Genomic DNA, 62,222 nt, shown 5'->3' with positions numbered 1-62,222 from the left:
ATCACCTAGTTTAGATTGTGATCATTAGAGACCGGATCTTCAAGTATCAAGCCTTCTGGAAATCGGTCTCGGCAAGACAGAGGGTTTGAAAGATGTTTTCTAGTTTGTAAATGAAAAGCAGATAAGAAAAACTGCATCGGATCCAATATCTGTCTCACAACAAGACCAATTTATTGGATTCATTTCTTTTAATTCTAACTTGAAGCCAAATGTTTAGGCTTGAGGACAAAGAGGAAGAGGGTTTAAAGAGGGAAAACAAACTCTCAAGAACACATTTTTAGAGTCTTGATCTGACATTTTGGCAACATCGCTCAAACCTTTTTTTCACCTTCAAAAGTCACATACGAATTCGGTTTTGGAATACCACTTGGATGGGTGTGACCAGAGTAATTGTCAACGGTGCAGTCCAACTACTTGGTAATTACTTGAGAACAAGGCTCGGCAAGTCGGCCATTTATATTCCGAAAGCGACCATGGCCTCATTCCAACACAGTGGACAGTAATGTCCACATAGAGGGGGGGGGTAAAGTTTGAAATGAACCTAGGAATATTTCACGCGCTCATTTTTGCTCATCTTGTGGGCTATGAAGTCAATTCCAAGGGAATTGTCAAGGCTGCAAGTGTCGCATGAAGAGCAATGCGCCATGAAGTTCTTTTGAGTCCAAGATTTGACTAAACACAATAGATGAAGAATGCCATTCCGACACTCGAACAAAATGGAACCATCAACAAAGAAATCGTGACCGTTTCCAAACCTATTTCGCACTGTTCAAAATAGATACTTTTTCCTTCGTCCGAGCTCAAATGCAAATATGGTTTATGTAGTAAGCAGAATCAGTAGTTTTGAAGGCTTATGAATTCCAGTCATATAATTGTCATCATAATGTTTTCAAAAAATCAATTTAGCACTTTTCGCACAGTGTGTTGACGCACATTTTTTTGAAGGCATTTGGGTTTCTTCCTGAACATGATATGAGAATAAAGCAACAAATAAGTGGAGTAGAAAGAGCCATGAGGCAACAATTGTTCAATGCATAAGAAGTTGGCAAAAGACACCCTTCAATAGATTGATGGATGGGTTGTGTGTGTGAGTGTGTGTTATAAAGCAACATTCACTTCCCATTTCCCATCCACCACTTTGTCCTCAACTCACTTCCAATGACAAAGTACATACTCGGCTCAAGTGGCTCCCTTGAATATTAATTTCGAATCCTTCATTCATGAAGTCAATTCAATCTCAAGTATGCTGGCGACCTGAGGTGCAGTTTTCTCTGCAGAGCCATTAAAAGTGGTCAGATTGGCGTTTTAAGCGCTCCTCGCGATAAGAACCCAATACATCGGGCCCATTCAGCATAAATTGTGCTCTCAAAGAACACAATCTGCTCTGGGAAGGAGCAATGAGAACATAATTCATGGGTTGAGACATCAAGATCTGAATAAACCCATCAGGTTCATCCCGACCTCCTCATCATGGTCGTCGTCATAACTCATCTGGCCTCTTCCATCCATTTCTAGAATGGATTCCATTACAGCATGTGCATTCCCAAAATAGGGGATGGATCTCTATTTTTTCTATGTTTGCTTTTGGGTTCCGCTTGGTTGGGATAAAAATTGAGTATTTGTCCGTGCACGAGCCTAACACTCAATTTCAGAGCCCAAGCATGACACAACATGAGTGTTCATCACGAGCCCTTCAATGTAATCATTGAGCTTTAGTGCACCACACACTTTTTTGCATGCATCATGGCAACGTGAAAGGCAACATCCCAAATCTCTTTTGTTTCCGCTTATTGACTTGGCTTCTTTCAGGTTACCTAGTTGAACGATTATTACCACGAGGATTAGAAGGAATTTCACAAACAAACACAGTTTGGACGCTGTCTGTAATGCTGACTAGGTTTTGAGCTGCTGCCTCGGAACTTGATCATACTCAATCCATTGATGGCTCAAATGATGGATTAAGACGTATGTGAAAAATGTGGTACAGTAATTCAGAAACGAAGCCAAATGAGGAGTAAACGCTTGTCTGCATCTGAACCATAGGAGGAAAACCAGTTGTGTAACTGTTTCTCCCATAAACTGCATACCTTCGCTAAGCCCTTGTGGATCATTATAGATATCATCACTAACATACCAACTAGTGTCGTTGTTCCTCTTTCTATCATCACCTCCATCACATTCATGAATGTGATTGTCGGTGTTTTCAGTCGTGATGAGCATCCACAATCAATCGAATGAATCTCTGGGATCTCGTGAATCTAATCTAGTGTTGCCGTAAATGGCCTTTTTTCGACAGAAGAATCGGTTCCACAATAGCGGGTTAGCTACAATTGCACATCATTACATGCATGATTTCAATTTCGATTGCCTTCGAAATCAATTCGTCTGGCTACCAAAGTGCAAGTTGAACTAACCATTACAACAACAACAGCAACAACGCACCATGACTACACCAACCCACCCAAGAACGAGAATCAATTCAGTTCCTGGTCTTGAACAGCGGAAGAGGGAGGGGGGTGATGTCAATGTTTGGACAAAATCTGTTGATAATGAGCATCCTCGCCTTATTATTCATGGGATCAATAAAAAACTTCACTCTTAATGTCGTTCACTTGAGGTCGTCTAGTCATGGATCGAACAAATTCCCACCAGGCGATGATTCTGCGAAAAGAGCCTCGAGTCGTGCCCCGAATTGATATTGAAGGTGTTGTTCAAGGGGGATCGTTTGGATCTCTTCAAAGCCAATGCTAAATTTCTGACAAATACGAGATTAGATTTGCCGAGCTACGAATGTCACGAGGCTTTTGTATGCGGTAACGACCGAAAAATCTTTGGAAAATCAAAGGACGGATGGAATAGGGATTGAATTAGATTTCAATTTCAGATTAAAAACTCACCCTAAGCTGACAACAACCAACCAAGGAGGTTCTTCCCACGAAACGATGATCAAAGAGAAGTTGGCGAGGAATCCTAAAAGGCGTGTTGCTAGTCCATGAAAACAAATGTAGCTACTGGGACAGCTTCAATGAACAGACAGTTTCAAAATTAGCGGGAATCAAACATTCTAAAACGCGAAAAACGTTTCACTCGTGTGTAAGTCAATTGAGAGCAATGATTTTTGACAATATAACATACACTTTTTGGTTTACACGTGGCTGTAGGAGGATGACACGAGATCTTGGTGCATTTTACATCGCCTCCACAACATTTTCCCAATTTGGCGGTTTCCGAGATTTTTCCTACAGATAAGTTTCAATGACATTCTCGTTGTAATGAGTCGTTTAATGGTGAGAGTGGGCAAACACTGGTTGTCAAAAGTTCTCCCTCTTGCTGGGTTTGACCTATCCATAAAGCCCATAATAGTGAAAAAGATAAGATGATGCCAGTCTTGGCCATGAAATTGCATTTATAAAACACCCTCCTCGCCAAGGGGTACCCGGTTCATAACTTTACATGTGTGGTTGAATAACGACTAAAACTTAGGAATAAACAATACGTTTATTCATTAGCACGACTGAGCCCGGACCAACAAAGACAGATAACATTAAACTTGGTCAAGATGTCCCAAGACAAGTTTAATGTTTGAGACATGACAAGATTAATGTTTGTTGCTAAAGGACTTGACACCAATGGCCGTTCAGAAATTCCATTTATGTACGCTAGGTAAAAATACCATTCTTAGAACGAACCAAAATAGTACGACAGAGCAATAGCAAAATGATTACGTCTGAATGCAGAGTATGCATTAACGAAATAAATCGTGTTATCCAATAAAAATGAGACGGCCTCTATGGGTCGAAAATCCCACATTATCAACCAATATTGTAACACTTTGAACTCTTTCGCTTGTTTCTAGAAACTCGACCTTTGCGAACATTCATAAACCCAGGCCATTTGATTTGGGCAGACTTCTGACTCGGTTGTCAACTCTTGAAGGTTTGCACCCAAGTCCAAAAGAGCCTCACTCCGCGTGTCCCCAAAATTGCATAACAAATCACGACATGGTGGTTGATCTTGAGCTAGTCGACTGAGTTAGTCGTTTGGTTGGTAGGGTTGATTGGTGATGGTCACACCAGGTGTTGAGAATACGTTGCCATTCCTCACGGTTCGAATGAGCGTGTCTAATCGGATTTCCCTCGCCTGTCTGGTTCTGCACTCTTTAAGTGAGACTTTGCAAACATTTTCACTCACTTGACGTGAATCGTGCCCTGGAAATTATACTTCCTCATCTTCATCTTTAGAGGGCATCCTCTGAGAAGCTGGAGGAGAAGTGGCACCACCACCATCGTCATCATCATCATGATCATCATCATCATTTTCCTCCTGATACTCGAGTTTTGCATTTGAACCGTCTTCTTGGAGCTCATCTTCGTCTCGCCTTGATCGTCAACAGGGTTGAATTGGCCTCTGGATACCTATCTACATATGTCATCATGAGAACATGTCTTTCAACCGGGCAATTATCATTACTTCGACCAATGGTGACGGTATGATAGGAACTACGCCGGTCTACAGGGCTGCCACAAAGTACGCCGGCACTTAGAAATACAAATAGTTCTAAAACCATATGAGATACATTCATCAAACTTTTCTTATGATGATGTTTGAACTGTCATCTACCTTTCTTCTTAGTAAAATTAAACATTTGGCCTCCTTTTGCACGAACAATTTGACTGATACGTTTTGAAAGTCCATTCACTGTGGCACGCTAGGCTGCCACAAAGTACGCCGGCAATTAAAAATACAAATAATTCATAAAAATAATTTTGATGCATGCATCAAACTTTTTTATGGTGATGTTGGAATTGCCATTAACCTTTCTTGTTTGTAAAATTATTCATTTGACCTCCTTTTGCACGGCCAAGTTGACTGATACATTTTGAAACTCCATTCACTGTGGCAGGCACAGCTTTAATATATTCCCAGGCAGCCTTTAATCCTCTTTCGAGTGCCTCCACATTTTTATGTGATCTATAGGAGCGCTTTTCCTCCAAAAATTTGAGGCCAATCCAACTTGCCAATTTGAGCCACGGTAGATTTACAAGTACTGAAACTTATCGCCGGCGAAATTGTGGCAACCCTGTAGATTGCATTCATTGGCAGGAGAGCAATTTGGGCAGGCACTGTCAATTCATTGCTGGAGGGTCTTGGAGAAACCAAACTCTCAACAGCCTTGATGCCATCCATGGCCAGGTGATTTCTACATTATGATCTATAGAGCTCAAATAAGTTTCGGCGAGGCCAAAAATTCGAGTCTGCATCAGGGACAGAAATCAGGTATCCCTATCTGACATTCCAAAGTCAGGTTTAACAAAAGGAAAAGATTAGGATGATTTGCTTGGGCATTGTCAACCAACGCCTCCTCCTTTTCCACGTAAGACTCCAACTTGGATAGTTCACAAGGGTCGTTTTGTCGAAAAAAAATGACTAGCTTCATTTGAACTTCTCAGTAGCGTCCAAGGGAGTGCACATTTGTGTGAGGTGACATCGTTTAAGCTGCAATTACATTAATGTCTTTGAGTGTACTTTTAATGTGTCCAATTTTTAGATCCTGCCATTTTTTGGTCTTTGCAATTTCAATCACGAATGATTTAATTGAAGAAGTTCCTCATCTTCAGTCTGCTTATAATCTGTGTCCGAAAATCAAAGCTCAGAGCTCTGGCCTGAAGGCACCAAAACCGCACTGCCTTAGAAAAATCGTCGATGAGCGAGTATGTGCTAAGCCAGCACTATTGGATTGCATTGTAGAAGGTAGAGTAAGGCCTTCAAAGCAACATTTGTGTGTGGGCAAATTTGGCACCTGGAGCTGGGGAGTGTACATTCTCCGTTTGAAATGCTCATGAAGATGTTTTAAAAGAGAAGTCGTCTATGCATGGACATGACCTTCACAAATTTGGTTTCAATGTCAAGCCACGGAACAAATGCAAATGAGGAAACTTGACACAAAGTTTAGTTAACACCTCAATCGAAATCGAAGTTGTGAGATTGAAACATCAATCAAGCATCCTCACAACCGACAAACCAATGACATTTACGCCAATAGGATGCAATGTCAGCGCAGCTTCTGGTTTCAAGACTTCGGATCGATAAAAAATCTTGCTCGATGGAAAGTCGGAAACAATGAGAACATGAGGCAATTCCTCACTCGAGCTTTGAAATGAAACCTTTGACACCCTCTTGTGTGCAGTCCTCCCATGCAAAGTGGCGCAATTGAGTTAGCAACTGACTGAGAATGAGAGTAAACGTGGCTAGATGACAGTAGCAAGACAACTTTATCCCCTCCCTACGGGAACATTTCCCAAGCACATTAAAGACTCTAATTCAATTCATTCTGTTTTATTCCAGGTGCGTCTGCAAGGCTTAACTTGAGAGAAATCTGACTCCTAAAGATAGGGACGGCGTTAAAAAGACAGTGCAATTGTGCGTTTCCTTCAAGAAGACCTTTGGCTCCTTCTCATCTCTAAGCTTGCCTAAAAATGACATGGATTATCTGGGATTGTCAAAAGGATTAGGGATGAGTGCCATTTATTGTCCCCGACGTGTGGAATTGGGTTGACAAGGCTCTCAAATTGACCTTGAAAGGTGATTTCCCCCTTCGATTTCAAACGAACGCCCAAATCCAGTTAGCCGGTTGGAGAACAGAAAGAGCCATGAGAAATTCCTCAACATCTTCACAGTGCTTCGAGCAAATTCTAAAATGCAAAGTCTAATGAGGCACTCACCTACGAGATTCCGCGATTCCCGTGGGAATAACAAGTGCTCTATTTGGACCATGTTCCCTTGGACTAAAGGAGGTGGGACTCAACCCTCGGCTTCGATACGCCTCATCTTGATCTTGATTAGTGTGTTATTATTAATAGAGGTGAGTGGGTTGAATTCAATCTTGTTTTGAAATGAATACTGTACCTTCAATTTCTCCCTATCAAGTTGTGATTTATGGCCGAAGGTAATAAAGCCCCTTGAGATTGAAACCGAAAAGGACTGATACCATTTTAAAATTGATATCTTTGACGTTCAATCCCTCATAACTTCTACTCAATGCTAATTTTTCTTGGTCAGTGAAAGGGGATATTTTATTGATCTTTGCAACAACTCGTAACCACTGAACAGATATTTTAAATCTTTCTTTGTGACGTAAAGACTGGAACTGAAACTTGAACCACGAACATAAAGCAAATGTTTATTCATCTATGAAATGCGAAGAGTTATTACCCCAAAAATTAGCATGGACCAAACCTACAAATGTTTCAACAGCAGACGTTCAAAAGTTGAACAAGTTTTGACAGTGCAAAAAAATCCCCTTCGGCAATCAAGTGTGCAATTCTGAGATGGCGAGATGGAAACTGATATCCAGATTAAATTCCAGGTCGCACAACGTGTCAAGATTACTAAATCAAAAAAGTATCAAGATGCGATTGAATAGAGCAGGCCTTCTCGTACCATTTTCATAGGTGCTATCGATGCCTGAGCCGGGAGATGGCCAACGACCATGATTCACTCCCTTACATCACCGTGTTTACTTTGATTGAGAAGAGGGCACAGATTACCGTTTCTGCATTCCAATCCGACATCTACCAAAGCGAACAATATGTCTTGATTGTGACACACCCATAGCCTAAAAACCGTTTTCTTCTCTGGCTCACGGACGAATTAATGGCGCAGTCGTCAAAACAATTCAGAACGGGACAGGAATGCGATAATAAGATTGTTCTATCCTCTAGCAATCTGACGAGACGAGGCTTTGCTAATAGAGCACCCAGCCTTACGGGGTCATAAGTTCAACCACATATCAAACATCCTCCAGGAAGACGCGAGAGGCAGAATCGGGAGAAATTTCTCATGGTTCTCATCAAGCTTTGTTTGAACTGCAGTGCCATGACACGAACTTTTGAGCGGCGAATTCAACGCCTCGCTGACCATCTTGTGAACCTCTTTGGTAGATGAAGTTGATAAATGCTTATGTGAAGGCAAACTTGGTGTTGCGTTGCTAATGGACAATTAAAATCAAAGGAGCTTCTACAAGCATATACGCTTGAGCTTGAAAGTGCACCTTGGTATCTCTAAATGGCGATACATGACCAATTATGTCCATCCTAATCGTTGTCAGATCTTGAGCAGATAGTGATGGGCACAGACTAGATATGCTTCAAGAAGAAGATCCTTTTTTCGAGCTTGATTTCGAAAATTACCAATGATCATCTTTTTCTTCAAGAGAATTGGCGGGGACGTGTGTCAATGCCCTACTTGGAGCGTAGACTCATGTTACCAAAGAAAAGTGCAAGGACCTCCATTTCGGAAAATGAGTCTTCAGAACTTAACTTGCTCATGTATGGCATTGAAAATCCATTAGAAGCCAGACAGAAAGTGGCCCTTTTTGTACCATCTTTTCGCTTACGTTGGCGACTCGTACCTTTCGCATGGGCCATCCATTTGCATTCGGATCAGATTCCCTCGGATGTTGCGTTCAATTCAAAGAAGATTTATGCGATGGACGGAGTAACAGACAAGTCTAAGCTTTGGCGAATGGAATGAACCCTTGAAATAATGACCCGATCGATCTCTTTGCCCAACACTAAAATTATCCAGTCTCTATGAAAAATTGTACTCTTCAAATGATACAAAAGATTCCAAGAAAGAACCATCCAACGGAATTCAATCTTCTTGAGTTTCTTCTGTTCTCCAGAACTTAAGAAAGGCCCAAGTAACAAAAATCGCCTTTCAAGACCGATAGAATCTCATTTTAGTGGATCAAAAAAAGCTATCAATTGGTCACGGTTTTCAGCTGCTCAGAAGTGTTAATGGGCCATAATCAATAGTAAATTACTCAGCTACGGACAGGCAAAGATGTATGTAGAAGCGCAAGATTGGGAGAGCCGGAGAAAAGACCATCAGATTTTAGCACGTCATGCAATTAGGCACAAATTGGAAGATAGAAAATCATGCTTGGCCTCCTTGTTCGTTCTCAATTTCTGTGCTCACGGATCCTTTGAACAACGGCGTTGTGTGCACTTAAGCAGAATCGGCATGGGTAATAAAAAAGAACAAGAAATGAAATTCAATTTCAATTGCGGCCTTCATGATCTATCTATCTCTTGAGAAGGCGAGCCTCCTTCTCCTGACTCTTTGTGATTAACAATCAATCAGATTCGCGAGATGTTTCATTTGCCAAAAAATTGGCATACATAATGAGTTATAGATGCATGAAAAATCTTGAGTGGCATAAAGCTCCCCAGGTTCACTTGGAAATAAGGAAGGTGAAAAATACAAAAAGTTAGCAAACTACATACATGTCGTTCCTTATCTTTGAAAATGAAACATTGACAGATCTGAACGCACAGATGAGAAGTTAGTAGCTGAGAAAAATGTCGTGGAAGTTTGATACCAATTTTTCGCTTTGTTGCACGTACGAGGCTCTTAAAATACTTTTATAATGTTGGGGCATATCATTTAAGATCCAACCTAAGTTTCAGCTAGTAGAGCTGAATACATATTATCTGGTAATTAAAAGAAACTGAACGAAATAAATGTGAAAAGAAAAATTCTGCTTTAAATTTGACGAGTCTGGACTCGAATGTTGAAACGGGTATTCAAGACTATTTTTGTTGTCAAATTGAAAAATACTGTATTCAAATGAAACCGTTCAAAGTACGTTGAATTTTTGATGATATTAAAAGAAAACCACTTTTTCTGTGGTAGAATTTTATAGCCAATCTTATCTATCAAATAACTAAATGCGACCGTTGAATTCACTTTCAGGGTTGAAAACGTGAACTGAGATTCATCCTGATACGACCGATAAATAGATAAAAAATGGTGGCCAAAAAAGTCCTCTATGCTTTAAATATGCATTTTAAAATCGTTTTGAGTTCCTTTTTTATTTCGATTGGGGGCCAATTACTTTGAAACTCATAGCTCTGAAATCTTACGGTGGCTAATGTTCACCAAAACGTGCATCATTGATTTTCCATTTTGACTATCATACAATAGCCACCAAACCAAAATTCAATCCAAATAATGATCTTAGAGGGAATATTTTTTCCCGTTGGTTCTCCCTAAAAAGATATCATCTAAATAATGCCATTGAAGTTTCGCTGTGTTTTGTTAATTCTTGGACGCCGACCCCTATTTCCCCTATTATTTCATACAACAATTGGTTCCTTTAAATAGTCCTGACTGATGACTCATCGGCATTCTTTGGGAGGTCAATGGGCTACTTTTCAACGCAACGAAAGTAATAACAAACCAAAATACAACTCACGATACCAGACAAAAAACTATCCTACGGTTTCAAGAAAAAAAAATGTAAAAATAGGAAACTTCATAAAAAGAAATATTATTCCCAAAACCAGCTTTTTTGCAGGCTTTAAAGTACCTTTTATGCATGTTAATGAGTGAAATTGTGGCAGGATATGAAATTACAATGTTAGACGAACAATTCCTTTCAAGGATGAATGACTTAAAATCGTGATTTAATCCCTTAAAAAAGAGCCATTAAGCCCCAAAAGTTCAAGTCCCTGTAGCGGTTAGAAAAGCCAGCGAAAAAACAAACTAAAAAAAGACGTCCCAAAAATGGACATGACGCCATCTTCTTTTCCCGCTTCTATGTCCCAATATTTACCGCATTTTTTTGTCAACACCTGAATACCTCGGCTTCATAGTTTTTTAAGAACTCCACTCAAAAATATTTTTCTGTGCATACAATTCAATATTTTCGATTGAGAAACATACGTACATTGGTTGCACATGAGCATAAGAATCCTAATTATTGACACCAAAATGTTACAAAAGAATGTCTTTTGGCGCATAGTTCAAATCCATGACACTCCTTTTGTCAAATTTCACGTCTTCCAGGTTTCCAATGCAGAATTCCTGGGAAGTGGAGATCATGGGCATCACAATAGTCATCCTCATCATCACACCCATGATCATGGTCATGGCCAAGGTCATAATGATCAACACACTCAGCCTCATGAAGATCATCATGATCACCACCAACCTGACGGTAATGGTGACACCGACCAGACTAACGAGTTCGGTCACTCTAATGCAACACATTCCAACCTGGAGAAAGAGGATTATGACGATTATTACGAAGAGGATGCGGACGAGGGTGCTGAAAGCGCTCATGGCGCCCTTCAACGACAAGTCAGATTCAAATCGACGTTTTCGTGCAAAAATCGCCATCCCGGCTATTATGCCGACATGAGTCTGAGCTGCGAGGTAAGGCAAACAAAAACTATAATCAAATCTGGTATCCAACGAAAAACGTATCATTTTGGAAACGAGACAATTCATGACATTTTGCCCCAAGGGACCAGGAGAAGATGGCCGCTGGGCCATATTGTCCATAAGAAATCGCCAACTTCCCACAATTAGGTAGCAAAATGTCATATCGCAAAAACCTTAACCAATATTACAGCAGTGCGGAAGGACCCGGAGCTACCTCTTCTCCTATTGTTATTATCGTTATTGATCAAGCTGTAAGGCCAATAGACAATAGAGAGAAACGGCGTCTCCGCTAAGAACGCAATTGAGGCAGCCGTGGGGTGAAGTTCGTATGCTAGTATTTTAGGAAAATGCCTTCGTCCCCTGCCCTTTACCCATCTGCCTTATGTCTTCTCCATTCACCATTACCTCGTGGTTTAAACAAGTTCATAAATAAGGCCAAGTCTCATAGTGGTAGTATTGATAACATCTCCAAGTTGAGCCCGTGGTCAAGACTCTGGGGTTGCGATTAACAGCTCGAGAGGGCCAGGGAGGGTAGGAGACTGGAAGCAATCCGTGAGATGATCTCCATTGGATCCGTATAAAAACCGACCGACGGTGAGTGCCACAAGGGGTCTGGGTGGTCACGAAGGGTTCGGGCCACCTCTTTGAAGGCAAATGGCGTCAAAGAAGCTGACAAGTGGAGATTCTCTTCTCTCCATCCTAAATTGACGACGACTTCTGTGGAAGTCCTTGGTCTCCAAATCAAAATGAATGGGTTTGGGGAGACTGGTTAAAAAAAGATGCATATAGCAATTAAGGCTTCGCTCAGTCGTGATTTAGGCCTAACGAGAAATCAATTTTCAAGCATGTATCAAGGTACAAGGTCATGGGTCTCATAAATTGCTATCATTGTGGGGGGGTCCGTTCGACTAGAAATTACTCAACATTTTGGCTCGAAACTGCGTCTCGAGATTCAAGTCCAAACGTAGGACGGAGTTCTTACCCAATAAGGCCTAGCTAGTATCATGGTATTGTATACGTAATAGTTCCCAAGTCTAGACCCGTGTTTCGCAAAACAAAAACTTCATTGCTCGATTGAGCTAGCATTCCTGTGCCAGCCAAAGAAGTCGATTGCCCTTTGGAACTCAAATATTAAGGTATTGGTGTAACTTGAATCTTGGAGGTGACGTTCTCGAGATGGGCGACAAATGTCAGGCTCTTACAACTTGGATGTCGGAATGGTATCGCTTGATCTTGTGACATTTTGGACCTGCTTCCTCCCATCTCACCATGAACCACGACGAACCGTAACCCCTGAGACGCTCCGTTCACTTATGGTAGTGCAATATGTGCAAAGATTGACTTATCAATACTACTCTCTTTGCAGGTATATCATTTATGCAGCAGGCACGGAGTTGGTTTGGCATTCAATTGCCCGCGAGGGACAAGATTTCAGCAACGAACCATGGTTTGTGATCACTGGTTTATGGTGAACTGCGAAAACTCTGCCAGTTTCTACGATGGTAACTTGCGGATTGGACAACCCGGAGTGAACTTCCTCGACGACGATGGTTAGAACAACAACTCTTAAGAGGGAAATCATAACGAAACGGCCTTGGCGTTATGAAGTCATCTAGTTTGCTTGGGCTGCACATCCCTATCACAAGTACATAATTGAGCTCAGCGTTGTGCTTAGCTAGCTCAGCCGAAACGAGCCTTATGCATGCACGGATATTATTTGGATTAGATTACTCATGCTGGATTTTACAAGCAATCAGAGTCGTACTACATAGAGTTATGTGAGGTTTGCAAATGAACGTAAGAATATGGAGAATCGTGCTTTGTTGCTTTTGGGGAAGTTCCTTTTGAGTTAATGAAACAATGACAGTAAAACGGTCCCATTTGAAGGTGTCTACTCTGTCATTGTACTGTACGAATGCCTGCCACCTGCTGATCGGTAAATAGGTTTGGGGGAATATAAATCTAATTATTTTTCCTGTTTTGCATCTTCCAGATCCGAATGTTCCGGTGATGCAATTGATGATTAAGGAGTCCACGACACGACCACCCAAACGCTCACGAACCACTCCACAGGTGTCCAAGTCTCAGACTGCTCCTCGGCAAACGAGGCCAAAGCTATTGGGCTCAAATCGAGGCAACAGGAAGCCCAAATTCATGCAGGTGGTGGTTCAAGACAGGTTCAAACCTCCGGGACAAAAGGCCAATGTTGCCCAAAGGGGAGGAGTTCGTCATAGGCACCATGAACACCATTCACTTTCAGTTGAATCCCGTTTAAATCGTGGCAGTGAGAATGACCAAGGAGGGAGTGTCTCAGAGGTCTTTGGCCCACCTTTGGGGGAAAATGGCATTATCCTGGATGACAAGGAGCTTTTGCCCTTCCAGAACGACCAGAACAGAATTTTGAGACGTACGGAGGAAAAGAAGAAGACGCGTCAAAAGTATCCAGCTTTTCCAACCAAAGAGGAATTGCTACAATCTTACGGGATCGATGCCAGCTTAAAAGCTCCTCCAGTGGACGCTACAATTGCACTATTCAAACCCAGACCAACAAGATCTCCTGGTCGAGGAGCTACTTCAAGGCAGAAACCGACAGCATGGCAGGCATCACCATCTCCACGTGTTGTCACGACGCCCACGCCTCAGTTAAAGTTCAGTCCTCCTCCTTCTCCCGTTGCCTCTCCTTTGACAGGTCATGTTCCGGAGGAGCATCCTTTGAATGAGCTCCTACCTCCAACGGCCCGTGTGGTGGCTGTAAAACCCCTGCGGACATTGGCCCTGTCCAATCGCGGATCGGATCCTTCAATCATGACCTTGTCTCAGTTCTTAGATCAGTTCCCCAATATATCCCACGTCCATACTGTTCCCATCCAAGTGAAGGGGGCTCAAGTAAGGATGATTGAGCAGCTTGTGGAAGCACAACAGACAAAAGGGGGCATGGCAGAAGCGATTAGAGGGCAGGTCGATGATCAATCAAACACGCCAAGGCAACAAGACTCGGATGGCGCCTCTTCATTGCTCGACTTCCGCAGTCCCGGTCGAGAAAGTAACACCCTGGATGACGAATTGGAAGACCTCATTGCAAATCGTGATGCCAGGAAAGTGGCGGAAGACAATGGACAAGAAACTGATAACGCGGTAACGGTTCATCCACGCGGAGGTGGAGCTGGTCCTCGGTTCACGCAAGACCTCTCGGATTCGGTGTCACCGCCCACAGCCATTTTCCCTGAACTGGAGTTTGGATTTCAACCCTTGCCTCGTTTCTCCGCCACGACCTCCACCGCAACCACTCTCCAACCCACACAACTGACAACCCAAATTGATGAGGAAACGAAGGATGATGAAGACGCCGCCGCCGCCGCCGAGAAAGATGCGTTCTTTTTCACCACCACAAAGGCCCCAAGAGTGACTGTCGGTGGTGAAGAGTTGAACGAGCTCTTGGATTCGCGGGGCAAGAAGAAGACGTCTCCATTTGACATGCGAGGTTTGTTCTACATTCCCTCCAAACCGAAAGTGAAACCTGTCAAAGCCAAGCAGCTCAAGCCTTTGTCCACATCCACGCAACAACGACGACGGGGAGGAGGTGGACCAGGTGGAGGTGGAGGGGGTGCAAGAGGACGAGGTCGATTCCAACCAACCAGGGCATTTGGCAGTTTTTCTGCATTTCAGCCGTTTAGCCCCGGATCATTAGTCAGAGGCACTTTGAGCAACTTCTTCGCTCCTTGATCTGCAAGTGAAAATGAGTGTCCGAAACTCAAACCACGCACGCACATCATACAAGTGATGATGACACAACCAGTGCCAATTCTCAAAAGACTTCACTTCGGCGATTTTCCAAACCGTTACCATTGTTTACGTGGAAAAAAGTGCCAAGGTTCAACATAAAAGTATTTGTAAATCTTTCAAGTTACCTTTCACGTTTTTATTTGTTCCTGTCCATTTTTGACGAGAAATAAACCCATCTTTACAGGTTCATGCCATCCATTCTATGCTTATAGTAATAGGTGACGCATGGCAAATAAAACACTGAACGACAATGATCGGTCGTATGTTTCGAGATCGAAAAGCGTTTGAATTTGTTGTTGTAGGTTCTCGTAAAAAGATTGTAACTCATAGACATAAGATAAAATTGGTGAACGGCATTTTTATGAAACGAACAATAAAAGTGCCGTCGGGTTATTCATAGGGTTGGTGCCCAAAGCTGAGCAAGCACTAAAGATCTTTAAAGAAACGGCAAATCCATCAAAAATGTGTTTCATGCTCAAATAAATATAGTTTCGCGAATTGCGATTTGAAATTAATAATTGTACAGATCAAAATGGGTCCGAACTCGAGTTCCAGTGCACTCGAGCCTTTTACCCGAAATTCAGGGAGATTGGCCTGACTCAAGTCCTAAAGTAAAGACTTGAGTCCAAACACGGAATAATAATATTTCATTTTGTACTTCATTGAATTTCCTCAGAAAATGGCCCCAATTCCGTCATGAATTGACCATATAAGATGCAAGCCATTTAAAGTTGATTGTATTAGCCTAATTAAATTTTGCAAATTCAAATGGGCTTTTGAGTGGGCTCAAGCCTTTTGCCGAACCCGAGTTCGAGCTCTAGAAATCCTGCAAAATGTTGGAATACCAAAGGACTTGTGACTCGTCTCGGCATTAGTAGCACGACTGGTTTGCTTTCGAAAGAAACAAAGGTTGCGTGATTTCGCCTTTGCGCTATTTTCATTTCATTGTTTAAATTCAATTGAGCAATATGTGTGGAAACTGCATGAACCGTATACATGAAATGTATAATTTTACAAATCCTAAATGTCACTTGTCATTAACGATGAGGAAAAAATACTTTTCAAAGTATACTAGGCTTCTGGTTCTCCCATTTGGCATTGGAATAAGGTATTTCATACACCATTGTCATTTTTTAGAGGAGAAAAACAAACTTCATCCGGTTTAAATTGGCTCTCGAACTATTCTGCTCATTCTTCACATCTCAAACAACTTTAAACAGTGGAGGACTTCAATCATCCTTGGATAAAATTCTAGAAGTTCATTTTGAAACTTAAATTTTTGATTGACTTTCTTGAAACAGTGAGCAATTAGGAATCAAATGAATAATGGATATAACATGGTTTAGGTTGAGACCACAACTTGAGTGTTCAGATCATGTACAAAACCTTTGTACCAGGTCCTCCTAAAAATGCATAAAAAGTTAACCTGAGCTTTGGAACTTCTTTCCGTGGCTAAAGTTTAGCATCTTTTCATATCCCTCGGATGAAACCCAAAACATTATTCAGAGTACAAAGTTACTTAAGTTGTAAGTTACAGGTTTTTTGACTTGTTACCATGATAGATATTCAATGACTTAAGTTGTAAATTTAAATGCCATGTAAGTGTCAAAAACATCCACTTGTTGACAAATTCTACCAGAGATGAAGTATCAAAGTACTAGTATGTATCTATTAGTGCTGGGGCGAGTCCGAACTCGAATCCGAGAACATTCAAGTCTGTTAGAAAGGGCGCGAGTCCAGACTCGTCAAAGTGGTATTCATCTTTTTCTTTCATTTTCGTCAGAAAATGGGCCTTTATTCACCATGAATTAGCCATGCAAGAAAGCAGCCCTTGAATGATGATTTCATAAGCTTTGTTTAGCGTAGTAAAAGTAAGATTAGTCTTTTTTTTTTACCCGAGTCCAGTAAAAGATTCGAATCTTCTGCTTGACTCGGCGAATCTGACAAAAAGTCAGAAAGTCAAAGGACTCGCTCCAACACTAGTATCTATTCAAGGAAATGATTTATGCAGAGTGTCCTTTTTCAAAAGAATAGCTCTTGGTTGATCAATAACTGCTGCATTCAATTGCCTTTAATCAATTATCATTATTGACTTTTTATCAAACCAATTGCATATTTCTAGATTATATCAATTTTCAAACTGAAGGGTCACTTCGGCCAAATCCAACTAAATATATAAAGGACCATAAATTGAGCGACGGAGGAGTTCGTGAAAAAAGGGATTGTGCTCTGAGAAGCATTCAGAAAATCCTTTTCCATTCCTTTCAAAAATGTGGTGGTAAAAGGCTGGAATAAATCGGTCCAGCCAGGCGAACATTTGATTTCAACGTGTTCGGGCAATGTTGCGTTGAAAGAGAAAAATCTAATCTACGATAAGAAGGTCACATCTGTCTTCTAAGTTCCAGCTCGAATCAAAATTTGTTTCCTGCATGCCAAGCGCGATAAACGGCAGAACGAAGGCCGCGTCCTTAGCCTTGAAAACAATGTTAGTGACACATAAAATTGAGAGAGAAAGCTCGTGGGATGTCATTAAATCGTCACGCTCTCAAGTTCACAAATAAGGCAAGGATCTGAGAAACACCTTGACCTTGGTGACAAAATCGTCGCATGCGACGAAATTGCTATCGATGCCACCCTCATTTGTTGAAATGCAATGCACCTGAAGGAGAAGCTCCACCGAGAATTATTTTTTCTTTCACTAAAGCATCATCTTAACAACGCTTTTATACGTGTAATAATTGAAGATGTAATAGAGTAGCATGGAGAATAAGCGTCGTTTTGAAAGCCAAATTCTACTTTGTCAGTTCAAAACTAGTTACTAACTCACCAGTTACTAAGATCAAACCAAAAATTACATGAGGTTGTGACTTGGGCTATAAATTTACTTTATCAAATGTATTTGACTTATCTAGAGGCACACCGGAAACCCGCTAATTAACCTCAAAGCGTGGCCCTGATTTTTCGTCACATCAAATCAGGGTTGCCTCTTTGATAAATCCAGACTTTTTAGGTCCCGTTGGGATATGTTGAAACCTTATGTTCCAAGATTTTTGGCAACTTAAATTTTCAAAACTTATTTGATCCCATCAGTAGTTGTTACCAATCATGAAGAAATCAGACTCAGTACAATAGAAATATACTTTTAAACCGGCTTTTGAGGACCCTGGAGCCCGGGATATCAAAATATCATATGAAGTTTAATTGTCAACAAATAGAGGGATCATAAACTTTGATTTATAAGTACTAGTGGTTACACTTCTTAGTTAATAAAGACAGTGGAACACGATTTTAACACCAAGTGCTCCAAGCATTGTAAAAAGATACTCTCAGGGCCTACCAATCCAGTTAATAATTGGTCTACTTGTAAGGATATGCGAGCACAAATCACCGAGAAAGTTTTGGTGACACTTGTTCAATATTCATTCTCTTCTTTTTTTTGGGCGGACTTCCTTTCAGCTTGTGGGAAATTCATGTCTGAAATACAAGTTCATCAGACCTGGAGTCGTCGTGCTTCACATACGACCGACTTACTGTAAAGCTGGCTTTAAGCATGTAGAAAGCTAGAGCCACAAAACTGCTGAAACACCTCTGGATTAGAGTTGTCCACCGGCTGAGACAGAGTCTCCCAATCTAAATCTGAAAATATTTACTCAATCCGATCTGCATTCCCCAAAAATGACTACCAACTTAGTTTCACAAAAAGTGGCTTACCTAATCTACATCTTAAAATGTTACCTCACTTAATGGCTTGTAAGGTTGGGACTGTAGAGACGGTACCGAAAGGCACTTGGAACTGCATGTTTTCAAAAGCATTCATGAGCTTTGTCCCAAACCAGAAATAGGGTCAATTGTAAGGACCGTGAAGGCTTAACGTGCGCTTTGAGAGCACCTTCAAGCCTTCGAGAACATTGAAGTCCTCTCTTCTTTCTAGGGCTCCATCATCGTTCAATTTGCTGCCCTCAAATATTCGTAGAGAGTATGAAAGGGTTGTTATAGTAGCATACTTTAAAACAGATTAAGACAATTTTTTGATCAAAATACCTGATCAGCGCTACATTATAGAGCTAGCCCTCTCTACCAACTCTTATATGAACATAAAATCAAGCAAATTAAATTATTTTTTCGTCTTGAACTGCAGAGGATCCCATTTCAAGTAGTGGTAAGGAAGTCCGCAAAAAAAATAGAATTAAAAAGTCTCCACTCCAACCACGACCGGGCTCGGCTCCAATGCACATCCCTACTCCTAGATGCTCCCATGGGAGCATCGCAAACAAAATTGAGATCCTGAACACCTGATCTCAAGATTTCATTGCTTTTTCCAAAGATCGCACACACGCACAGACGAATCAGTGCAGACTAGGTGCAATGATATGTCATGGGATGTCAAGGTGAGATCAATTAGATGTCAGTTAGGCCGCTCTTTTTTATGGGCCAAAGCCTAAATCTCGGGTTTGTTATGAGCAAAGCTTTTGCTGGCAAGACCGAGAACAAAGGCACAATCACCAAGCCACCCACCCACTCGCTCGCTCACTCACTTACTCACTCTCTGTCTCTGATCTTGGAGTTAGAGTTTATGGCCTTGAGGAAAACAGGAAACATACGATGTCAAAGTCAAATGAGAACCTTTATTTTGAAGCTTGTTTTTCAAAGGACCAACGTTCATTCATGAGTAGGTTATTACTTTCCACGTCATGGACGGCAAAAATAGAAATGATTGCATAGCAAGAAAATTATGGAACAAGGATCGGTTGATAATCCTAGAAACGGAACTCACTTTGGAGTATGGAAACTCGAACTATAAGAGTCCTGCAGATTTTCGACAAACAAGCATGATCTCAACTCCGGATTTAATCGGCCAATTTCCAACCCTCCGCTATTTGGGAGGAATGCGTAAGTGGGTTCATAACCACTCCTGGATATTTTATTCCGCCAAAAAGCAAGTCATTGTTCTGAACAACGGTCAAAAGTTGCGTGGAACAAACACACATTGAACAGTAATTGCCTTTGGGCAACAAACCGCGATTAATATTCCCTCGGTCAATTGGGTTACGTAAGCAACCCTCCGAAGTGGGAACATTTTAAGTGGAAGTGCTCGCCGACGCAATAAAACCCATCTGTCGTGAGCTTGTACTCTGATTTGACCCTGGGCCAAGACTTGTCACGCCCTTTATCCATGTGCTTTGGTTCCAACCCAATCAAAGACCGTGTCTCTCAAATCGGGGGAAAAAAGCTGTTAGGCCTTTCATGAAGGTCGTTTATTTGATCGTGTTCAGGAGTGACTGAATGAATGGGGATGGGACAAATCCTGGCATTTAACGGATCACCTAGTTTGACTCTGAGAACGTGCAAAGATGAATGGGAACATTACGAATCGAAGGATGGACCCAAAGTAAAATCAGGTCTCTTGTCTGTTATTGACGAGCCTTCTCTTCAGTTGAACAGGCATTAACGACGTCATCGAATCTTTCTCAAACTCTGGGAAACATTTCAGAACTTTTTTATGGCCCAAATTGGGTCGTTGGTAACATGTCACTGAATTCAATATGACATCACAGCTTCAGTAAACAAGCTACTCAAAGACTTGATCAATGCTGAACTGTGTACATAACTTTAGAGTAATTGAACTAACGAAGGTGCTATATAATTTTGTTGGTGAAGAGGAGGAGATTTGTGGAATGCATACAACCCCATGCGAATGTGTTGCAATTAGTGGTTGGTGCAAAACATTTAAAGAGGCTTTGAAAGAAAATACCCACCATTTATTCGTTCATTGCAGCATTTCGACAACTTCCCATTTGAAAGCTCGAACACTTCACATTTTGTTGTTGGTAGATAACAAACAAAAAATTCTCAATGACTGTTTGTGATCCTCGCTCAAATTGCGTTTGGTCATTTGTTGCAATAGTCCAGAAAATACAATATAATACAGTATAATATTTTTTATATTTTATATATATTTTTTATACAAAAAAATTGAAATTTAATTCAAAATTGCACTCCATGAATAGACGCGGTTGTAAAAAAAGAAGGTCGTAGTTCAGTACTTTTGAGGACAATAAAATCTCGTCCCACAGATTGCAAAATATATAGCTGCATCAAACTGTTATAGTAAAAAAAAAAGTAAAGTATAGTAAAAAAGTAAAATTGAAGAAATAAGTGCAAACCATGGAGGCACTACTTCGGCAAGGGCGCAATGGTATAAACTCCTTAAACCTTTCATGTTTTTAATTTCTGTTTCAGACTGAGGACTCACATATGTAGTAAACTATGGAAGTGGATTCAAGATTGGCTAAATCAGCGAAAGCGACGGGTTGTTGTTGAGAGTTTTGGAAGTGGAGTGATGTCGGATCTGGAATACCCCAAGGAAGTGCCCTCAGGCCCATATTGTTCTCAACCCTCATGAACGATCTAGAAGGGTTTCAAGGGTCTTTTTGAGGCTTTTCGCTAACGTCAAGGCTGACTAGGCCCATAAATCGACAAGCTCTGCGAATGGGGAGAGCGAAACAAAATGTCTTTTGCCTTGTCAAAGTGCTTGCTTGGTACAACGCTTTGGCACACGTGACCAAACCTACCATTATGAACTTTCATGAAGAACGCTAGATGAGACCTCCTCCCATGACGATCTTGGCATTTTTGTGGACAGTGGTCTAGCTTTTGACGATCATGTGTCAAAAGTTTTTACTAAGGCAAACCAACAATTGGGCATGCTATAATTCTACAACAAAGGATCCAAAAGTCCTAACCCAGCGTTCGCCCCAATGTTTAATGAGGATGTAGCCAAAATCGAAGCCATCCACGGGGGATGTTTTTGTGGATTGGATTCTGGTTCGAGTTAAGTGGAACGCTTGGCGAAGGTAGGGCTAGATGCCCTTGAAGTGTGATCTAGTGTGGGCCTAAAAGATATTGCATGGTATGCTAGACCTAAATTTGGATAGTGTCAGTCGACCGTTTTTGCCTATCTCTCGGAAAAAAGGAACCGATACTCAGAACTATCAAACGAAATGATGTGGGAGCTTCTTTGGGTTGAACGCGATCTAGAAATAACTCTTCTCTGGTCCGAGTAATCCCATTGTGGAACACATAATCTCAAGAAGTCGGCAATTCCGCCAACTTAATGGAGTTCAACATCGCCATGTGGAGTACACTTTAATTGCAGCATGCTCACCTCCACTATCTCTTTCACTTCTATTACATAACTCACCTTCTGTAATCCAATATTCTTTTATCGCCTTTCATTGGTGTTAAAGTGGAAGAAAACATTGAACAAGAATGACTTTAGGTTCAACTTTGGCCACGGTTCTTGATTCTTGAAATATTCTCCAATCACAGGTTTACAGTGCAATTTGGTCTTATTAGCCAAATGAAGTGAAGGGAATTTATGAAATGTGTGGTGCAGAACAGTAATTTTGGTCATTTTTGAAGGGAGAATTTGGACAAACATCACAGCAAACCTGCACAGTGCATTGGTTTAAATAGTTGTTGACTTCTATTAGCTGGCTTGTTGAAGCCAACAATATTCTGCTATTGAGACAAGATACATATTAGTAGAGTGACAGTATTGCCCCAAAACTGAAATCAAATGAGATTGAAGATTCAATTGGATCATATTGAGAGTTGCCTCTGACGTTTGTCTAAATCATCCTTCCACAAAATGGACAAATCAGGATGTTGCGGTACGTTTTTCTATGAATTTTCTTCACATTGGTATTGGGTGTCCAAGCTATCTTTACAGGGTTTGCCACCAGCGACAAAAATACCGACTTTGAAGGTGAATTTTGATTTGATTTCCTTCCCTTACTTGTTTCCCAATTGTGGTTAACATTGGTTACACAAATTTTCAGGAGTTAATTCTCAATCTCAAATGAGTGTTTCCATCGCACTGATTCAGCCCTTTATTTGTTCACAAAACCCGTGCAGGTTCTGTAGTTGAATTTCAATTCGTCTTTTCGAAAACATGTTCCCCTCTCCGATCTTGCAGATCTTATAAATTGATGTTTCTTTTGACCCAAAATGTCCACCCTCCTGTACCAAATCATGATTGAACATGAGTGTAGACTGCCATGAAAGCAACATTGATTGCTGATCCGGAACGAACTGGATTTGGCGATTATTCCCACTGTTAGTTTTACGCTCATCTAGATAAGTACATTCTCCGCGGAGGCAGGCAGTCAAGTGTCAAAAGTCTTGGCCACCATGCCCAAGACTTTCCCCGAGTTCATGTCGATTTAATGTACATGTATGGCCTTTACTACATGTCCACACGGACACGCTTTTGTCCATGATACACGTATGTACGTACGTACATACGAACTGTGTGTAGTAAACCCCAGAGCGGGAAAAAAGGGTCTTTCTCAGGTCAGTTTTCAGCCTTCAGATATGGCTCGGTAGAAAGGAAGTTCAAAAACAAGCCCAGATTTGGTCACCCTTTTGTTTCAGTGTTTTTTGATTAATCGTGATTAATCTCAATACCTATTTCACACTAAAGGGGGAGGCACAAATTTGCCACAAATTGCAAAACATAGTGTTGACTTTTAAAAGATAATTACATAAATATGAAAATAACCTCAATACTCACTCGTGTTATGACGTTTCGGGAAAAGATGACCTAGGGTCTGCTTTCTCTCGTTCGATACTTGAGCTCTTGACATCCTCCGTCTGCAAAACACAATCGCTTGTGAGCTTCCATCGAGTGAAGATGTCCGCCACGGTCTCCACCAGATTTAGTGCACGGACCAAAGCTACGGAAAGAGTCTCTAGATATCGCAATGATTTGGATCGCACACCATCTTACGGGGTAGGAGACGTTTCCAGCTCTGTCACCTTCCGGATTCCCATCACGAGATCCCGGGAATCCTCCTTGACCCCGTCCTATCGGAGGGACTCTTTCACTCGAGCGGCTAGTCCATTGGCGACTCAAATACGAAGACGCGACTCTTCGCTCAGTGTGACGGCGAGCTCTCCAAGCATGAATCGACGCAGCGTGGTTTTGTCCTCTGGATTGGGCTCTGAAACAGCCAAGTATAACCGCGAAGTGGCTTTGAAAGAGATTAGCAAGAGCTTCAACGACGATTTCAGACAGAATCAGATGAAATATCATCATACCGACCCGAATGAAATAGAGGCAGACCGGATGAACAAGGCCCGATCCAAAATTTTGGGTCCGAGCTCAGGGCCCACTGCTTATTTAGATGATCATTTTGAGCGACGGGCTGCAGTCAGGTGAGTGTCAAGGTTGAAGTCTAACTATGTTTTTAAATGAGTTGAGGTTGTTATTCCTATGCGGGCATGACAAGTTGGGTGACGTCATGCTGTTCTGCTTTCCTGAACCGGAAACACGCGTGGAATTTGAATGAAATTGTTTTAGAAGAAGTAAACGTGAGAGGCTGAGGCAAGTGTGTGGAGGATTTCTTTCCACACCATATATGGACCTCGGCTTTATAAAGCACATTCAGTTTGAGAGCGAAAACAAACATTTCTTACGAAAAGTTAGTTTTAATATCAACTTTGTGAAGAAATTTACTGTATGGTGAGTAGGCTTGCTGGGGAAGAGCAACCGCTTTCCAATTTGCGAAATCCTGGTTCGATCCCAGGTGAGCCGAGTCCAAGCTTCTTTGCGGTGTTTATATTACAGCATAAGTTGCTGCCTTAACAGCTTAAATGGGCGAACATGCGATCATTGCCGAGGTTGAGGTAATAATTAATATTGAACGTTTGGTTGCGACAACGGAGCGGGAATATCCCTTAATTGGGACACCCATCATCAGAAGCAAGCCGAGCGAGAGAGCTGTCTTCTGACTCCAAGCAAACAAACAAAGTGTGTGGTGAGACCCGAGGCAAATTTGATCTAGCATTTGGGGAAAAAAGCACTTTTTGTACCATTTTGGCGTTTTTGTAAAGTAGTCAATTTAGTTCGGATTTAAATGTTGCTTGGATTGTGGCGATCATTTTTTGTAATTATTTTGCTTTTTCATAGCTCAGGAATGAACGTTAAAGATAAGTGAAAACTTATTCACAATATTCTTAAATTGCCAAAAATTTCATCACAAGAGAACAATGCTTGTAAAATGAAAATTACAATTCTAGTGCAGTCTGAGCACCAGTGGCCGTTGGGCAGGGCGAAGATGGTGGATTAGTTTGAGCCGTTCCATTTTTACCTTTTTTAGCACTACCATTACCTGAATTACGAATGTTGCAACGTTTGATTCAAGATTTCGCCTATTGGAAGGACATCTCACTAAAGAAAAATTAATTCCCCTCTTCCCAGCCAAATCTTTGCATTTTAAAGCCGTTCAAGGAACGGAATTAATTCACTCTAGTTGATTGACTCGTAAGATCTATAACATTTTTGACGCACTTGAAATGCAGAGATTTTCAGTTATTTCGGGGTTAAAGGTCAATGAATATCACGCCAATTGCTTTGAAATAGAGCAGATAAACTAATCTGCCTAAAAAGCAGTCAATCTTTCAATTTATCAAGCTTAATGCAACTTGTTGTTCAGTGTGACGTCGAGTAGTCCAAGTATGAAAAGATACAGCGTGTTTTTTATTCTCTGGAGTGGGCTCCAAAACACTGAAATCATCTTGAGCACTGATGTGCAAATGTGGTATCAAAGTTCTAATATTCTTGCCTCTCCAGTGACCTATTTGGCGACACTCAAAAATTCAGTTCCCGAACGGTGGCGGCCGTGGGCAACCTTTTGGACCGCAACGCGAAGAAAGACAAAAAGGATTACGCTTGGCGTAAAGACATTGAAGAGTAAGTTAGCTAAAAAATGATCACTCACTTACTTCTTGGTCTATGTTCTGTTCAAAGTAAAGATATTGATGTCTCTTGAGCTTAAGAGAACGAGGAACCTCTTGAGTCTCTAGTGGCAAATGCACATTTTTATTGAGACATTTGTCCAATATACATTTCAAGCGCCGGCTATGAGCTGACCAATATTGGCCTGTGATCTTTCAATATTCATGCATTGACAGGTCTTCTTCTCACCATTCTAGTTACGAAAAGAGCTCCGAGTTTGGATTGCAGCAGAAGCTTCGAAGTTATGAAAGCCGAAACCGCAAAAGAAGAGAAGAAGAACTTCAACAAAGCAATCGACGACAAGCCGAGACCAAACCTGCATCAACCCACTCCAAACCACCCTTGGCACCCGCTGCGAAGTCCCTCAAGATTGAGCATGACACGTTTACCAAGCCTTCAAGAAAAATTGAACCCGTCGTCAAAGCCGAGAAATCGATCCCTATCAAAATTGAACAGAAAGCTGAAATCGAGAAAATGGACACAACCTCAACTGTTCCAACCAAACCCAAGGGAGATCCAGAAGCAGTGGTAGAGCCAATGGAGGCCAAAAAGAAGAAGGTCATCACGACAAAGAAGGTGAAAAAGCCCGCGGGATCTGGCTCGGAAGATGCAGTGCTCAAATCTGTTGATAACACGGCCTTGATTGACACCAAGCTGTCAGACTCTGAGGCGAATGCTCAGACTAAAACCGAGTCGACGTCTGAACCTGTCAAAGCAACAGTCTCTGTCCAAGACGAAAACGTTGCTCCTGACACAACAGAGGGTCCGCCGAAGGAAGCACAGGAGGAGGAGGGCGACGATGTCCATGGAACAAAGAAAATGAGAAGCGATTTTGACACAAAGATGGACAGTCTGGCGGCTGAAATGGAGGCTGGACGGAGTAAGTTGGCCAAGCTGCGGGAGCGGATACGCAAGGCTAAGGGAGCCATCAAGGAAGCCGATGATGCCATGGCGAAAACGATGAAGACTTGAACGTGTATACTGTATACTCCATACTTTAATTACTTATTACTTAAATTCGAAAGCCTTCCTCAATCATTAAAAGTCAAATATTTATAAGACCATCGTGATTGCAAATCGTATTCTTAACGTTTTCCCACTAGATGGCGCCATAATAAGGGCAAACATTGGCAAAGATGGCCCATAGATAATTTTGACTAAGCTTCTGAAATGTCAATTGGACCATTAGCTCACGTGTATCATTTTATTTCAAGTCAACTGGATCCAAGCTTTGAACTAATGGAGATTTGTAGTTTCGTACCTGGCCTGTTCAGTCAAAAACTGAGTTTAAAAAAAATGGGCCAGAACCTAAAAGCATGTATTTTTTTTGGCGCTATGTCGCTTTAGTAGGTAAAGAGAGAAAAGATTCATAACTGACAGAGAGATTACAGTTGGCTATTTATCGTAAGATTGTGCTCTGATCTTTCAAAATATTCATGTAATGCCATCAAGCTCGTTAAGGGTCTGTTGCTCTCTAATAATCTCAACAGTCCTTTTCATTCCCCTCTCACTCTCCTTGTTAAGGACAAACAAAGGTAGAAACGCAAGAATACACTGTAAGATGCCTAACTTTAACAAGGTGTTTTTCTGTGAACAGCTTATTTCTGATGTATTCTAACACCATAAATACACCACCAACACTATTGAGTGGCTTTACAATTTCAGAAATGGTAAAGTTACAAACATTTTTGACATCCGTATAGGGATAAACAGAGAGCTGTATATTGTATACTTGTAGTATTCCAGCGCCTTTTCATCATCATCTTTTTGCATTAAATTGTGTAATAAAGCTAAAAGTAAGTTTAGCAAAAGAAATGATTTAAAAGCCAGTCACCAAAAGCTTGAGAAACTGTGCTTTTCCTAGAAAAATTTGGTTGGAAATGATGAATGCAAAAGTGTTGGTGAGTTATCTTAACTTATCAAATATAAAGTAAATAAATGCCTTATCAATACACCACCAACCCTTCTGCGAGACCTTTCAAATCTTAAAAGGCTATAATTACAAACACTTTTGACATCCAAATAGGGATAAACAGAGCGCCATATAACGTATACTTGCAGCATACCACTGACTTTTCATCATCCTCTTTTTCCATGAGATTGTGCTAAAAAGGCTTAAGGCAAATATAGAGAGAGTAATGATTTTAAAATCAGTCCCCAAAACCTCGTGTAACTGTGCTTTTCCTAGTTTTTTTGGTTGGAAATGATGATTGCAAAAGTGTTGGCGCGTTATCAAACATACAGTATACAAATGCCTATCTAATTCTTATCTACATATCATGATTTTACCCATTGAGGATTTGAAGTGTATCCCCGAAGAATTGGTGGTTTATTTATTGTGTCATAGTACTTGGGCATTAAATTGTTCATTTAATAATCTCTTGATTAATTTAAGGAACTTAGAGCGTATTTAGAGCGTAGTCTTTACGTTTGTTTGTTCTCACCAAGACGAGGCAGGGGGCGCTTGTTCCGCGCAACGGAAAGGACTATAGAGGTATAATTACTGAGGCAACAACGGATATAAGGGATTGCTTGTTTGAGGCCACGCTTCTTCAAATTGGGAATCAAATCTGACTTTGGTGGCTCAGTCGGTTGCAGGAATAAAATGTCATTGTTGAACACTGACATTTGTTTAGCAGCAACAAAGGCATGAATGCTTAAGCAGTTGAGTCCGTAGCACTCGGATTTATCGATTTTCGTCAAGAATATATCTTTTGTGGTTACAGTGCCGTACACTTTTCTTTGCTTTTCAATTCAATGGAAGTATGGCACTTGCTCCTCTGTCTCACAGCCTAGCAGTGATCAAGTTCCTTGCTGAAATAAAGTGACAGTGTGTTGGCATAAAGGAGCAGTTTTATCTTTTTCCAGCCCTGTTCAATGCTACTAGGTTACAGATTGTTGCAATTTAATCCCATAAGCTCTTTGAATTCAAAAAAAATAAAACTGCAATCTTATTGTTCTATGTGGAGGTGCCATTTGATTAGTAAAAGAGAACGGTCCGGGTGCTTCGAAATGATGTGAATCTAACTAAGTGCCACGTTCCACCCTGAGAGTAAATATTGGTTTGGTCTAAATGGTACTTCAATCAATAGTAGGCAGTTCCTGATTACTCCAATGCTGACGAGCATGGAAATTGGACTTCGAGAGAAAGTTCCATCCCATAATATGAGGACACGTGGCTTTTCATGGATCATGCATATTTTATGCGAACCAGCCTCGCTTTGCTTTGAATTAGTTGGTCCTTTCAAGTTGTGAAAAGGAGGTCTCATCTTCGAAGCGCGTCCTCCTTCCCTTCGATTTGTGATGAAAATGGATTCAAATGCGTTCATGTACGTGACCATGGGAGTGGTTTACGTGGTTTTATTCATCGTGATTGGCTCGTATTTGGTATTGAAACAGAGAAGAAACGAAAACCAGATCCCCAAAGAGGAGTTCTTAACCAAAAGTGATGAGAAAGAAGAGCCCACGGATGGCAATCGGAAACGAGTCCGCTTGGACAACATTCAACATATCAGCGAGGATTCCAAGGAGCCTTTGGAGCCCAATGAGGAACAGATTAATGGGGACAAGAAGGAAGATTAGAGACATTTTTCCATTTCATTCAGGTTGATAGAGTTTTGACGCGAGGGCTCCTGTTTGCAATTGAAGCCAAGTGTCCGTATCCAATAATTTATAACTAAATTTACTCGAATTCCGGAAATAAATGGCGTCCTTGATTTGAGTCACATCGTAGCCTTCGGATTTTAGGCCTTTCTTCATCAATTTGTAAGTACCGGTCAAGTCGAGGTCCTTGAGTATTCGAATGAAAAGAGGCTGCGCATATTTGGGCAACCTCTTCCGCATGGCCTCCTCCAAAGGTTTTAATTCCACAGTACCATAAGGATCTAATGCAAAAAGTTGATAAGGTTCTGAAGTAACAGTTCATAATTGCGTGTCTGCGATGGACCCGCGTTAGCTTTCGATAGCAAATATGTATGGTAAGTATATATTGACCCAACTCTTCTAGACGAAAAATGAGTTAAAACAAATTATTAACCCACAGATGGAGGCAGGTCATTGACAATGAGAAAGCATAGGTTGCGTGAATGAGAGAGGAATGGTTAGTCCACCTTATAAGTCAAATTGATATTCACGCGATCCGACTCATTTAACTGAACGTGTTGGTGTCTAGCTTAGAAATTCAGATGAGCTATGAAAGAGTGGATCCTGAATTATTATAAAACTCAGAAAAAATTGACAAATTTCATTTTAAAAAACGATTATCGCCCACGCTATTACCTTCCAGTCTTTTACATGTCATAACTTACCATGAATTGCAGCCATGCCAGCTTTGCCTTCAGTGCCGGGAATTTCAACACCATATACTGCCACTTCTTGGTGGCCAATTAGTTTACTAATGATTGATTCCACCTCCGCCGTAGACACATTTTCGCCACGCCAACGGAAAGTGTCCCCAGTTCGATCCTGCAACGAGAGGTTCCCATGTACTGTCCAGTAAATTGGCCCGAATCATTGGTTCCAACCCAAAACTTGCCTTGAAGAAAAGCCATCCATGATCGTCCATCACCAAAATATCACCGGTTCGGAATCCAACATCCCCTTTCTTCCAAATATTTTTGAGCATCTTTTTTGACGTTTCCTCGGTTTTTCCAACATACGCCTATGAAAATTATGATTACTTTTGATATTCTTTCATCGTCATTTCAGGCGACTTATTTACTTTGAACTTGTCAGGACCACCCCGATCGTCATCTCTCACTTTCCCCACCAACTCGCCAGCTTCATGAGGTCCACAGCGGATACATAGTCCTGTTTTGGAGCTACGAATGGGCTCCCCTGGAATTTAACATACGACAATCAGTTGTCTACTTTATTACGTATTCTGAATGTTGTGCCGCTTTGTCCTTTTTGGTTTGGCCTGCAACATATGTCATTCAAAGCTATAAAACAGGAACGTTACAATTGGCATCTGTTCCTGCCTCCTAATGAGAACAAGGGTATCAAAATCCCTCGGGCTTCTTCACCGCCACTCGAAGTATGATTCACAATTGTTCAAGCTGAAACATTTATGATTCTTATTCAGCTTTCTATTCATATGATATCTGATCCACCAACCAATGACAGTTGGCCGATATGGCTGACTCCATTGTTAAAATTGACCTGCGAGGATGTGAAGGTGCTCTCACAAACATTCGTTAAGCTTATAAGGACGCTATACTTGACCCAAAAACCTAGCAAAACATTGATAAGCTTTTTTTCAATTATTTCATAACCCATTCATATTAGTAGCAAGGAAGTCTGCACAAAAAATCTTTTTCAAACCTGCTGAACCATGAAGCAAGGCTTCAACGAACTATTTTAGGTCGTGATATTACTCTAGATGTATCTTACCTGTTTTGTCGACTTTTATGAGGCCGAATGGCATCACATCAAAAAGTTGGGAAATAAATCCAATTGAACCTTCCTTATTTCTAATGTTCATCACGCCCACTGTTCCCTCTGTGGATCCATACATTTCCACAATCTTTGGGATCTGAAAAGACAGCAATTGCAAAGCATTGGCAATAAAAAAACATAGCAATATAGTTCTTATTGCATTACCTTAAACCGTTTGACGAACTCGGGCCAGATTTGTCGCCCAAGACCAACTCCAAACATAAACTTGACTTGATGTCGACTTTCTTCGTCGCATTTTGGAGTCCCTGAAACACTCCAAATAATACATTTGCTCCATGAGCTATTTACTTTAGCAACGCCTGCTTGTCAAAATAGCGGTGAAATACCTAGGAGAAAGCGGCACATCTCTCCAATATATTGGGCACAAGTGGCTTCGTATTGGACGCAATCTTTCCAAAAATGTGTGGCAGAGAATTTACTCCTCAAAAGTAGAGTCGCCCCCGACAAGATAGTGACCCCAAGGGCCATCCATTGGCCAGAAGAATGATACAGAGGAAGGGTGCAGTAAATGCGATCCGAAGAACTGAAATGTAATGTATGACCCTTGGACGGTTCATTTTTGCTCCCGCGTCTAGAAGAAATCTGATCATACCTTATTCCGATTCCATGGATACCAAGCGAGGAGCCCAAAATATATCTAGAATGGTCGCCATAAGCGGGTTTTGGTAACCCGGTGGTTCCAGAGGTATAAATATAAATCAAGTTGTCAGTCCAATGGAGGTTTTTTGTCTCGGACACACTCAAGGGCGTTTTGGGGCTGTCACTTAGGCCCTAAGAAAGCTCCGGTCATTTCAGTGTTTCGATTCAATATCAGAGAATTCTTTACCAAGTCGAAGTCTTCACCGAACTCGTTAAAATGTCTGGAGAGGTCAGACACGAAAAATCGAAAATCGGGTCCAAATTTTCCACTTGTGGCTAGGCTCTTTAATCCTTCTCCCAACTCGGCATTGAATATGCAGGCCTTAGATTTAGCCACCCTGACACTCTCCTCCAACGGCTGAAAATGAGTCCAAAACTGGATTATTATTCGACTCTTTCAGTGCTGAAATATCCCTTTTAATGGTTTCGATGCTCATATCTTCTATTGGATTGGAGTGATTGACTCATTCGAAGTTGCGATCATTTTGCTTACCTCTGCATTGAGATTGGTATTGATAAGAGCACCAGTGACGCCAACTTTAGCCATGCCCAGCATAATTCCAATGAATTTGGGCTGATTCACCATAAACAACGCGATCACGTCTCCCTTGCGAAAGCCTTGTTTTAAGAGAAAATTAGCCACCTGATTGGAGTACTCGTCCATTTCTTTGAATGTCCAAGTCTCTCCTGTTTCCACTTGAACAACCATTGCCTGAAATATCATTTTGAGACAGGTGGTTTCAGTTCGGAACATATTCTATCCTACCTTATCTGGATAGCTTTGAGCACTTTGGGCAAACAAATCCGGAACGGTGACATTGTTTCGTTGAGCTGATTTTACTTTGCTCAAGACCCTGCCTAATTTCCAAAATGAGCTCAAATCCCTGCCCAAGGTATTGAAGGCCAAGCTGAAGTTGGGATACTCCACTAAGGCTCCGAGACCAATGCCTGTCCACAAACCATACTGGTAGATCTTGGGGTCAATTGAAGGCCACGACATCTTGACACATGCACCCCTGACCGAAAGACTTAGGGAGATATCAAAAGTAGAATTGGTGGCTCAAAGTCCAAACATGATAAGGCCTTCAAGTTGTACTAGTGACAGAAAAGTCTATTTTTCTATCTCGAGACGTTCTTGAACCCAACTAAGTTAGCAACAAGTCATGACCCTGCACATTTTACAATCGATGCGAATGTACGGTTTAGGTATTCCAAAAACGGTCGTAAGTTTAAGACCATTCAATGTATTTTCAATTCTTAATAAGCTCTTAATAAGCTCTTAATAAGATTTAGAATATTCTACATTTGAGGTGAATGATTGATGTTGATTTTGGCAAGCAACAAATGCCTAGGTGGCACTTTATAATTGATTGGCTTGCACACGGACGGATCCGGGAAATAATCTCTGAAGCGTTGCAAAAGTTCTAAAGAAATAGAGCATTTCTCATGAAGGCCAACGTGCTAAGATGTATCAGTCATTGCATATGTTTATTTGCTCAAATCAATTTTTCTAGAGAATACAAGCCAATCAGTCCATATAACTTGAAACAACTCCTAGTCCATCATCAGTGTTGGCTTTGAATTCATTAAGAACGTTGTCATCATGAAAGTCCTATTTGCTGTTCTTGCTTTGGCCACGGTGGCCTTAGCCGCCAAGAAATCTCGAATGCATCCCTATTCGGCCAAATCCAACCAAGCGGAGAACCAATATCTTGATTGCTATGACTATTCTGGACAAGGTGGAGCCAATATCCGGATCACCGATTATATCGAAAACCTGGCCCAAGCTGGATTCGATAACATGGCCAGTTCTTGCTGTTTCAACGGAGTCTGGATGCTCTACGACGAGCCCAACTACAACAGCCGAAACTTGGAGGTAAAGTTCGATTTTAAGCCCAGTAATATTAACAGAGATAATACTGAGCATCTATAGTTATTCATTGTGAAACTCGATTTCTAGGCTGCCAGTTACTTCGGATGGGGAGAGAACTATTGTGACGATTTCAATCCTGACATTGACAACAAGGCTTCCTCCGTGAGATTCTCCGGAGCTCCCGATGGCTACAAGTACGACACCATCAACTTCTATGAGGGCAAATTCTTCATGGGACAAGAGCAATACTTTTATGACGACGCTCCCCAATTCAACTATGACAACTTGGGCCGGTAAGAAGCGAGCATTTTTTTGACCAGATCTGGCTTACCCCGCCAGAAATGTGAGGAGCTTTCATCATCGATTCATTTTATCACCTGTGAATTAGATCTGTGATCGTGACGGGATGCTCGCCATGGACCATTTACCAATATGACAACTACCAAGGATACAGCTTGTGCTTGTATCCCGCAGACACAAGCCAATGCTACCCCAACTTCTACGCTCAACCTTCAGATTTGGGATTCTTGTCCGATCAAGTGTCCAGTACCCGCAAGGGATGCTTCTCAAAGAACATTGTCTATGGCAAGACCATGGAGCCATCAGTTATTTACTCTAGTCTTGATTAAACAAAGACCTAGCAATAAAATCAATTGCATTTGTACATGAACATGTAAGTCTATTTGGTTTAGAGCACCAAGGGAACCACCTCAAATTGTAGGTGTTCGTTCTTGTTTTTGTTGCTGCCAACATGTACCCCCTGTGCTCGTACGTTAGGTTCTTTTGTGAGTGCAAAGTCTTTGTCCCTCAAGGAGGCCGCCATTATGTTCTTCAAATGATAGTGGTTGATGCTAAATGTAAAGTCAAGTTTGGGATCTCCAAAGGTGTGGACGAGTCTTGGCAACAACCACACGTTGATTTCAAAAAGTACATGAGCGTCGTTCTGCTCATTTCTCATCGGTATGAAAATTGAGGACGAAAATTTTCATGAATATGTTCTTGGTTGTTTTCAAAAACCATAACATTCAGCTCCCTATGGCTTTAATTTCTCACTTGGTTTTGCATGGCTGAGTAGTGGTTGATGACTAGATGTTTACTTTAGAGAGGTGCAGGTATTTATACAGAGATATGGAACTATGGAGAATAATGAGTGATGGGATAAAGTGAGCATAAGAGAGAACTATGGATGACTAGAAAGCGAATACAACATCTCCCTTCCCCGCGCAGTACGTGCACCGATCTACAATGAAAACTATGACTAGAAGTGTTAACATTGACTATACATCCAGGGAAGTAAGATCTCCCGGGCTTTTGTCCATTGAGGCAGGCTTTCGTCCAGTATGGTGGGCTCTTGTCCAACTTGGTGGGCCGTCGTCCAGCAAGGGTGGCTCTCGTCCAGTATGATGGGCTCTCGTCCAGACATTGAAACAAGGAAGGTAGTATTGTCAGCCCCTTTGTCCCAAGAATTCATCAACTACAGGGATGGATGTTTTTAGGTGTGAATGACATTAATCATACATTATGCGCCATGAGACCATCCAAATAATTCAAAACTTTTGCAAATGAAATTTGCCAATTCGAACTTATTGTTAGACCAAATATTATATAAAGTCTGAAAGGTAATAAATAGACGAATTATAACCTTACACTTTAATAGTACTGGGGTTTAAATTCCTTGCAGCGGTTAGAAAAACCCATGAAAAAGCAAGCCAAAAACAAAAAAAAAATCGTACGTTCAAGTTAAAAAGCTCTCCAGGTAGACGTCACAAATTGGTTCCAAAATTGACATATTTTCCTGTGAAGAACGCTCTCTACCCAAAAACTAGATTACGGCTTTTGTAAATTGTGGTGGCCACATGCTTCTAGTTCAAACATTTTCAATGAGTACAAGTTTGAACCCAAATCTGAAGATGCTTATCATCAAATAAGGGAGTAACTTATTCTTTAGAACTCTTTTTATGGCCCATGATATCAGTTCGGATGACATTGCCCAACCCTGTATGCAAAGGCAGGGGATGAAATTGAAGTTATCTTGAGTTCCCATCTAAGTTGGCGTCTAAAAGCTTCCTTGAGAGAAAGGTCAGAGAGGAGAATCGAACCGGAGTCCTATCTCTTTCCAGGAAATTGAGCAAACCACTGCATTACGTGTTCTCCCGAAACCTACATGTTAAGTTAACATTCAATGTCTTGTTCGAGATGGAAAAGAATCAAGTGGACCACCTCTTTCTTTGGCATTGGCCATGCATTAATCAACTGCGCTACAACCATCTTCCCTCATCTAGTTGATCTTTTTTTTTATCCTTAGGATGAAGATATTTCATCCAATATTTTTTATCACACTTTAAACAATGGTTTTGAAATGAATTCTATATTAAAGTGTGGGAAGAACTTAGAAACATGACAAATGCTTCAATTTTTCAATTTTCTCCCAAATTGAAACTCCAACCTTGATTTCCCACAGAGAACTTTGGCCTTTCTCAGTAATCTCTAGTCAATTAAGTGATGACCAGGTCAAGCCGATTTCTTATCATTCACGGACCACTAGACCTGGACTTGGACTCATAACTCTTTGTTGCCACACACTTTGGATGGAAATAAATACCGAACCTTTTTACGAAATACACAAAACGTTAGATTACTGCAAGGTACTCGTATATGAAGATTACTGCAATAAAGGGCAAATCAAATCAATTTTATATTGTTTAAGTTGCTCCCCGTATCCTGATTGTTTTGAAGCATAATTTAGGAGCAGATTTGGCCAGATCGATTTGTTTGTCATAATACTTCAAGCACCTATTTTCTTATGAAGGGAAATCTTCGAAAAAATAATGACTTTTTATTTATGTGACATGTTCATTTACAAGTGGTCCGTGAGAGATTGTAAGATTTGACCTGTGTAAGAAAAGAGCATCACAGATTCGTTCACTTATTTACAAGCATCGGTGGATTGATTCTCCATAAAGACGACCTCGCTCAACAGATCAATAACTCCCTCAATCATCTCTACCAGATAGATCTCAAATCTTTTATGAAGGTCTTTCTCTTCCTTTCGACCTTGGCAGTCACGGCCTTGGCTTCTAGCAGACCTCCATTCTTTCCCCAAGTCACAAGATCTAACCAGCAAGAAAATCAAGAGCTACAATGCTACGAATTCCCATCCTATGAAGGGATTGCATATAGATTCAATGACTATGCTCCCAGTTTGTCTCCTTTCGACTTTGACAACGTGATCAGCTCCTGTTGCTTCAATGGAGTTTGGATCCTTTACGACGAGCATGATTATAACAAGAACGATTTTGGTGTAAGACATTTAAGAAAATGGCTTTGTTTGTTTTGTTTTGTTTGTTACGAAGTCAGATGGCAGCTCACTCGCTCGGCCTGACATCTGATTTTGGGTGTCCGATTTTTTTTGCGGACTTCTTTACCGGTGCTGGGATTGAACTATTGAGGGATATTCCCGCTTCATTGTAAATTGGCTTTTCAAGGGTCTAGCCTTTGTTTTTAAAACATTTCTGTTTTTTTATACAGGCTGCAGTTTATAGCGGATGGGGTGAAGGGGCTTGCTTCACGTTTGACGCCACCTTTGACGATAAAGCTTCCTCCCTTCGGTTTGCTGGGGCTCCGGATGGCTACAAACAAGACACTATTAACTTTTACGAAAGCAAATATTTCATCGGCGAAGAGCAATACTTTTATGACGATGCTCCCCAATTCAACTTCGATAATTTTGGCCAGTGAGTACTTATATATCTCATATTCCCGCAATTATGTCGCATTGCTTCAATCGTTATTGGAAAAGAACACCAAGCCTTTAACGAGTTACCATAGATGGCGCTGCGTATATTTGGACATAACATAAGTTGTGTTCAATAGTGCCCTGCACTATAAATATTTCTATTACAGTGCACGAGCGTAAACTCGCTAACATGAATCTGTGCCAATTCAAGGTTGGCCTGTTGCCTTTGATCATACCATTTATCACTCTTAAAGGTTTTGGGCACTGAAACAAGAGCCTATTTTAAACATTCTTGCCCAATCTTGAATTCATCTTGTGACTAACCAAGATGTGCGTATGATTGTGAGACTTCACAACTCAATTGAATCATAATTAAAATTTGCGAGACTCTAAATCAAATGAAAAATAGGGTCCAAACACCAAAGTATGGATTTAATCAAGTAAATTTGATGTTATTCAAGCTCTATTTTTGCAAATGTTTGCCTTGTTATGGCGCCATCTGTGGGCACTATGTAAGAATTTGATTTAACGTCACAATGGTTTTCTCTCCAGATCTGTGATTGTGACTGGATGCGCTCCGTGGACCATTTATGAATATGACAACTATCAAGGCGAATCCATCTGCTTGTACCCAAGTGATACTACGGAATGTTATCCCAGTTTTTACGCAGAACCAACTGATCTCGGATTCCTGGCTTCCCAAGTGTCCAGTGCTCGGAAAGGATGTTTTTCCAAGAATGAAAAGAAAGGCAAAGCAACTTTCCCATAGTTTGTCACATTTTTCAATTTCCCACGGAAACTGTTAGTTCAAGAATGTAACTTTCACGGCAACAACCGTTGCTCAAATGTGGTAAATATGTGTTGTAATAAAGACCGATAGAGGAAACTTGTACTTGGAAATGTGTATGATTAAAAGGGGTGTCATTAATGCAGACAATTTGGTTGAGAAAAATGTCAAGCCACGGACTTCTACAAATGTGGATTAATGATTATTTTTCAAAACTTTGGATCTGAGCGGCTCTGCTGCTTTTTTCAAAGTAATTGTTTAAAAACAAAACATCTGTCTTTCCTTTTTTCTAACCGCTACAGGGAATACAATCACTAGTAGTATTAGAGTAAAAGGTTAGAGTTCGTCTATTTATTGCCCTTTAAATCTTTATACAGTATTTGGTCTTGAATTTGAGTTGGCAGACCGAGCTAGTCCTTGAATGTAGGGTTGATCTGGAATGCGATCTAAAAATTTGTCCCAGTCTGACTTGAAAGATGCTACCGGATCAATTAGGCCTACGTATTCCCTACGAATATTAGAGGGAAGCAAAGTAAACAATGAAGGAGCCCGAGAAAGAAGAGAAGTGGACTTCATTGTTCGAACTAGCCTGGATTCTCGAGGACTTGAAGGTGCTCTCAATACGCACATTAAGCCTCTACTGTCACTAGAATTGACCCTAAATCTTGGGTTGGGACAAAGTTCATGGATGCTTTTGAAGACGTACAGTATCAAATACCTTTCGTACCTTCTCTGAACACTGTACAGTCCCAACTTTTTTAGTCTCTCTCAATACGCGAGCTATCTCATTCCCTCAATGTTCTTAGGCAAAGTAATTTTGTAACACTTTCCTGAAACGAAGCTTGCTTCAAAGCCATACTGTCTAAAGCAAAGCCGACATTTTGTGAAATCATTCCTACATAACTTTGACCACTTCTTCAGAGTTCCACGATGCAGATTTGAGATTTTTGACCTTTGTATTTCAAACGCCGCTTGAAAAATTCTTCGGATAGAATTCTCGAACGCCAAACTTGACGAATGTTAAGAGAAAAAAACAGAATGACAGGCAACACTTTGAGTAGATGCATCTATTCATTTTGTCATGTTTTAAGCCACCATTCCGTTCGGCGAATTTCTGATGTCCAGGCAAGGTAGGCCTATGTTGGAGTTTTTTTTTCAGCCTCCCTCTACGCCAAGGGGTTTAGGTCCGAGGATAAATTTAAGCAGGAGAATCGCTTCGATGTCAAAGAAATTTTCAGACGCGAGATAAAATAAAAGCCGACAAAACTTAGCGAAGCAACTTGTGAGGCCATAATGGCATTCAATAAACAAGAATGAAAAAACGTGAATATCGACACTGAATTGAAATTATCAGCTGAGAATATCTTCAGGGCTATGGAGAGATATGGATAATTGGGTCGTTCCAGTGACAGAACTCGACAGAGAGGAAAACCAACTTGATCTCTGAGATTGATTGAGGTCCGAAGTAGAGACTAAAAAGCTACCATCACCTCCTAAGGAAAGTCACCAAGGAGAAACGAAATGTCTGGTGCAACGCCTCAAAGATCCTCTTAAAAGCAAAACGAAGTCCTCAGAAGCAGTGTGTGTGTGGGCGAATGAAAAGATATTCACTGTCGAGCATAGAATAAACAATAGACCTGGGGTCTTTTGTCAAAGATCACAGCAATTTGGACGATAAATTCAGCTAGATGAGCGTCGTCCAGGCAAGAAGTCACCGTTGATTATGGTGGAACAGGAAGTCAAAACCTGTGCATCAAGTAGTTGGAAATGATGGAGCAGAATGTTTTGCAATGGCTTGACTTCCTAGGAGCGCCGTACATGTTCATGAAGGATGATGCTCATACGGACACAAGCAATGTCACTCAATCCTGGAGTCGAGAAAATCATGCAAGAACAAATGACCACTGTCAAGCCCCGACTTGAATCCAATGTATTATTCCATCTCGGGAATCTGGCAGGCAAAACTGAACAAGACGCCCCCCAACTCAGTCAACGATCTTAAGACCTTGTTGGAGCATGAATGGGGACACTATATATCTAAAGAGACCATTCGTGCCACAGTGTCCCATATTGAGCAACGACTTCACTTAAAGGTTGAACACGTAAAAATCCGGATATGAAAAATGGTGATTTTCTCAGCGTGTGCAGCAGCTTATTTTTAGAAACTTCAATAAAATATGACCATACCTAAGGGTAATTCTAATTAATGAAATTATCAAGCAAAGTTTTATCTATCTTAAAGGTCAAGAGACCTTACTTTGCTCCTGACCCTAGCCATCAACTTCTGCAACTTCTTGCTGAGTGCTCATAACCATTTAATAATTAGATTTTATGGTCAAGTATGTTTTCTTCAATACTCCTTTCACAAATGACCAAGTTTCTTTGATTGGTCGTGTTTCTGGGTTCCATTCTTTGGCTGCAATATTGATGTTATTTTGTTCTTAACATTTCATTCTGCCTTAGCATAGTGACAACTTGCCACTTGGGCCAAAACAAGGCCTCCACATTAAGTTTTCTTGATTGATGCGATCTGGTCAACTTGAGCTTTCTTGAACCTTAACTCTGACCTTTCTTTGACCTTTTGAACAAAAGATTAAGATTTCTGATTCTCATGGCCACATCTCTGCTTGAAAATTGGTGGATTTGTTTTATAAATATCAAATAACTTTGGTATCACATTTGGGATCGAACGAATCTTCATTTTTATCAATTCCATGGCTTTCTCCATACTACGGTTGTTCATGAAGCAGTCTCATACGCTTTATACAATCGATTTTGACAAATCAACTTTTGTCGCAAGATAGACTGGCATCCTTATTTTCAAGGAATTCATGCAGAATGAGATTTCGGCGATGTTCGAGTGTCTCATTTCTTGAAAAAAAAACTTTTTTTTAAGTAAAAACATTTGTCACCAATGAACAAAACGATATTTCAAAAGTGCGTCCAGAATTTTTTCTTGTCAACTTCAAAAGTTATGACGACTCTTCTATGTCCGGATTTCTACGTGTTCAACCTTTAGTACGACAAAATGGTGGAGGTTTCATAGAAAAGCTATGATATGTTTAAAAAAAAAACTCTTATTCACCTATAAAATATAACAGAATTGGAACCGAATTGCTCGACTTTTGCAAAAATTATCGCACAACGATTCAGACTGTAGTTGTTCCAGGTTCCGAACTTGTTCATTTCCCTTCACGTTTTCTTGTCCCTTCGAATTCTTTGCTAATGAGGCTTTAGTAATGTGGATATGATGTACAGATAGCTTACCATCTTAACTATGCTGATTCGGCTGATTTTATACCGAATGTTGCAACGTTTTGGCGTTAATTTGGTCATATAATTGGCAAGTTTTGTGTTACTGATGGAGATGTGACCCGCACAAATTATAATGGCAATTTTTCTCCGGCTTTGCAGGGAACTCATCCTTGGTGTAGACCAGATAACCATCACATTTGAGTACCTCGGCAGTGATTTTGTATCAATAAACTGGTTTTAGTGGGATATTTTGGAAGGTTCGTCTTCTCCAAAAGTATTTTGAGCAATGTAAAGCACCTTCACTCCTTCATGAAGTCACGAGGCAGGGACAGAACTAAAAAAAAGATTTAAATAGAAAAGAAAATATTTCTATTCCGCTGATTTGATGTGGAACTGAACGCCGTCAAACATGAAGGGCTTTGTTAAGATGGGTTTCCTTCTTGGAGAATAATTCGTGGATAGTTTCTAAAGTTTTTAGTTAGCAGCGCAAAAACAGGGTCGGCAGAAAATTCCCATGCGAAAAATGAAAATTTAAGGAAAAATGTAGTCCGACGCCATGATTACAAAATGAGCAAAATCAGGCTGCTCTACTGCTTTTATTTAAGAAAAATTCTTTTGCTTCATAAGGGTAAATGAGGCAGAATTTCAGGAAAACGAAAGGATGGAAGCTTGCCTCTCTGGAAAGGAGCAATCAAAGTTTATTTTATTGGTCAGTCTTGATCATTAATTCCAAACACTTTGAATGCTTTGGCTTGCATTGGAATCCAGGCACTGTGAGCAGTGGACGAGCCTCACAAAGGTCACCTATCAAAGTACATTGCACAATTAACACTGACGGTTTATTATTGTGTAATCCCGTTTACTGCGAATGCTGTGAATAATTGATTTAGGGATTTCAAATGTTATGAATCATATTTGTATGAAAAGTAAATCCAAGTGCTTGGGAGATATATAATTCAATATGCGCATTAGCGGTGTAAGGAAGAAAATTCGTAAAGGTATTTTTATGATATGCAGTCCTCATTTCAACTGTATTTTTTGAACAAATTTTGTAAATAGGGTTCATTTTCACATACTTGCCTTCTAAGGGGTTGTTAGTTCTTGCAAACTAGATAGCAGCAAATTTGAATATTTTCTCACTCCCTTTTATCATCAAGTTGATATAACCAAATCATTTCCTTTGTTTCTGCTTTGCAGGTTCAAACTTTATTTTAATGTCTTTAATCCTTTTGGTTGACCTTTCATGCTTTCTTGGAAAAAATAATTAAGAAAATGGAAATGACATTGTGATTGTTGGTAAAATCTCAGATGATTTCAAAACGTTTGTGCTTGTTCATCCATTCTAAGAGATACACTTTGGGTCAAAAGTCAAGACATATTAAGTGGAATGATAACACTATCATTTCCGTGGAAACAATATTATTTACTTTTATTTGTTATCAAGATTCAATCCTCCAGCCTATATTCATATCAGTAGTAAGTTGACACTCAGTACTGCAACACCTCCCATCAGAAGTTGCCATGATATCACACTTTGTCTGCCTGGCCTTCATGGCCACCACAGCCTTTGCTTCTTCCTCCAAGCCCTACATGTACCCACAATCCAGAAAATCCCTCCAGCAAGAGAACCAATATTTGGAGTGCTATGCCGAACCAGGAAACACGGGAAAGCATTTCAGGTTCCTTGACTACGCTCCAAACCTTGCTTCCTATGATCTCGACAATGTGGTCAGCTCCTGCTGCTTCAACGGCATCTGGATCCTCTACGACGAGACCGATTACAACAGTAATAACTTCGGGGTAATCATGGAGTTTAGGGTTCTGTTCGTGCATTGAAACTATTAAAGCTTTGCTTGTCAAATTTATCCAGGCTGCTGTGTATAATGGATGGGGTGAAGGTTATTGTACCGATTTTGATGCGACCTTCGATAACTTGGCATCGTCTGTCCGCTTTTCTGGTGCCCCTGATGGCTACAAACAGGATACCATCAACTTTTACGAGGGCAAATACTTCATGGGACAAGAGCAATACTTTTATGACGATGCTCCACAATTCGATGCCGACAACCTTGGACAGTACGTGGCACAATTTTCGGTCTTGCTGTAAATACTTATTATTTTGTTTCCAGATCCGTGATTGTGACTGGTTGTTCTCCATGGACCATCTATGAATATGATAACTACCAAGGTGAATCAAGGTGTTTGTACCCAAGTGACACGGCCAATTGCTACCCAAGCTTTTATGCCGAGCCTTCTGACCTTGGGTTGTTGGCCTCTCAAGTGTCTAGTACGAGGAAAGGATGTTTCTCCAAAAATATCGTTCATGGCAAGACTATTTATCCTGCTAATGGATCCTCCAAGTTGCAACACTCTTTGCAGTTTTCGGGTGAAAATTGATCGATTTCTTCTTGTATAAAAACCCTATGGACATATACTCGGATTATTGTATATGCACTGTGCCTACACCGAGACTCAGAAATGCATGATAATCAGCATCTTTGATTGTTTAAGTTTTTATATTTGAGTTTGATCAAGAGCAAAGTGAACTTGAGCACCAATAACAAAGAGCAAATTTCAATCTTGGAGTATGAGCATAGGCTTTGCCGAGTTAATTCGGACTTAAGAATATAATACTCGATTGTGGTTGGATGTACGGCAGTGAAGTCATATACATTTTTCTGAAATCTTGATTTACTTTCCTTAGTATTAGATAACCAACACTGATAAATCCTGTACAGGTATGGGTGGAAAATATATTTTCTTTTTTCACGGGCTTTTCTAACCGCAACAGGGAGTATAATCCCCAGTACCATCAAAATGAAAGGCTGTAATTCGTTTATTTGTTACCTTTCATTCTTTATATGATATTTGGTCTACCAACGAATTTGAGTTGGCAGACCGAGCTAGTCCTTGAATGAATTGATCTGGAATGCGATCTAAAAATTTGTCCCAGTCTGACTTGAAAGATGCAACCGGATCAACATGGCCTACGTATTCCTTACGGATATTAGAGGGAAGCAAATTTAACAATGAAGGAGCCCAGAAAGAAGAGAACACGAATTCATTGTTCAAACTAGCTTAGATTCTTGAAGGTGCTCTCAAAACGCATATTAAGCCTTTACGGTCACTACAATTGACCCTAAATCCTGGGTTGGGACAAAGCTCATGAATGCTTTTGAAAACGTACAATATCAGATACTTTCGTACCTTCTCTGAATACTGTACAATCCCAACCGTTCTAACCTCTCCCAATACGAGAGCTCTCTCATATCTTCAATGTTCCTAGTAAACATCTTTGGACCTGCTCGAGCTTTTGCAAAACTGCTGAACTAATTGGAGCCCAAATGGGAGAGGCATATTCAAGATGCGGCTGAACAATCGCTTGTGTACAGAGTTAGCATCGTGACACTATCTCTGGACTTAAACGTGCGATGTATCCAACCACAGGTTTGAAAAGCTTTACCAACTTTCAACTGGATATGCTCATGGAACTTTCCATTATCTTGGAGGACTACACCTAAATCCTTCATGGATGAGACCTGCTGAATGCCCTTACCTTCATCATCTAATAGTAGAGTGTTCAATGGGGTCTCAGAATGTTACATAACAAATTTCCAGAATAAATCAATTGTTAACCAGCATTTGTGAATCATAATTTTTGCTTCATTTACGCAATTAGTAATAAATGGGATAAAAAACAAAAATATTTGCAAATGCTTTTGCTTGTTTTCAGGACTTTTAACGTCACTGAGGTACCAACATTTGTTTTCAATAAAATATCACTGCCTTGATGCATAGATTTCAAGACTCTGGTTGTTGGACAACCGACCACTCGGCTGGTAAAACAGTCCATGGAGTACGGCAGTAGTGGAGTGGAAAGCTCTCTGAAACCTCGCTAGAAGACGTTTCAGTTTTGCATTACCGCCTAATCGAGTGCTTAAACATGAAGATGGAATTCATTGAGCACTCTCTCAGCGGAAATGTGTCTGATCAGGAGGTAACGCATAACTCTACAAAACCTCGCTAGAAGACGTTCGATCTTCGACCGAGCTTTCCACTCCACTACTGACGTACTCCATGAACAGTCCAATGGAAGGTCTCCTGGGAATTGATCACAAACTGGTTTATTGTTCTGTTTAGTCAACCGAGTGGTCTGTCGTCTGACTTCCAGTGTCTAGAGATCTATGCTTGATGGGAGTGAGCTTTCTCCTTAACCAGTGTTGTTGAAACATGTTTCAACCTCCAACAAAGTAATCAGAGCGCATTAAGTAAAGGCTTTTAAATGAAGTTTCAGATTAGATTTCTTTTGTTCCAGGCCCAGACCATTGAACCTTACAATCCTTAAAGTTCCTCTTAAGACGTAGAACGTAGAGCGGGATTGCAGTTGCAGTATAAATGATGAGGGAATTATGTAAAACGTATATATAGGCGATATTTCGGCATTTTTTTTGCTTTTTACCCGTAGAAAGGAACGCGCTTCAAACAAATTGATTAATGTGGTGTAACATGAATACTCATCAACATGCATGAACCTTATCTTTATTTAAAAAAAATCTATTGTTGGAACTCTTAATCGGTTCTTGAATTTCTTCTTATTAACTTTTCGGAAAAGGGGAAGATTTGCTGTACGTAGTTTTGCTGTTTTTTGGATCGTTTCTTTCTGCTGCCCTCAAAATTTATTGAAAGTGAGATTACCACACCCTAAAAGTTGCGGAAGTCTCTTGGGAGGGCTTTGTAGCACAAATTGTCAGATAATCGAAATATTTTTAGAATAATTGTGGTGGCTGATTGGGATTTTTTATTTACACTCAGGAGCCAGCAACACCTTAGAGAGAAAGGCCTACCGAATGGAAAAAACGCCACATTGGGCCCACATTTTCCCAAAACAAATGTAACAACAAATTTGCGACATCAGAGCCCTGTTTTTAAACGCCCTTACCTCGGAGTTACGGCTTGGACGTGGCTCAGAACGAGCATCTACTCGACACTTCGGTTAGTTTTTCAAGATTTTGATATAGAATAATGTCCGAGCACCAAACTCCGAGGTAAGACCTCAATGAAACTCGCCTTTGAAGTGTTATTGTCAAGTGATCCAATACAGAAACATAGCAAGATGCCATTTCATTTTGGACATTTTGTGAACCAGCCCAATTGACTTCTCATTTCATGTAAAACTAAATATCCAGACTTCTTTCATAATTCTACACCTCTTGAAATTTGAAATAGGCTTTCAAATTTGTGTGTTGCCCTTGGCCCATGAAAAGTTGATCTACGTTATTGCTCCAGAAAAACCAACAACGATTAAGTCAAATTTGACTTTTTCATTCTTTTTGTTCAATCAAAACAGGTCAAAATTGTTGATAAATTTTAAAGAACGTTGAGGGCTTTTGGAATAGCTAAGAAAACAAACGTCCTCAACGTTGTTTGTATAACGTTGTTTTTTCTAGGCTATTGTAAATTTTGCATTATCTCAAGAAGAATGTTCAAATGATGTTCTGTCATTGACTATTAGAATAACAAACGTACAATCATGATCCTATAACTGTGCTTGCTTCTTATGTTATTGTTTTCACAAATCGTTAGTCAGGCAATATATATTTTGGTTTACAGTCCCTGTTAAGGTTATTTAGGCATTAATCACCTCAAAGGTTTTTACAGGGTGATTTTGTTTCGTAGACTTGGTAAATGCTGTTTGAGAGTTATTTGGTCCCCATTAAAGCAAATTGGTTACCTCAGCTTGAGGATTTGACTTTTTACTCAATTTGGGCCAAACATTCATACTTTAAGTTACTCTCAATCCAGTTCTTATGTTTACGCATGAATAAAACTAAAAGATAACGATTCTTGGTACTCGAACATTCAAAACAAGCTGAATGACAACATTCATTCGTTTGTGTGAAGGTGATAATCAAGATAGGTAAGCATATAAAGCTTGATATCAAAGGCAATCTGACATCAATTACAAACCACAAACAATCCTTGCCGCAACATGACCACATTCTTGCAGATCTTCTCTGCTCTTCTAATCTTGGCTTCAGCCCAAGCTGGGCCCGTTGTGGGCTCGAATTTGGACGACACCAAGAAACCATTTTCCAAGACCCAGGAACCCGGTGGAGGTAATCAGTATCTGGATTGCTACGACTACTTCGGCCAATCCGGACAAAGCATCCGACTCACGGATTATGCCCCATCGTTTTCTCAACTCAACTTTGATAATCGAATCTCATCCTGTTGTTTCTCGGGTATTTGGATCCTTTACGATCGTGATAACTACAATCCGGACTTGACCGTGAGTAGCCAGAAACAGGGTTCCTAAGGTTCATGGAGTTATCAAACACGTGCTCATTTCCAGAGTGCCGTATTCAATGGATGGGGTGAGAAGTATTGCGTAGACATGGACTCGAACTTTGATAACCGCGCATCTTCAGCCAGATTTGCCGGTGCTCCTGATGGATACAAATATGACACCATCAATCTGTACACTGGAAACTACTTCATGGGTGCAGAGCAATACTATTATGATGATGCTGGTCATGTGAACTATGACAACCTGGGCAGGTACATATCAATGTATTGGTGCAGCATTTTCGTCGATTAATTCACTGACCGATTGGCGTTTTTAATGTTTTAGGTCGGCTATCATCACGGGTTGCAGCCCATGGACAGTCTACCAATATGATAATTATCAAGGCATCGCTAAGTGCTTGTACCCGGCCGATACTATCAATTGCTATCCATCGTTTGTCTTGGAAAATGATCTGGGAGGCCTGCAAAACCAAATTTCCAGCGTTCGAAGGGGATGCTTTTCCACAGATGTGATCCATGGAAAAACCATCTCCTCTCAGGATGACAAAAAGGGCAGTCTAAAACAATATGCAGTATTCTTGGCTTAATGCAAAGTTGTTTCGATAAATTTATCATGTTTTAAACAAATACAAACCGTCGGTTGCATGAAAATTATTGTCGCTTTGTTAATTGAATACAAGGCCTTTTCAATTTCGAGTACAATATCAAGAGATTGATTGATACGAAATAAAAAAAGGAATATGCTTTTGAAATGAGCATCATTCCATGACGAATATGCTCGTGGCAATCAAACACCATTTCATCGAAGGGGATTGCCTTATAATGAATTAAATGGTATTCTTCGGTGCATTCAGCGACCATGCAGCTCAGCTTCAAATAAAAAGGCCAATTTTTAAGAATGCATTCTTTTTATTCATACCCCATTTGGAGGAGTAATCATTATGGAAAAATATTCTTCTTGTGGAAACAAATTATTAAGCAATAAATCAAGTTTTTCACTATTCCTACCAAGAAGAAACTTGCTCTGACTTGTTTGAACAAGTCATAAGGTTGGAAAAAGAAAGTATTGTAGACAATGGCTTGATGATATAATTTATTGAAAAAGAATGTTCATATAACATTTTTTCAAGACAATAAAAAATAGTGATGTGTTTCGATCCGGAAGGTCAGCTTTTTAACTGTAAACGTTACACAGAGTTTTAAACCGAATACATAAAACTTAGTGCTGCCATTTTGCTACCCCATTCTAGACGCCGCCTCCCTTGCAACCGAAAGGTTAGGTCAGGTCAGGTTAGGTTAGGAATGATTTCAAAATGGCAACACTGACTTTCTGGATGCTGCTAGTTTTTGTGCTTATGTACTCGGTTTAGAAACTCCGTGTAACGTCCAAACTTTTTAACTTCAAGGACCTCGGTTAGGGCTCCCATCACAAGCTAAATAGAGCACAATATCAAAATAAAAACTCCTGAAATGAGTGGCGAAACGCGACCCTGCAGTTCTAGGTCTCGGAACCCGGGCTGCTTTAAAATTCGTTCCTGATCTTGGGTCTTCATTTCTCTACCCTTTTTCGTTGGAATGGGAGTCCTACCACAATTAAAAACCAGACACTCCCCTCCTTTTTTAGCTGTCACCCATCCGCTTTTAAAGCTGGTCTGCTTGGCTTGCTCGCAATGCACTCGCGAGGCCTTGCTTCTTCTGTTACTACACCATGTCTCCTTCCATATTGATTTTGCTTTCAAAAATAATGATCAAATGCATTTTGGCTAGCCTTCGAAACCAGGGTAAGCTAGGGCATACTCCATGGCTAGAGAGTTGTCCGAACAAAGCTCAAAGCTGCACGGCGTAGATCTGCAGTTACGGGTAGAACAAAACTCTTCAACGCTTTGTAAAGGTACTTGGCCATGTCTCGCTCTCCTTTTCTGATGTATTGAAGCCTCCTACTGTACAAGACCACTTGAACCTGATATTGATAGAAAGCTTCACATAAGCATTAATAACTTCCAAGTAATTTGCTAACAACATCTTCAGGTTGACCAGATTGAAGGGAAGACCGTTAGATTTTTGGAAGTTTTAGGAAAGCAATTTCTAAATTGACTACCTTTTTGGGCCCGTTGTGGTTTGCTTAATGTCCAGAGGTTTCAAATTGGTAATCTAGCTTCTTGTAGCTAAAACTCTAGAAATACACCACTCAATGCTTGTTTTTCGCATATTTTATCAACCATTTTCCCAGCTATTTCGCCATTTTTCCCCTCTTTTTTAGCTGCTATTTTGCCAAATTTAATCATTAAAAAAATTCAATGCATGGAGATGTTTTCAGCTCCACAGAGTTTATAGGCGACAGTACATTGCTTTACTGATGAGGATGTTGGGATTGGCGAGGTTAGTCAAATTGAGCAATTATATGATCTTTTAGTCACAGATCAAGATGCTTTAGAGGCCACCAAGGACTTAAGGTTTTCAAGTTCTCCTGGTCATGACTGTGTGACATCTCAGTTTCTGATGAGATGCTCACTGGTTCTTCAACTTCAACTTCAATCCTCAAACCAGATTCAGTCTTGGTTTTCCATCCTAGTGTAAAGCCGCGCTAAAGCCGCCCTATGACGTTTCATCTAAGACAAGAAGCAATTAGGTAAGGTTGAAGAGTCGCTTTTTGACAACTATCTGTGATCTTTGCGTCAATGCCACTCGGAGATTGAATGTATGGTACTATATTGTATTTCGGGGTACAAGGTCAGGGAGGAGATTCGCCCCGGAAACCTTTCTCATTCTAGGAAGCTGAACTAACCACACGCCACGTTTCTTCCCATTTGATGAAGAGAAAAGCTTTTCAAATGTGTGAGTGGACATATCGGACGTTTAAGTCCAGAGATAGCATCACGATGTTAACTCTGTACAAGTCGATTGCCCAGCCACATCATGAATATGCTTCGCTCTGTTAGGCTCTAATTAGTTCAGCAGGTTTGCAAAAAAGCGAATAAGATGTTTCACGAGGAATATTGACAAAATGAAAGAGTTCTCGTACCAGACATTCAGCGAAAGTATGAAACGTATCTATTATCTTTGGTGTGAAGCATTTTTATAAGCAAAAATATGTGTTGCTATTTTGAAGAAAAAGATAACATTTCTGCCTTTTTAAGATTTTTGAAATATTTTGGACAAGAGTACGCATGTGGAAAATGTTTCACATCAAGTAACTCTACACACCCTCCCTCTCTCATTAGATTTTTCATGGCAGGCATTAGCAAGAGCCTATTGATTTATAGCAAATGCAATTTCCATTGAGGTTATGAAGCAATTGCTTTGAACCAATCTGAATAGAAGATTAGTAAAATAACAATCAAATGTTACACAAGCACAGTGCAGATGTTTGCCATTAGGCAAGGAAATCTCATTTATCTTCTAGTAGTAGTGTAACATAAGAGGGGCCAAACATAATGAATGAATACTCACAATCATTTTCCAATGTATTTCTATCAGAATCATTCTTTAAACATTCTATATACAACAACATCACAAATTTGTATCTTCTAAGCTTAGTTGCATACCTGGTAGCATTCTTAGTTACCATTGCCATTAACAGCGCCAGACCTCCTCAGAAGAAAGCTTTATTTTTGTTATAGGTTACGAGGAACCACCGGTGTGTATCATCAAGAAAAAACTAATTTTATTGCTTGTTAATCCATTTCTTCAAAATTAACTTTCTCAATTGTTAATTGGTTACTTTTGATAAAAAAATATTCCCCTGTGGTGTTGAGAGAAGCATCAACCTTAAGGCAATCTCTGACACAGGAGAACATTTCCTTCTCAATGTTTTAACACATAGCTAAATTCCTATAACTAGAAATGAATAAATAGAAGGTATTGTAACTTTTATGCGCCAAATGTAAGATGATATTTTGCAATATTAGGAGGAAAATAGACAATACTTGGACCCATTTTGAGTTCCAAAGACATTCTAGAGCTTTGTTCCAATCTAAGATTTAGGGTTGCATTGACCTCAACTTTCTGAGTTTTACACGAATTATAACTTCATTTCAATAGTGCCGGGTTTTACATTCCGTGTAGCTATTCCAGCTTGTGAAAACCTCAACCAAAAACTGGCTTCATGTGACGGAATAGAGCGTACAGGCATTTTTTATGACTTTCCCGGGATAGTAACAAAGCAAAGGCTGATAAATGAAATACTTGTAAGCTGTATGTTTTTGCGCCAAATCAAGATAATGCGTAACTAGAGTAATCTCGAAGCTTCGGTAAGTACACAAAAGGTTAAACGAATGACTCAGCCCTTATCAGGCAGAAGATGTCGACCTTATTTTTCCCTCAACCCTGTTTAACAATGTCTTGCAAGTAATCTCTACGAAGAATGCAGTCTCTCATAAATTGGAAGACTAACTGCAGCAATGGTGGTGATGATGTAGGCGTTGTTGATGTTGATCCCCTAACATCTTTCAAGTCAGACTTGCACAAATTTTAGAATAGCATTCCAGATCAACCCTAAATTCAAGGACTAGCTCGGTTTGCTAACTCAAAGTCATTGGTAGACCAAATATCATATAAAGTTTAAAAGGAACAAAATAGGCGAAATATAACCTTTCAATTTATTACTGATAGTACTGGGTATTACATTACTTGTAACGTTTAGAAAAGCCCGTGAGAAACCAAACAAAAAAAAAACGAAATTCAATTTCGCACAAGATTATCGCAAGCAACCAGGATGTCAACAACTAGACTTTGAAATTTAGTATTATTGTAAGTATGTGTTGAGAGTTTTCTACCATGTTTGATTGGAAGGCACTCTGATGTCAAATACAGCAACGACAGATAGCAACTCACAAGCCCACCTGTATTGTGCAGGATAAGAGAGATCCCTCAGAACACTTTTGTTTTGACGGTGATAACAACAAACCAGTATATCGAACATGTTTGAATCAATCGTGTTATTCCTCGTCCTCGTTGGACCATCCGTCCAAGGATCCTTGGTGACTGGAACAAACAAACCCAAGTTCCATCCCATGGGACTGATGGGACTTGGACGAGATGATACTGGCACTCAGGGTGGGACCTCTCAATCTGTGCGGTGCTACTCGGGTCCCAACCAGTCTGGACAACAAATTGAAATCAACCAACAGAATATTGAAGACCTGAGCACATTAAATTTTGACAACTTGGCTGCATCTTGTTGTTTCAACGGGGTCTGGTTGTTGTACGACGACAAAACATACAACCAAGGACACTTTGACGTAAGCTTAAACGCCAAATTCAAACACATACGACGGGAATAACAACATGTACGATTTCTTTTCCCTGGTAATTGAAATGATATCATTCATGGCTCCAATTTGGGCACACGATAGTTTCATTAATGGACGCCCCGTTATTTGTCCCATTTAGTCTACTACTTAGGTACCTAGAACACATTCCATTTTTCAGTGAAATGTCTGAAAAATGTGGAGCATATGGCATATTTAGCAAAACATCCCGAAGGCTTGTTAGACCTAAAAAAGTTAAAACCTTCATTTTCTTCCGTGCAACATGAGCGAAAGAAAAATTTAACACCAAGCCCCAGGTCATTCAAGTTTTTGGTAATAATATCAATTGAAACTTCTTTTTTCAGCTTCCCTTAAAACAGAGAAATTCATAGAGCATATCGAGAATATATTTCTGAATCAATAGGGAAATTATTTCTCGTATACTTTCCGAGGTACATATTGGTATAGTATGGTTCGAGTTGTAAAAAGTGTCAAAAAGGGATACTATTCATCATTTCACCCAATGCTACTCTTGTGTCCAAAAAACGGAAACGGAAACGAAAAGGTATTACAAAGCAGTCTTAAAGAAAAAGCAACTAAGCTTTAGGTGATTAATCTCAATTTTACCATTATTTCCGTTACATCCGTGAAATTTAGAGAGCAAATTTGCCGAGTGGAGAATAAAAGTTTGAAAAAGTGCACTTTGATTTTATAAACAACAATTTTTGGGGCCAACCTCTGATATGCTAGATAACACAAAACCTGCGTATATTGTTTTCCTTACCTATACTGGGATTGGAATCCCAGCACTTCAAGACGAAAATTTTATTCATTTTACTTAACTTTTATTTTCACATACTATTTGATCGGCCAACGTTGGCAGATCTGGCTAACCCTTTAATATTTCTGATCAGCCTTGTATATTTGTCAGGAAACTTGTTTTCCAAAAACTACCAAATCACTTCTATGTAATAATTTCATCAGCTAGACGTGCGATTTTGTAGAGCCCGGCTTTCAGTGGTTGGGGAGAAGGATTTTGCACAACTTTCGACACCACTTTTGCCGGCCTGGCGTCATCCGTCCGATATTCTGGAGCCCCTGATGGCTACAAATTCGATGTGCTCACCCTCTACGAAAGCAATTACTTCATGGGCAAAGAGCAGTACTTCTATGACGATGTCACCCAATTTGATTTTGACAATTTTGGCGAGTAAGTGAGAATGTTTAGCCTGAAAGTGAAGGCATGGATTGGATTACTTATCGTTCCCAACACTTTCTAGATCGGCCATTGTGAATGGTTGTTCATCGTGGACGCTCTATGCTGAGAAGAACTTCCAAGGAGATTCAATCTGCATTTATCCTGGAGATCAATCCAATTGTTATCCCGGATTTTTTGCCAATCCCATCGACTTGGGGTCCCTTGGGAATCGGGTGTCGAGTGCTAAGAGAGGATGCTATGCCACCGAAAAGCTCATCCCTCCAGGGATTTAACACCAACGCACCTTCGAAATGTGTAAAATATATTAATATTGCAACATTCACAACATGCTGGAAGTATTAAAGTTATTTTCAGGTGGCCCACGGGTACTCGTATACTGCATGGTTAGAGTGGAAAATGGCTTCCATGATTGTAACACGGTTTTGGTCAACAAAACCACATTTGGGAGGAACGCTCTCGAGATGCTTATTTAGTACGTCTCAGTCTCACTACAATTCTCCGTGGAATGGCCAAACACTTCACAAATGTCACAATATTCCCGGATTTGCCCTCGCACCCCACCGGATTTGGTGTGGACCACCTCGTCCGGAATGTCCATGGCCTGGGTTGGGCAATCCTCTGTGTCGTGGATATCAAACTCATCACAGATATCACAAAACAACCTCGGTGCCACTTGCCTTGAGCTCACGCCATTGAACATGAAAGCTGCCTCGGCCTCGGCATCAATGATCCCAGCTGACTCAAACAGTTCCAATTTGGTCTTGAGCTCGTCATTCTTCCTCTGCATATCCACAATGACCGAGTTGAGAAAGTCCACTTGGCCTTTGAGCTCGCCTTCAGGCATATCGGACGTGAAGCTCTTGGCCGGTGAAGGAGATCTCCGCCCAGATCGGGCTTCATAGGTGAGGGTCACCAATTGGGACTCTAGGTCCCGCTTTTCTTGTTCCACGATCATCAGATCTCGCCGATATGAATTGAGTTGTTGATTCTCGAGCTTCAGGGTCTCATATTGCTGCTTCTGGATCTTGAATTCCTCGAGTTTCTCTCTGAGTAGGTCCTTACTTTGTTGAACCACTTCATTGAGCTCAGCTCTTTCGGATTGTGACTCTTGTTCGGAGAAGGCTAGTTTCTGCTTGAGGTCCGCAACATCTCTCTTGAGGGCTTCATTCTGTTCTTCCAAACGATTGTTGTGTTGAGAGATCTTCTGTAAATCCTTGGACTTTGACCTGGCACAATCTCGCTCCGATTCGGCCTCGGCCAGGGCAATTTGGAGCTCGTCTACCCGGAGCCTTTCCTCATGAAGTGCCATTTCAACTTCCTTGAGGGCTTGGCCGTCCTGAGAGGATTTTTCCACCCTCTCACTCAGCTCTTTCTGTGTCTTCTCATAAGTCACTCTCATGGTCTGAACTTGGGATGTAAATTCTTTGACCTGCTTTTCCTTCTCAACAACCTTGATGGTGAGGTCCTCCTTTAGATGATTCATTTGATCGAAATCGGCTTGAAGGGTCTTAAGAGTGCTCTCCAGATCTCGTTTCTTCAACCGGAGTTCTTCATTCTCAACATTCAGTCTGCCAAGTTTGGCCTCATGAATCTTTGCCTCATCCACTTGAGAGGATGTGAGACTTGCGACTTGGGTTTGCATCCCCTCTAGCGTGGCTTTGAGGTCCAGAATCGCCCGATCCCGTTCTGATATTTGGTCTTGCAGAGTGTTGACCTCGGTTTTCCGTCCAATCTTCATATCATCCAACTTGGCATCATGATCAGCAATTGTTTTGGCCAAAGTTTCCGACAATTCCGAGATTTCTTGCTTGGCTTCCTCCACTTTCGAAACCAAAACTTCGACCTCGTCCTTGTGTTGTTCTTCGGTTTCTTTGAAACTGTTGTTGAAGCCCGCCTCTTTGACCTCCAAGTCGGTGTTGATATCCATGAGTTCCTCAGTTTTGGCCTGTAGCTCTTCCTTGACAAAATCGAGTTCCTCTTCCTTATTGGCAATATCTTCTCTCATTTTCTTCAGAAGGTCATCTTTCTTATAGATTTCTTCCTCATGCTTCGTCTTTAGGGTGTCCAATTGCTTGGCTAGCTTGTCTACTTGAAGGTCATACTCTACTTTGCTTCCACCCATGGATTCTTTGAGGTAAGTGATCTGTCCTTTGGTCTCCTCCTGTTGCTTGGTCAAAACGTCTAATTCTTTTTGAGCTTGTTCTTGAACAAACTTGAGCTCGGTCTGGAATTGATCCCTAGCTTTAGCATGCTCCTTGTTGACTTTCTCCAGCTCAATGGACTTCAATTCTAGCTCTTCTTTTGTGGCCTCTAATTCCTCCTCTTTCATCTTCAGATCATTGATGGCATCGACCAGTTCTTCAAGTTCATCTTCATGGCTTCGCTTAGATTTCTCTAAGGCTTGCTCAAGCTCCATCCGTTTGACTTTCTCTTCCTTCAATTCACTTTCCGCGCTTTGCAGTGCATTTTCTTTCACTTTGAAGTCATTTCCAAGGGCTTCCAATCTGTGCGTGATTTCGCTGATCTTGATCTTCGCCTCTTCTTCAGCCTCCGTGGCTTTTGCTCTGGCTTCTTCCGCTTCGCTTGCCATTTTCGCTTTTGCCGCTTTTGTGCCCTCTATGTCTTCTTGCAATTTCTTAATTTCTTTCTTGAACTCTTCTTCAACAGATGCCTTGGACTCCAGAACTTTCTGGAGTTCAATTTCTTTCGCCGTCACTTCTTTCGCTTTTTCATCTAAACTCTTTCGATATGTCTCTTTTTCTTCTTCTTGGACATGCTTGATTTGGTCCAGTTCCGCCTTCTTGGCATTAATCTCATCGTTCAAGGAAGTGATCTGAACATTCGAATCCAGAGATGTGTTTTGCATATCCTGGATGGATTTCTCTAAATGGATCTTCTCTCGAGCAAGCTCACTCAATTTTCCTTGAGACGTGGTCAGTTTCTGAGCGAAGTCCTTATTCAAGGCTTCCGCGGCGATTTTTCCTTTGGTCGCAATGTCAAGTTCCTGTTTCGTTGCTTCCAATTGCTTGGCTGTCTCCGTTAACTTGAGCAATTCATCCTGTAGAGCGGTGTTCTCGCGATTTTTCACGTTAAGGTTCGTTTCCAAATCCGCAACTTTCTGCTTTAATTCATTCAAAGTTTTGGAAGATTCATTGGTGGAAGACGACAGGCTTTCTTGTAAAGCCGAATACTTGGATTGCCAACTCTCAATCTCAATAACACGCTTGGCGATGTCTTCCCGCAGATTCTTGGCGAGTTGATCATGCTCGGTGGTTGTTGTTCTGATCTTGGAATTCAAATCTTTAATGACCTCCTCTTTTGATTTCTCGACCTTCTCTTTGGCAGCCTCGGTTTTTCTCAACTTCTCTTCCAACTCATGGATCGCCTTCTTGGATTCCCTTTGGGCAACATCCAATTTCTCGGCATTTTCAGCCTCCGTCTGATCAATAGCTACTTTCAAGTCCTTGAGCTGGCCAGTCATGGCGGCGAGATCTCCACGAAGCGTTTCCAATTCAAGATCCTTAGAATTGACTGTTCCACTCAATCGCTTGACTTCATCCGTGTTCGTTTGGGACGAGTCTTTCCAAACCATCAACTCTTTTTCAAGGCCTGCCTTGGCCAGATTGGCCTCTTCTAGTTCCTTCTGAACACTCCTCATCTCACCTTCAACGATACTTATTTTGGCAGAATCTTGTTCCAGGACTTTTACGGTTTTCATTATCTCCGCTAGTTTCGATTCCAGTTCAATGACTTGTTCCGATTTCTTCTGGAGTTCAATTTGAGTGTCAGATCCCGACTTGTCCAACTGAGCTTTGAGCGCGTCAATTTCCTTGGAGCGATTGGCCAATTGTTTCTCTGTCTCAACCTTTGAGGCTTGAATTTCCTTGAGATTGCTCTCCTTGATTTTGACCATATTGTTGGCGTCTTCCAGTTGAAGGTTGGCAGCCTTCAACTCCTGCCGAATTGAGGCCCCTTCTTGTTCAGCTTTGGAAACGTGCTCCTTCAGGGTTTGGTTCTCCAGGGTTCTCTCTTTGATGTCTTTTGCTTTGTCATCTAGAGTTGTTAGAAGCGTCTTGTTTCCACTTTCCAAGGAGGCAAACTTGTGTTTGAGCTCAATGAGTTCATTATCTTTCTCCGCGAGGTTCTTCTCAAGTTCATTAACTTGGGCTATGGTTGTGGTACTTTGGGATTTCAGACTCTCTTGCAAGGTGGCATGATTCTTTCGTTCGAATTCCACGTTGCTTTGAGCCTCTTCCAAGTCAGTTTTTAACCCTTCGATCTCGTCCTTCAGAAGCATCACTTGCTCTTCGGTTTCAAACACCTTATTCCCAGACTCCTCTTTGAAGACATCCAAACTCACTCGGGTCTCCTTTAGTTTCTCTTCCGAGGTCACAAGTTTGACCCTGAACAATTCAACCTCTTTAGCCTTGGCGTCAACTTTTTTCTTCTCTGCTTCAAGCTCTTCCTTGAGACTCTCGATGTCAATTTGGACGTCCACGCGATTCTTTTGCTCGGATCCAAGACGATCTTGAAGATCTTTGATTTTGGTCTCGAATTCAGCCTTGCCTCCGCTCCATTCAGCCTTGGCATTAAACTCGGCAGCAAGTTGTTCTTCCAAGCTCCGAATCTTCTCAATAAGTTCAGCCGAATTTCCAGCTTCGGTCTCGGTTCGCATAACAGTCTCCTCCTCCAACTTGAACTCGATGTCCTCACTCTTCTTCTTCTCATCCTCAAGTTTGTTCTTCAACCTCCGGATCTTCTCTTCGTATTGCTCCACGGCAGATTGGTAAGCCGCAGCCCGCTCATCTTGCTCGAACTTATAGTTTTCATACTCTTCCCGAAGCCTCGAGAGATTCTCTTCCGCTTCATCGGTTTGACTGGCCGCCTTCGCAATCTGAGCTCGTTCCAAATCCCGCTCTTTCAGCAGATTGTCAATCTTGTCCTCCTTCTCCTTCAAGGACATCTTAAGTCTTTCGGGGGCTAAAATAGAGGCTATGGACTTTTTCTTCACGGGCCCTTGAGCCTTGGAAACGGTTGAAACCACACTGGCCATGGAAATGTCTGACAAGTCCGAGCGCTCCCGGTTCAATTTCCGCGGCGTCAAATTGGAAGGCTGCCTTTGCATTCGATTCTTCGGGGACTTGCTGATCTTGTGCATTGGGGCAAATATCCCAAAGTTGGGTTGACATTGAAAGTAGCGTTTATCTCCCACCATGCCATCATTTTTGCCAATGGCCGAGTCCAGCTCAACGCCACCAAACTCTCCGGCTGCAAAATCCGTGGGTCCAATGTACCGGAGAGTTCCCGCTTTGGTCCCAGTGATGGCATTGCTCACAATGACTCGATCTCCAACTTTCAGGGGTCCCATTGAGGCTAAACTGATGGTTGAACCTGGAAACGAACGATAAGTCAACCAGCTGTTGGAATATGTTTTGTGATCAGAATTCGAAGCTTAAAAAACTCTTACCGGTAGGTGAAGGCGTTTCGGATTTGAGATTGGCTTGACTCTCGGACGGAGAAATTGAAGCTCGTCCCACTTTCGAAACCTTTCGAGGCGTGGTCAGACAAGAGGGCGGTCCACTGGCCAGCGGTTGACGGCTAAGCTTGGAAGCTCTGGAGAAGACGCCATGCATGGCCTCGCACTGCAACAAATTGATCTTCTCTTTTTAAGGTTTTTCTTCTACCATCGCATTTTTGGATTTGATTCGGATACTCATTTATGAAACTAAGCATGATGATCATTCAAAGTACGATGGCGATTTTTTTCTCATGGTTGATGTACTGGTTCAAAATGTATACCAGTACCTTGAAATAGGACACGCCTGCCACAGAGCCATCGTTTTTGCCAACGGGATCGTCCAGAAATACACCCGCCCATTCACCAGGGGCAAATTTGGTCTCGCCCAAAAATGCAATCTTGCCCGCTTTGGTTCCACCAACCCAGACCTGTGAAAAGGAAGGTAGTTATAAATTGGTCAAGTGCACAGGGATCGGTCAAAATGAAAGCCGAGTGGACGAGTGGACTCGGACTCGAATCCGGATTCGCCCCAGCACTACAAAATATGATTCGAGGATCGGAAAGTGAATTTTTCTTTTGTAAAGCTATTTCAATTTTTTAAATTTTTTTTTACGGACTCCCTTATCACTATTGGGAATATCATGCCCATCAATTCAAGATGGAAAATCTGTATTAATTCAGCAGATCAACGCGAACATATTGTCTATATATTACATTAGAAGGAAGGGTATTGAACAATGAAGAAGGCGAGTAAGAAGTTCTGAGTTTTGAGTTTCTCCTTTTTCAGAGAAGTTCATGCTTTTACCAAACAAAACAGGTCAATAACGGGGGCTCAAAATTCTATAGCCTCTGCAGGTTCAATTAAATTTTGAGCTTTTAACTGGATTTGGACCCAAAAACATGGTTTGCCAATGCGTCCTCCATTAAAAACCTCGAATTTTGATTAATATGGGGATAATTTAGAAAACAGAGACTTCGCAAAAGAAATATTTTTCAGATATTTAAACTTGAACATTAAGCCATTAAATTTTACAGTCACTATAACTCCAGGTCAATTTCGTCTACGCTTAAAAATGTTTCCCAAAAAATTTAAAGGATAAACATTCGATATTTAGCTTATAAAATTGAATATGAATATGCTTTTTACTACCTTTTGATTGTTCACGGCTTGGTTACTTCTTTGTCACAAAAATTAGTTAAAGTAAATGTGATCTTAATGTGGTCCAAGGAACTAAAACTGTATAAGAAAGGACTAATCAAAAAATGAAATAAACCACATTCATTTTTTACATAACTATTCTACCAAGGCAAGGATTTAAATAAAAATGAGTCAGGTCTCTCCGTACGCCTTGTTCCTGCTTAATACGAACAAGAATACTTTTCAATCGTGAGTGAAACTTGAAACTAACATAATTTGCTAAAAGCTCTTCTTTTGGGTATCATCAGTGCCGTTCAAATGATTAACACGGCACGGTTGTGCAATTCCAAGCAAGATGATCATTGGTATGTATTTCTCTCCTAACCCGATGGTTATCAAAACCATTTGATAACCCGTCTGTCTCCGCACTATCAGGCGCAACATAAACATGGGAAATGTGCTCCTATGTCAGGATTGTTTCAAGCCTCATTCCTCACCTTGTCACCGACTTTGAAGTCCTCTTCAACCGGTTGATCATGGTCTTTGTGCCCTCCAACACAACTGTGCGAGTGGGACACGGGCTTGGCAATTTTCGAGACCGGTCGCGGTAATTGGCTCATTTTGGCGACAAATCAATTCCACTCGCTCGCTCACTCACTCGTTCGCATTTGTGGCTCCTTGCCGTCACAGACTAGCAGGACTTATCATACATGTACACATATGTCAAGCCAAGACACGAACGGGTTCTTGGACATCAATGGACCTGAAAGGATAAGCAACAGTTTGGCTGAATGTCAATCATCATTTACATCAAGGCCTGTCTGGCTGCCTGGCTGCCTGGTTGGTTGCCTGACTGACTAACTGGAGGCTACATGTACATATGAGTATTTTGGTCTCTCTGTCTGTCCTCGTCTCTTCTCGGTTGAGTCATCATCGATTGAAGCATGAATGGCCACCGTCTTTTACTAATGTCAACCGACCTACAGCAGTATATACTGTACATAGTATAACCCAAAAGGCCCGGAAGGTGCCAGTCAAGCCAGGTTCAAAAGAACTGATCTCAACGGCCGTATTTGGAGGCAAATCATGATAGGCCTAGAGTGTCATGTTTGAATAGCGCCGCTGCAGCACTGGGTCGGCCTGACATCTGTCAAAAGGCATAATGAGGTCTTTTCCCATTATCTCAATGCTCATGAACGAGCATTGAAATCCTCAACCGAATAGGGGGAATG

The 62,222-nt window shown here is 40.9% G+C and overlaps 9 protein-coding genes across 11 annotated transcripts in view; 7 read left to right on the top strand and 2 right to left on the bottom strand.

The window, feature by feature from the left end:
* Positions 1–4,455: 4,455 nt before the first annotated feature.
* LOC131880389 (uncharacterized) lies at positions 4,456–15,199 on the top strand. 2 transcript variants are annotated; one of them, XM_059227016.1, is made up of 5 exons: positions 4,456–5,193; positions 6,346–6,862; positions 10,852–11,220; positions 12,596–12,779; positions 13,223–15,199. In XM_059227016.1, the coding sequence occupies exons 2-5, from the start codon at positions 6,698–6,700 to the stop codon at positions 14,950–14,952; spliced, it is 2,448 nt and encodes an 815-aa protein (XP_059082999.1). In that variant the 5' UTR covers positions 4,456–5,193; positions 6,346–6,697; the 3' UTR covers positions 14,953–15,199. The 2 variants fall into 2 exon arrangements, 1 of the variants encoding a protein (XP_059082999.1); XR_009373257.1 differs by lacking the exons at positions 10,852–11,220; positions 12,596–12,779; positions 13,223–15,199 and adding an exon at positions 7,367–9,264.
* An 8,443-nt stretch (positions 15,200–23,642) lies between these two features.
* Positions 23,643–26,874, top strand: LOC131880391 (uncharacterized). The gene is made up of 3 exons (XM_059227019.1): positions 23,643–24,231; positions 25,649–25,768; positions 26,011–26,874. Exons 1-3 carry the CDS (start codon positions 23,708–23,710, stop codon positions 26,783–26,785), a joined length of 1,419 nt encoding a protein of 472 aa, XP_059083002.1. The 5' UTR covers positions 23,643–23,707; the 3' UTR covers positions 26,786–26,874.
* A 2,269-nt stretch (positions 26,875–29,143) lies between these two features.
* On the bottom strand, positions 29,144–33,168 carry LOC131880390 (long-chain fatty acid transport protein 4-like). Its single transcript, XM_059227018.1, has 11 exons — positions 32,676–33,168; positions 32,403–32,621; positions 32,097–32,267; positions 31,863–32,041; positions 31,597–31,793; positions 31,415–31,515; positions 31,205–31,346; positions 30,534–30,649; positions 30,348–30,473; positions 30,121–30,277; positions 29,144–29,697 (listed from the first exon to the last, which is right to left on the bottom strand). Exons 1-11 carry the CDS (start codon positions 32,907–32,909, stop codon positions 29,411–29,413), a joined length of 1,929 nt encoding a protein of 642 aa, XP_059083001.1. The 5' UTR covers positions 32,910–33,168; the 3' UTR covers positions 29,144–29,410.
* A 284-nt stretch (positions 33,169–33,452) lies between these two features.
* LOC131880396 (beta-crystallin A1-1-like) lies at positions 33,453–34,448 on the top strand. The gene is made up of 3 exons (XM_059227024.1): positions 33,453–33,785; positions 33,870–34,075; positions 34,171–34,448. The coding sequence occupies exons 1-3, from the start codon at positions 33,513–33,515 to the stop codon at positions 34,409–34,411; spliced, it is 720 nt and encodes a 239-aa protein (XP_059083007.1). The 5' UTR covers positions 33,453–33,512; the 3' UTR covers positions 34,412–34,448.
* Positions 34,449–36,712: 2,264 nt separating this feature from the next.
* LOC131880398 (beta-crystallin A1-like) lies at positions 36,713–38,410 on the top strand. Its single transcript, XM_059227025.1, has 3 exons — positions 36,713–37,083; positions 37,311–37,516; positions 38,071–38,410. Exons 1-3 carry the CDS (start codon positions 36,811–36,813, stop codon positions 38,285–38,287), a joined length of 696 nt encoding a protein of 231 aa, XP_059083008.1. The 5' UTR covers positions 36,713–36,810; the 3' UTR covers positions 38,288–38,410.
* A 4,611-nt stretch (positions 38,411–43,021) lies between these two features.
* LOC131880394 (uncharacterized) lies at positions 43,022–44,057 on the top strand. The gene is made up of 3 exons (XM_059227022.1): positions 43,022–43,360; positions 43,431–43,636; positions 43,690–44,057. The coding sequence occupies exons 1-3, from the start codon at positions 43,082–43,084 to the stop codon at positions 43,955–43,957; spliced, it is 753 nt and encodes a 250-aa protein (XP_059083005.1). The 5' UTR covers positions 43,022–43,081; the 3' UTR covers positions 43,958–44,057.
* A 3,440-nt stretch (positions 44,058–47,497) lies between these two features.
* Positions 47,498–48,520, top strand: LOC131880393 (uncharacterized). The gene is made up of 3 exons (XM_059227021.1): positions 47,498–47,849; positions 47,913–48,118; positions 48,192–48,520. The coding sequence occupies exons 1-3, from the start codon at positions 47,550–47,552 to the stop codon at positions 48,451–48,453; spliced, it is 768 nt and encodes a 255-aa protein (XP_059083004.1). The 5' UTR covers positions 47,498–47,549; the 3' UTR covers positions 48,454–48,520.
* Positions 48,521–52,711: 4,191 nt separating this feature from the next.
* Positions 52,712–54,692, top strand: LOC131880395 (uncharacterized). The gene is made up of 3 exons (XM_059227023.1): positions 52,712–53,106; positions 54,120–54,325; positions 54,396–54,692. The coding sequence occupies exons 1-3, from the start codon at positions 52,786–52,788 to the stop codon at positions 54,604–54,606; spliced, it is 738 nt and encodes a 245-aa protein (XP_059083006.1). The 5' UTR covers positions 52,712–52,785; the 3' UTR covers positions 54,607–54,692.
* The window catches only part of LOC131880388 (CAP-Gly domain-containing linker protein 1-like), a 24,790-nt gene continuing 17,186 nt past the window's right edge, over positions 54,619–62,222 (bottom strand). Inside the window, exons 2-5 of one of the 2 annotated variants that reach the window (XM_059227014.1) lie at positions 61,488–61,753; positions 60,140–60,280; positions 59,802–59,976; positions 54,619–59,725 (exon numbers count right to left, since the gene is read on the bottom strand). In XM_059227014.1, coding sequence (XP_059082997.1) covers positions 54,804–59,725; positions 59,802–59,976; positions 60,140–60,280; positions 61,488–61,610 — 5,361 coding nt within the window. In that variant the 5' untranslated portion in view covers positions 61,611–61,753 and the 3' untranslated portion in view covers positions 54,619–54,803. The remainder of the gene's footprint in view (positions 59,726–59,801; positions 59,977–60,139; positions 60,281–61,487; positions 61,754–62,222) is intronic. The other variant, XM_059227015.1, reaches the window with a different exon arrangement.

This window comes from Tigriopus californicus, chromosome 5 (genome assembly GCF_007210705.1).
Source record: "Tigriopus californicus strain San Diego chromosome 5, Tcal_SD_v2.1, whole genome shotgun sequence".
Taxonomy (NCBI): Eukaryota; Metazoa; Arthropoda; class Copepoda; order Harpacticoida; family Harpacticidae; genus Tigriopus; species Tigriopus californicus.
This window is presented reverse-complemented; position numbering and strand designations above follow the sequence as displayed.

Coding starts and splice junctions, on each gene's coding strand:
- LOC131880389 (XM_059227016.1), top strand. CDS start 6,698: ATGCAAAGTCTAATGAGGCACTCACCTACGAGATTCCGCGATTCCCGT. Junction 11,221..12,595: donor ACATGAGTCTGAGCTGCGAG/GTAAGGCAAACA, acceptor CTCTCTTTGCAG/GTATATCATTTATGCAGCAG. Junction 12,780..13,222: donor GAACTTCCTCGACGACGATG/GTTAGAACAACA, acceptor TGCATCTTCCAG/ATCCGAATGTTCCGGTGATG.
- LOC131880391 (XM_059227019.1), top strand. CDS start 23,708: ATGTCCGCCACGGTCTCCACCAGATTTAGTGCACGGACCAAAGCTACG. Junction 24,232..25,648: donor GAGCGACGGGCTGCAGTCAG/GTGAGTGTCAAG, acceptor TTGCCTCTCCAG/TGACCTATTTGGCGACACTC. Junction 25,769..26,010: donor TGGCGTAAAGACATTGAAGA/GTAAGTTAGCTA, acceptor TCACCATTCTAG/TTACGAAAAGAGCTCCGAGT.
- LOC131880390 (XM_059227018.1), bottom strand. CDS start 32,909: ATGTCGTGGCCTTCAATTGACCCCAAGATCTACCAGTATGGTTTGTGG. Junction 32,042..32,096: donor TCGGTGAAGACTTCGACTTG/GTAAAGAATTCT, acceptor GAGCTTTCTTAG/GGCCTAAGTGACAGCCCCAA. Junction 31,516..31,596: donor GATGTGCCGCTTTCTCCTAG/GTATTTCACCGC, acceptor GGAGTGTTTCAG/GGACTCCAAAATGCGACGAA.
- LOC131880396 (XM_059227024.1), top strand. CDS start 33,513: ATGAAAGTCCTATTTGCTGTTCTTGCTTTGGCCACGGTGGCCTTAGCC. Junction 33,786..33,869: donor ACAACAGCCGAAACTTGGAG/GTAAAGTTCGAT, acceptor CTCGATTTCTAG/GCTGCCAGTTACTTCGGATG. Junction 34,076..34,170: donor AACTATGACAACTTGGGCCG/GTAAGAAGCGAG, acceptor CCTGTGAATTAG/ATCTGTGATCGTGACGGGAT.
- LOC131880398 (XM_059227025.1), top strand. CDS start 36,811: ATGAAGGTCTTTCTCTTCCTTTCGACCTTGGCAGTCACGGCCTTGGCT. Junction 37,084..37,310: donor ATAACAAGAACGATTTTGGT/GTAAGACATTTA, acceptor TTTTTTATACAG/GCTGCAGTTTATAGCGGATG. Junction 37,517..38,070: donor AACTTCGATAATTTTGGCCA/GTGAGTACTTAT, acceptor TTTTCTCTCCAG/ATCTGTGATTGTGACTGGAT.
- LOC131880394 (XM_059227022.1), top strand. CDS start 43,082: ATGATATCACACTTTGTCTGCCTGGCCTTCATGGCCACCACAGCCTTT. Junction 43,361..43,430: donor ACAACAGTAATAACTTCGGG/GTAATCATGGAG, acceptor AAATTTATCCAG/GCTGCTGTGTATAATGGATG. Junction 43,637..43,689: donor GATGCCGACAACCTTGGACA/GTACGTGGCACA, acceptor TTTTGTTTCCAG/ATCCGTGATTGTGACTGGTT.
- LOC131880393 (XM_059227021.1), top strand. CDS start 47,550: ATGACCACATTCTTGCAGATCTTCTCTGCTCTTCTAATCTTGGCTTCA. Junction 47,850..47,912: donor ACTACAATCCGGACTTGACC/GTGAGTAGCCAG, acceptor GCTCATTTCCAG/AGTGCCGTATTCAATGGATG. Junction 48,119..48,191: donor AACTATGACAACCTGGGCAG/GTACATATCAAT, acceptor TTAATGTTTTAG/GTCGGCTATCATCACGGGTT.
- LOC131880395 (XM_059227023.1), top strand. CDS start 52,786: ATGTTTGAATCAATCGTGTTATTCCTCGTCCTCGTTGGACCATCCGTC. Junction 53,107..54,119: donor ACAACCAAGGACACTTTGAC/GTAAGCTTAAAC, acceptor GCGATTTTGTAG/AGCCCGGCTTTCAGTGGTTG. Junction 54,326..54,395: donor GATTTTGACAATTTTGGCGA/GTAAGTGAGAAT, acceptor AACACTTTCTAG/ATCGGCCATTGTGAATGGTT.